Raw genomic sequence first — 72089 nt, 5'->3', positions numbered from 1 at the left:
TACAGCAGGCTCATGAAGTCACTGCTCAGTTAAGTTAACTCAAAAGTTTGCATCTTAGGTCTTCATTCACCAAGTTCTAATATAAAATCATGGTATGCTCATGTTCTATTAAAAAAAAAAAAAATGAAACAAGTGCAAAAACTACACTGTTAGAGTTCTGACATCCTTGCAGTGCTGCTTAAATAGCTCCACATCCAGATCACCTGAGCCCATACATACAGTAACATGATTGTGTTATCTCACTACTGAAATCACCCACTGTAGCATCATCAATTGGCTCCATCTCAGTCCAACCAGTCCTGAGTATTAGAACCAATAAATGCCTATGGACTGTGCTGGGATGATTGCATAAGGGAACTGTGTCACTGGGGCCATGCACAATAACCTCTCTTACAAAACATCTGCTCTAAGATTCTGATCTTGGGCAATCTAATAGAGAGCATGCACTCTACTATTAAGCCCATAATCTATTTTATGGATGACATGCTGCCAGGACTTTGAGATCCACAACATGAATGGTTTATGATAAAGGTTATTGTACAGATACCATCTTTGACCAGGGGCTTCTAGCATAGAGGGCACGATACAAGTCATTGCATTTATTGCAAAAGCTTCTTGAGATGGAGAGGTGCTGCTTTGCTTCATTCTTAGGACTTTGGCATTTTCAGATAAAGCGAAATTAGATTTTCTACTTAGGATATATAAGAAAACTATTATAAAATAAAGGAAAACAAGTAGGGCATGTATGTGGTAATAATATAGACAAATCACTAATCACAGTGGCATACAGCATACAGAAAACATAATGCACCTTTTAGAGTAACTATGATTTTATATATATATATATATATGATATGCTTAATGCATAATAGTTACTTTGAACATATATATGTGCACTACAACATAAAATCTGTATGAAATATGCTGGCCTGGTAGCACACCAGCACACATCCTATCCTGAAAAACATGCCAAGAAAAACTGGTAAAGACAAAAAAGGTGTGTGAAGCTACAAACAATATTGGCTTGATCTAGTGTCTGATCTTCTTCAGCTATTTTCTTAGAGGTTCAGTGCATCTCTTTCATCACTGGCCTTCCCCTTGGGCAACATAGAATAGGGATAACTCTTTAAACATAGCATTGAGCCCCATATCAGTTTCTGAAAAGTGAATGCAAAGAACTAAAATCAGGTAATGTAGACACTGAATTACTGGATCAGGGCTTTGCCAGAGCAATAAAGAACTGGGTCTTCCAAGCAATGTATGTTAACTATTGCTATCAATAATATACAGTCATCCACTTTATTAGATGAACCTACCTTCCAGATATATATTATGGGTGTACTGAGACTATTACCCAGCATTATTTTCTAGCCCAGGGTTTCTGAACTGCAGTTCTAAAGATCCATTGTCCTAATAAATTTACCCATTACACATAATCCAACACAATCAAGGACTTGATAATTAGCTGATGAGCATAATCAGGTGTGGATGAATCGATTTGTTGCGAATTAAAAAAATGAGAATGAAAAAAGTCTCTATACAATATAGATTGTTAATTAATATAGAAAATTACTATTTGAGGCCAAATGAATAAGAAGCCATTACACTAGTGTTGCCCACATTTTATATACAGTTCAAAGATTTTGGATTCAGTATGTTATATTCTTTGTTTGCAATACAGATGGTAGACTGTGTATATTATATGTCATAAATGAAGAGTGAATATAGAAAATGAAAATATGAAAAATTAATATAGAAAGCCATGATTCAAAGTCTTCCAGACACCAGGCATCAACTACAAAGGATGCTTGAGAACTTTTAGAAACAGTTGCACCTTCTTTTTGATCGGTATAACACTCTGGCTATCACTGAATTTTAAAGATTGTTCTAGTAATAGTAATTTAATAGTAATTGTTCTAATAGTGGTTCTAATAGTAATAGTAATTTTCTAAAAAAATGCCAAAATGACTAGGCATTATAACTTATTAAACCAAATTAAAATTTTAGATACATGCATTATCATTTAATAATCATAAAGTCCAAAGCATGTTATGTGTGTCATTTTGCTCAGTGAAAGTAAAAGGGCACTTTGTGTAGTCAATATGTTGTGTGCAGGGAAATCAAAGTTCCCCTGAACATACCCTATATAACACTACCTGCCTTCCATGACCAAAATTTGTGTTCACTCCTTATTCCACCCATCGCTCCTACTCCATGTAATCCCAGCAAGGCCTGCATGTCTTAATGCACCCATTTCTTCTCGCTTTGGTGTAGAGTTAACCTTTATTTGCCCCCCCCCACTTTCAATTTCATGCCCTCTAGTGATGTCTGCTGAGGTGTGGACTTTAGACTGGCAAAAGTTTGAAAAGTTGCAGCACCGTGAGTCCATTCCATATTTACGTCTCCTTTGTGCAGAACAAACAGAATTGGCATACTGTAGGCCAAATAGTCCAGATACCAGTGGGGTTCTCATATTATGATCATAAAAGCACTTTCACTGCAAGAAGTGTGGGGAAAGTGTATGAACATGTTAATAATAGTGGGCAAATTCTAATTTCTCTTTTTGTTTTAGGTAATGGCTACATTTCTTACTGTCTTCTAGACAAAGGTAAAACCCACAGAACAATATTCTGCTGCTGGCAAGGGCCATGCATTGGCAGGACATTAAAAACTACCTCTACCTGTAAAAAGAAACCACTCTATTCACATTACATTATGTCACACTTCTACTGAAACACTTTAAGATAAAAATGTGTAAATGTGTAAAGATATTTGTAGTTTTTTTTTTTTTAAATTCTGTAGTGACATATTGTATTTGTCTCTTACACAGTGTACATGTAGAGTCTGCACCTGAACTGATAATGGGAATGAAGTCAGTATGCCCAAAAAAGATAATAATGCTTTTTCTTTGCATCAGTTTTCCCTTTCTCTTACATATGGTTTTTAATGGCTTCAAAAGAACAGTGCAGTCCATAACCTACTGGACAGTGACAGTTTATGGTGTATAAATTGAATTGGAACAGAGAAAAGTGGGTTAAGTTACAGAATGTCAGCTTTAATACATATACCAGCTAGTGGAACTGGCTCACACTGTTTTTACTGACAGCAGTAACTACACTGTATTTACTGACAGCAGGATGAATTCTGAAGTCAACAAATTTATATTAACTGCTCAGATCCCAAATGCCTCAAAAGTAAAAAGATGATATTTTAATTTGCAGCTGAAAATGACTCTAATCATACTACTGAAGAAATTATGGAGTTTTTCAGGGCAAAACGCAGACCTGAAAACCTGTTCTGAAGCCCAATGAGAGTTCATTTCCCCAGACTGAAAATTACTGCATTATACATTTGAACCATGGAACGATGTCTTCATGGACCTCACTTTTTGTGTAGAGACACAGATATACTGGATCAGGAAAGGGCCTTCCCCAAACTGTTGCCATAAATTTAGAAGCATACAATTGTATAACAATTCTGTATATACTCTAGCATTACCAGTATCCTTCCCAGAAACTGAGGGTCCTAGCACAAACCCTAAAAACCCTCCGAAATGGAGCCCATTGTCCCTACTCCACCAAACTTTAGTGTTGACAGTATGCATTCCAACAGGTGGCATTCTCCTGGCATCTACAAAACCTAGATTCATTCATCTGACATGCAGATAGTGAAGTATAATTCATAACTTTAGCGAGCACATTTTCCACTAGTCCAGAATCCAGTGTAGGCTTGCTTAACACTACTCCAACCGATGATTGGCTTCACACATAGTGCTCTTACGCTTGTGTGCAACTGCTCAGCCATGGAAACCCATTTTATGAATCTTCCAACATAGTCTTTATGATGATGCTGTTTCCAAAGACAGTCAGCAGATTGGCGTTTGGTGGCCATATAAGTGTAATGAGTGATGCAACAGAAAAATAGTCAAGACTCTGTGTGTCTATGTGGTTGTGACTGAGCCACTGTTAGATGTTTTCATTTCTGAAAAATAGCACTTACAGTTAACCAAGACAAGTTCAGCATAGCAGAAATTTCACCATCTGACTCTTGGCAACAATGATATTCTATGACAGTCCAACATGACTGAGTTCTTCAGTATTCTACTGCTAATTATTGTTTTGTCTAGAAAGATGGAAAGTGCACGTGTGCTTGATTTAATACCCCTGTTAGCAATTGGTGTGGTTAAAACACCTGAACACAGTAATTAGGAGGTAGGGTATACTTAAACTAAAACTTTTTATCTGGAGTTGTATTTTTTTCTAGCACTCAATATAATGTTTATATATATATATATATATATATATATATATATATATATAAAACCTCACTGGGATAATAAGCTGGCTAAAGGAGGAGAGGGAAGCAACTGACATATACTTGGAGGGTTTCATCCCAAATCCAGCACTCTGAGACTGTACACAGTCTCTGAGACTGTACACAGCAGAAGGTGGGCCAAGCACTAGGGAGCATCAGAGACACTATCCAGGATGAAACAACCAAGATCCAGATGGCCCCAAGTGATGAAGTGCTTAGAGAGAACATCAAACAGCAGAAATCAAGGGAGGATAAACCCCTGCATGGTATGTACTACCAGCAAATAGTGGAAGTGGCTGATATGGAAATATCCTACCAATGCCTGGAAAAGGCTGGATTTAAAGACAGCACAGAGACAATAATCATGGCAGCGCACGAACAATCTTTGAATACAAGATCAATAGAGACTGGGATTTACTACACCAGGCAGGACCCCAGATGCAGGTTGTGCAAATATGCCCCAGAGATAATTCAGCACATAACAGTGGAATACAAGATACTAGCAGGCATAGAGTACACTGAACACCATGACCAAGTAGCTGTAATAGTATACAGAAACATCTGTGCTGATCTGGGCTGGAAGTTCCAAGGTTGAAGTGGGATACACCCCCAAAGGTGGTATCAAGATGTTCAAAATTTCAAAATTGCGGTGAAATACATAAGGTTTCCTGACAAATACGATGTTTCACACAGGTGTCCTTCATAAGCTGTGTAAAGCTATACAAATTTGCATGAATAAACCTATACTATCATGGTTAGGGTTAGTGTCAGGATTTGCATTCATACCTTTCCTTTTCTTATGACTTAATTTGAATGGTATCCAATGACATCTATTATTTGTATGAATTCATACAACTTTTTGAAATCATATTTGAACTCTTTGATCCCAAAGAGCTACCCACAAACAACACTGTCAATGAGCTCCAGGAAGACAATGTTAAGGTGAAGCTAAAATGCCCCTCATATCAGCAAATCCAATAAAAAATGAATACACAGGAAAAGAGTCTGGTATCCCACTCAGTTCAGACTTTCTGACATAGAAAAACTAAGCAAGACTAGCTGACCCAATATGAATTCTAAGGGGCATTGATCCACATTAACTCTGATTAAATAAGATTCACTGTCAACCTACCATGTCATATTTACTATTCATTGTACTCTGTGAAGAGATTAAAGTCTCAGATCAAATGTTTGTTGTAGTAAAATGAGCTGCATACTACCATTAGACTACTATCATATTTGTAAGAGATATCAGACTAATAATGCGTGTCCCTTTTATCAATGCACACACTGTAATGTAAACATTATGTTCTGTGGGAGTTGGTATTCTTCATTCATCAAAACAATAACAATATGCAAATAATACTGCACGATTAAATAGTCCCATGATAGCAGCTGGTACCCAAATTCGTAGGTGTAAGATTCCATGTCATTTGTCCTCAACAACTCTGACAGGTTTAAATAGAACAGCATAATTATAATGAAATTATTAATTATATCTACAATTAGTTTGAGACATTTATATTTGTACTGGTCCATTTCCAATTCACTGTAGTAAATGTCTGAATCAGCTTCTATAGGCAACAAATTCATTACAGGAAGGAGCATACACATTTCCTATTCCTACTAAAATTTGTTAGTACTCCATCTTCCTTCTATCATTGATTATAGCATGACCACATATGCAAGTGGGACTTAATTTATGAGAACCTTTGCTACTGTGCAAATTTGGTTAATAACCAAATAATTCTGATATATTGTATGATCATAGTTTTATACAGACCTAGTATTATTACACTGAAGTGTCTATAGCAACACATTTTGGTACATTTCAACTAAACAGAAGTAACCCTATCACAAATATTCAATTATTTTATTTATTTATTTATTTATTTATTTATTTATTTATTTAGCTCAAGAATGCTTTACAAGAGCAAGTTGAAATGCATTAGCAATGTAAGAGAAAATAAATCATTACATTCATATATGATGAAATAGATCAGTTATGTAGTATTTGTTTTATACTGCTGTTTTGACTTTAGATTTGAAAGAGCACAGATTACCACAGGCACTAATATGCTGGGAAAATCTGACAGTGGATGATGTCACCCGTAGAGGACAATCTTGTATGGGGTATGGTGAGCAGACAAGTATCAGAGAACCTAAAAGTCTGGACAAGATTATATGGATGAGCTGAGTACAGAGCTCAGTTTCCCAAAAGGATTGCAAGATAAAGATCATTGTTAAATGATGGAGTATCACACTGAATACTTTCTCCCTCATTTAAGACAATCTTACCACTACAATGCTTCTGGGAAATGGGGTCCTGATAACTAAGTGAGCGTAAGGTCATAGAATGCTTTGTAGATAGAGATGAGCATTTTAAACTCTATGTGGCCTGCTGTTGGGAGCCAATGTAGCTGGTGAGGAGTAGGGATAATGTGTGCTGATTTTTTAGTGTGAGTGATCAATCTGGTAACCGAGTTCTGTATGTACTGCAACATGTAGATGGTTTTGAAAAACAGGCCAGAAAAAAAATTAATTGCTGTAACCAAAACAAGAAGTTATAAAAGCAGGAACAGGACTTACAGCATCCTGAAAATTGAGATGAGGCAGAGCCGAGCAATATTATGAGAGTGATAAAAAGCAATTTTAGTTATAGAGTTTCTATAGGGGAGAAAAGACAGTGATGGGTCAAGTATAGCTGTTTGACCAGAAATAAATGTTTTTTACTTAGGTTTTTGACAGAAGATGAAAAAAAGAGTAATACAATCAATATGGTGAATCATAACTTTTCCAAATGTACCTTTGTCATGGAAGCTATGGTCATGATCTTGCCACAATTAATAGTCAGAAAGTTTGTGAAAATTCAATGTTTCCTATTAATTTAGGAGTGGGACATATGGGAGAGGAGTGTTAAAATAGATTTGGGTGTCATTGGCATAACAACGAAATTGGATACCTCGATTGTGGATATATGCACCAAGAGGGACAGAAAGGGATCAACAACCAATTCTTGTGGAACACCCTGGTGGACAGGGGTTATGTGAGATCTAAAATTACATAAAAGCCCAATGTTGTCTACTTTAGAGATAGGATCTAGATCAGGCTAATTAAATTTTGAACATCCCCATTTGATTCTGATGATGTAAAAGACAATGTCATGACTGTATCAAAGGCAGTTGTGAGGTCAAGGAGGATGCTAAGAAAACTCCAAGAAGTGGCTCTAAGAAGGGCAGTCTCAGTAATGTGCAATAAGTGGAACCCTGACTAGAAGGACTCATAAAGGTTCAAATTTGTCATGTGATCTTGGAGTTGGGTGACTAACATCTCTATCATTTTAGAAATACATGATAGACTGCTTATAAGATCTTTAAGAAGTGATGGATGTTTTTAAGAATTAACTTAACTACTGCTGTTTTGAAAGAAAGAGATACAGAGCCAAATGCAAGATTTTTCTATTTTTAATCCCTATCCACTAACCTTCTTGGGGATTCACTTCTTGAACTTTACTATTGTATTTTTTAATTTTCTGTAAAATTACTGTATTATAGCCAGCTGTAGGTACATCATCAATACTGAAGACTGAGCTGATTCTGCAGGCTTCTAGGCATGCCTAAGACAAGCCACTACTACCACCAAGTACTGAACCTGAATTGTTTAGTTGTTGCATATTTCTGAGGGTTGGTTTCTTTTTGCTGACCTTGTTGTTGCTGATTATTATGTAATTGTGTGACTACTAATCAAATATATGCTGAGTAACAAGAAGGTGGGATTTACAGTTTTCTTATTTCATGGGTGGTGCTCACATGCAGTCAGTACTGGTCTCTCCACAATGATACTGTATTGAATCCAGGTATTGAAGAACTTGTGTATTTTAAGTACATTTTTCATATGCTCAGAAGGAACCAAAAGTCAATTCAAAAGAATTAGCTAAATGAATTTCCTAAACTAACCTACATTAAATAAAAAAAAAAAGAAGATATTTACTACATAATTTGATAGTCACTTAAGAGTAATTATATTACATTTAAATATGCTGTATTTACATTGGACATACAGCACTGTGTCTGGGCTTTACGACTACATGCTATTTTGGAATGGAGGACTAGTTACATAACTAACAGCTGCCCTAAAGTGCCAGATATGCTTGTAATCAAAAATGTGAGAAATGCATGTAATCAAAGAGACATTGACAATGAGTTTGCCAATTCAAAGTGCAACCAGATTAACACCAAAATGGAGAAGGAGAGGCAGTATTTCATGATGGAAATCTAAAGAGATATTTCAGCTCTTATTCAGCTAGAGGTGATAGGATGCAAGCTAGGCCTGACATTGAGAGTTTACCATGCTGTCATACACCATGCTGTCATAGTTTACCATGCTATCATATACTGTCACAATTGCATACAAAGCACTAAAAAAATCTCTCTAAGCTCTCATATGTAAAGCCCTCAATGGCCCTTCAAAATATCATCTTTTGCAGCTTCAAATTTACTTGACTTAAGATATGACTGTTCTAGTTGATAAAAGACATGATTTTGTTTATTGAGGTCAACTTAAGGCTATCTGACCAGAGCAGCATTTCAAAGCATGACCTGAAATGATTGCACTGTAATGACAGTGTTTTCCTCAGCTGTGCCACACATTTCACAAAATGTATTCAAGCGCTGCAGATATAGTTGCACAACAGCCCATAGTGACAATACATGCATACATTGATCCACATTTTGATTTTTATGCTCAGGATCACCAAACACTGATGGATTTTTGCTTTTCACACCATTTGTGGGAAAACCCTGGAAATGGTTATGCATGAAAAGCCCAGGATAACAGCCATTTTGGAGATGCTAAATCCAGCACAGCTGGCATGAACTATAATGCCATGTTCAAAGTTGCTAAGGTCATTCATGTTGCCCCTTGCAACACCTGACGACTTACCAGTAACTAATGCTAGAAACCTTGATCAGTTTGATTTCTACCACACACCACAGTTCATTGTTGGTATGTACATTTGTTTGAAGGTAGTGGACGGACCTAATAAACTGGCAGATCTAAACAGATCTAAGATCCTCTGGGATGCATTTACCCACTTACTTTATGTACCATAGGACTTGAACATATAAGGGTCAAAATCCTTCCATCCTCCCTAGTTTTGTCTATAAATTACAATGATAATAAATAACTAAAGTAAGTCTAGTTGGAAACATCTTCATGTTGCCTTTACAGTAACGAAATGTTACTGAGGTGATAACACACCATAGGCTGCAAAGACCTATCTGATAAAAATGTATTTCTTATTTAGCCATTTAGATTGTAGGAACCAGCTACAGATTGTAGCACATCTGGAAAATTAATGCATCATTGCTTTTAAGCACAGTTTTTCCATTTTAATGTATGTAGTATTGATACTAATAATTTGCTTTTTACCTGTATAATTCTGCATTATCATGCAGGTAAGCGTACCTACTCTTAGAGGACAAACTTTAAACAAAGTTATAATATAATAATAATAAAATAATATAATAATCTGTTTAATAAACAGAGCATAAACATGTCAGAAAATATTTAGCAGTCACATACTCACTTCCAAGGTTTAATCAATTGATTGATGATTTCTAGATTATATGTTGCCATAACACTTTTTTTTAAATAGGATGTCTCATTCATCACCTGTTCCTCATTATGGTTTGCTTAGTTATTACAAAGAAAGTGTGAAATGCACAAAATGTCTTATGTATGTTGGTGGAAGAAGTATCCTGTGAAATCCAGAGGTTACAGCTTTCAATCATATTCACCCTGTGTGCTGATATACTTTAGTAATTAAATTTTTTTGCACCTCTCAAATCATTTCAGTAGGCTAGATGAAACTGAGAGGAAAAAAAAACCGATCATACAAACAGTTGTGAACACAGAGTGATGTTCTATATTGCATAAATAATTTTTAAATACTAGTTTATAGTTACACTCAGATGACAACACAGCATTTATCAGCACTGTAGATATACTGGTCAATGATTTTGATTGTACAAAAACAAATACCTGTCTTTGTATTTTGCATGCTGAATTAAAATATGTTGGATCATATGGCTGTCACGATTAGTCCCTCCCATCTTCCACGTGTTTTCCCTGTCTTGTGTATTTTAGTTCCATGCCATAGTTTCGTTTTCTCCGCCCCGAGTTTGATTTTCCACACCTGTCCCTCGATTAGTTCATGTATTTGAACTCTGTCTTGTGCCCTTTGTCTTGGTTGTTGGGGTCATAATGTTTATTTGAATGGTTATGTTTACTTGATGGTTGCGTTTGTGTTAGGTTCATTCTATTTGGTTTAATGTCTGGATGTTGGAAAGCCCGTCTGTTTGAAAGTCTTCGTTTCTTAGCCTGTTCCCAAGTCTTCTGTTATAGCCTGATTCCCCTGTTTGCTTTCGTGTACTCGTGTGTTTGTTTAATTATGTATCCTCGTACTCTCTGTGTTGGCTCTTTGACCCTGGATTGATATAACGACTCTGATTTTGGATTTGCCCATAATAAATCTTGCTCTTCTCCGCACATGCGTTCGATTCCTAACCGCTCACCGTTACAATGGCAGACTACTGCTGGAAAGATTGTTCCTGGGGCCAAATAAAAACAAGTCTCATACACTGCACATTTTACATGTACGTTTGTAGATTAATTATACATTATTCATAAATAAGTATAATTAATGTCAAATGTAATTGTCCTGTCACTTAACATGTGTGATAGAAAAATTCTAAAAACAGATTCAAATTCAGGCTAAAACCTACTATAGAGGTCTACCTATTTCAGTCTGGGAAGCAAAGAAAAATTCCAATTTTGTGCTCCAGTGAATGACAAACCACTAGCCAAATCTTACAGAATTTGAGAAATGGAGAGGGGAAAAATGAGAAACGTAAAGCTTCTTAGCCACCACTCCTGCCAGACATGTCTCATCCCAAGCTCTCAATTTCTCACATTATCCAACTGTGGATCACACTCGAGGAACCTCTCAGTAGGTTTTATCTCCAACATATTCTGTAGCATTCATTTGAAATTAAGTTACAGTTCTGACCAATAGAAGGTGTCAAGTGGTCATATGATCAAGATATATTTATAAAGTTGTTTGATGAAATCATGAATTCCACTGTTTTTAGAGAATGTCTGCAGAGATGATATATGGACATATTAAGTAGCTATAAGAAAATCCTCTAATTCTTGAAAAATAATTCAATAATTCAGTGCCAGAAGCGCTGACACATTTACACTGTCCTCATCTAGACAATAAGAAAAACAATAAATTGGCAAAGCTTGAGTCATAAATTCCATTTATCAAAGGTCTTATAAAAAATAAAGGCTTCAATATAAAAATGCAGGCCAGTGTGTCACACAAAGGCATATTCAGTCACAGAAATCACAAGTTAAGCCATGTAAAATGTAGCTGTCCAACATGCTTCTAGGCTTGAACAGTAAAAAGGAGAATCAGAGGGAGGGAAAAGTCCATTTTGCTGATCCTCACGTTGCCGGTGAAATTCAGGCCTATCCCGAGTGCACTTGATGGCTGAGTGACAAACCCCCAAAGTGCCTCTGACATGCTGTTTCAAGGGATGACAGGATCACTGGAGAGGCACGAGGGAATGAAGTGACAGGTGCCACAGCCAGCCCTCCCAATCAACTCCGGTTCTGGCCATTCTCATTGTGTATCATACCGCACCAGGGCTGCTTCCCCCGGGCTGTCGGTTGCCAAAACATCCCCTGACTGCTGACTTGCTACACTGGCAGGTCCAGCACTGGGCTGATGTAGTGACAGTGACACAGTGACATTTCCATACCAGTGTTTAGATAGGAGCAGAACTTAGAAAGCTAACACAGCTATAATGTAACACTGTTACACAGCTCAAAAACTGAATATAAAAGAAAAGGCCAAAGCAAGAGTGTTCCACAGCTCTGACCTAATTTTAAATTTGCCTTAAAGGTACAATACTGCTTCAGGCTTGGAGCGTGTCTACTGGGTACAAAGCTATACCAGCATTTATGATTCAGTAGTTAAAATAGTGGCCAAACAAAGCTACAATTTCTAGTCATATGTGAACATGGATGAAAGTTTTTTAAACAGTTTATTGATGCATGTTCCACAAATAAAAAAATAACTTTTCATATTCATATTTCATATGCTATAGTAGGAAGATGATAAATGCTTTTGTCACAACTAATTCTGTGAAATAGTTTATTCACAATACAAATGTAAAAAAATTAAATGATTGAAAATGATTTATCAGTTGAGGTGATATTTGTCCAATACACAAATATGATAAGCAAAAGTAAATTACCAGGAATTTTTAAAATTCAAATAAATAAACAAAAACATAGAACTGAATAATTTAATGAACAACAAATTAAGCCACAAAACATTTTCATGTTTTCGTTTAACAAGTGTTGGCCCTTTGTTTGCTTCACAGTTGCTATAGTGTGTGCCACCACCAGTTAACCTCTCAAATATTCCATGCTAGCTTTTAAATCAGCGAACAAATGACACAACTGCCCTTTAAATTCATGCAAAATAACTCCATCTGTGCATATTAACCTTCCACAGTTAACATGGTGTGACATATCAAAACATGGCAGGCATATTTACATTTATTGTCATGAAAAGCCAGAATCAGTGGCATGCTTGTGTATTGTGCAACATTCAGCAAAATCACCACATGGTAGTGTTTCATATGCCTTGTCAAATTTGAATGTTTCCTTCCTCCATGATATATTTTAAATGGTTTAATCCTTGAGGGGTGATGCCAACCACAATTAGACACATTACTGCTGCTACAAACTTAGCATGATGAAGAAAAATCAGTGTGATTCTATATACATCAACTTAAACTGACGAGAAAATGGAAAAAAAATTAAAAAATTAAAAATCACTATGTCACTGTCTGGGTATAACCCAAAAGAGACCTTCTCATTAATTACATTAGGCATCTTATCTTTTCCCCCAGCATGGTGCTTATCTCATCAGGACAGCTTGTACTTAGACTGGCATCATCTACACTTATTCTAAACAGTCTGACCATGGGTATGCTAGGAAATTCACTGAAAAGTTTAACAGAAAAAGATGAAACAGATTACCCAAAAGTGTGAAGGAACGTCATCTCAAGTCATACACTCTGAATGACTAAATAAGTAAATAAATACCTGTCAGGGCTCTGAGTGTGTATACTGGTGCCGTTAAAGTCTCCTTCAAGGTGTAATGTGTGAATGTTTTGAGGCTAACTCAACATTTTCCCTATGCAATACTATAGTGTGGTAGAACAACAAGATGTTATTTATTAAATCAACAACAAGATGTTGATTTAGGTTCTCAGTAATAACAGAACTTTATCAGCTGAAGTTTTTTTTTTTTATTGTTTTCGAGGAAGGATGTCCCTATAGCCTGCTACAAAAGTCCCAGGTCTTCAAATATTAGAACCCTTCCTGCTTTAAGGGTTGCAGTGTGGTTACGTAAACTACCACAATTATACAGATTCATTGTAAAATATGGACACTTACCTTAACTCACTCATAGCTTTGCCAACTATAACTGCTCAATAAATTTGTCTCTACCTGTAAGCAGGTAGTTGAATGGGAGAAGGAAAAAAAAAAAAAAAAACCTGTCCAATTCAAATTTTTTGCAAGACTCTATATTACTCCCAGAAAGTTGTTATTCAATAACAGAACATTGAGTTCAGTACATGACAACACTGAACTGAATCAGGCAGTGTTATTTTCTTATGGTAAATGGATGGTAAATCCCTATCCTTTACATTGGAAAAACACAGACTGTCTAGCACATTCTTTAAAAGAACACATAATCTGTCATTAATAGTGAGGTAAAAATATTGATATGATTTTTGCATGTCAAGGTTTCTTTCATCTTTAAACCATTACATCCTAGTGTCAGCTTTTGAGATTTGTTCAGCAATGATGGTCTGATGAGCTAAAGCAAGGTAGTCAACTATCATATTAACCCAATAATTATTGGTGTCTTTTTAACCAGATTGTTCTAGTTTTTAGCTATTCTCTGGTACCTGTTCCTGTGAGGCATCACCTTCTGTTCCTCTATACTGTCCACCACCTACTGCAAGACCCTTAACCTGCATGCCCCCTCACCTCTCAGTCTCCATCGCATCAATCATCCATACGTCCATCATCTGTGACCTCTACCAACTAACCCTCAAGCTCTCCCAGACCTTCAGACTAGTCTGCTACACTCCAGCCCAGCTAGAACTGAATGAGTGTAAAGTGGGTGAGGTGAGTAGCGAACACACGTGCAAAGTACCAGTGCCTTTGACTTGAGAACAAGCAGAATCCAAAACAGGGGAAGACAGTGAAAATGATAAACATGGCAATGTAAATAAATGACTAGTTTAATAACAGAAACACCAGGAACAAACAAAAAGGATAAGAGGCCAATTCAGTGTGATTATAGATCAGGAAAGAAACATACGAGAGTACTGAGATAACAGAGCGGACAGGAGAACAGAAATAACTTAACGAACATGAACTGGGAGGGCGATACAGACAAAGATGGCAACATCAACTAAAACACCAATAGAAATCATGTAGGCCTAAACAAGAGATATATCTAATCAACAAGAGAATGACAGTAGTAAACACAAAGAGCGAGTACAGCGTAACCAGAAGTGAGGCAGAGTCAGAAAATCAAAGATACATAGACCTAGAAATGTAAATGACCAACAAACCTGAGATACAGTAACACCATTTAAATACACAAAGCTAACAAGACTATAAACAAGGGGCAGGTGAAAACAATCACGGGTGTGGAAAACAAACGAGGGGTGTAGAAAATTAAACTAAGAACTGGAACACACAGAAGAGATCATGAAGCCATGGAAACAGGAGAATCTCCGGTCCGCAAAGATGACAATAACATTGACTATTTTATCAGGAACTTAGCCTCTGCCCTTTGAAGTCCTTCAAAAGAAGAAAATTAAACCAAATTTCACAAATTATAAAAATACTAACAGACTCTGGGGATTACAGAATTTGAAACAGCTGTCATACTGAAGGAAGTGCTTCAAATGTGACAAAATCTCACACTGAGAGCCAGTGAAGGTATTGCCCAGCCTGGACAGTTTGTTTTAATAAGGATAAGTTTAGGTTGACTCAAATTATTGGTGTGTAAGAACATTCCTGTCATGGCACCAATGCAAAAGCATGTTCAAGGGCTAATCTTTAATCTTTAAATTAAAATAATAATACTGAAATTGGGAAATTGGAAGGTACTACAAAAAAAAAAAAAAAAAAAGCCATCACGATGTCATGTGGAGCAAACATGAGACGGACCCAAACGCTGAGAAGAGCGAGATTTATTATAAGCAATTTCAAAATCAGGGTCAATGAAACAGTTGAGGATCAAAGAACCAACACAAAGAAATCCAGAAACAACAAGAATACGTAACGAAAAGAAAAGCAAAACACGAAAACCGATAAATAAACACAACAGGAGAACAAAGAGAGACAACTAACACAACAGAGGCTAGAACAAAGAACATAGGCAGCATAAACAAGGCAGGGCTTAGTACAAATACACCACCAAGGATAGGACAACCAATCACCAGCCACAAGACTAGAGAAACACAGGGTATAAATACACGAGTTAACAAGGGCTAAGAATAGGGAAACAAGAGGCATGTTAAACTAATGAAACAGGGAGAACCAAAACCAAGGACTGGAAAAGGAACAGAGAAAATGAAACAAGGATGTGAGACAGTGAAACCACGAAGACAGAATGCTAGGTGGGGCCAACCGTGACACGTGATGACAGTTGGAATTATAATAGCCAGAACACCAAGAATTTGAGCTGAAAACAAAATGATAGAGAAGTGCTCAGGTAATAGGCAAACAGCCACACCTTCATTAGCATCACATCCAATTAGACCTTAACATGGCTTCACATGGGGATGTGTGTGTTTCACTGCAGCCAGGGGCTCTGGAGTTTAATTACGCTAGTGCCAGGCATGTGGAAACATCAGAGGGGCCTGTCTAATGGTTTGATCATTGTTGACTGGCTCTGTTGCACAGACTGCTGGGAGCCAGAAGCCAGTAGAAAACTATAGTGCATCAAAGTCAGAATTCTCCTCCACACATGATGGGGCCCACAATGCATATTGATTTGCTGTCCTAAAGTGCAGCAAAATTCCACTATTCTGATAGATCATAGAAGCAGCACTACGACAGTTAAAAACACTGCATCTAAAATTGAGTGTGCAGGTCATGACTGCATCTGTATAGGTGTGAAAAACTAACCATGATGCCAGACCATTACTTAAACATTTGGTAGTTAATCACGCATAAAGCTTAATGTCGCAAATGTAAATATTTTTGCCATCTGCATTACATTACTTTATGCCACCATTTCACTGCGTGTTATACTGTGTATGACTATGTATGTGACGAATAAACCGAACTTGCTATGTTGTTTTTTCATTACATTATCAGTACATTATCCTATATTTTAGCAGCTGTGCATTATAGATGCAAAACAAATCTAGGCACCGTCACAGCTCTCACTGAAGTGCTTGACAATTAGCTAATGTGTACAATCATATGTGTTAAGGAAAGTTCAAAATGTGAAAATCATGAGGTCCCTGGAACCAGAACTGGAAAACTGGAGCACTTGTAATATTCAAACTATGGAAGCATAACCATGGAACCATGACATGTTTATTCCTGCACCTTTATGTCTAAAACATCATTCCCATAAATTCTTTTTTTTTTTTTTTTTAAAGGTCCCACACAATACATACTGCATCTCAGACTGCAAATCTCTGGTATCTTTTCAGATTAATGTGAGACTCACATGTGTACATATGATGTAAGCACAATTTTTCTCTTTGGATCTGCACTGCACCTTGATCCTTTGTTTACCATCAAGACAGTGAAGACATCCTTTACCCATTTTATGTTATTAATAGTTCTTGGCCTGGAAGTAGTAGTAGGAATTCAGGGCTAAATTACAAGCATTGTCGTTACAGATAAAAGAGTTATCAATTTTGTCATAATTACTTTTCAGACCCCTGGTTAGTGGGACGGGTTGGTTTCTTGAAGTCCAGTGTGACATTGTTTACACAGGAACAAGACGCAATTGTGTAGAAAAAAAGGCAATTTCTTTACTAAGACAAAACAAGAACACCAGGATAGTTTTTATTTATTTGTTTGTTTGTTTATTTATTTATTTATTTAAAGGAACAAAGACTTCCACTTTGTGTTTAATTCTTGAAGGAGGACACAGCAGCTAGGCAAGAAGCCCATAGCAAGCTACAATGCAAAGCACTGGAGACAGGCACTTGTGGGGTTTAAATAGAGAGAAGGAGAGATTGGGAACAGCTTTATAGAATGAACTAATAAGTAAGTGATCGAGGAGTGAGGGTGTGGTTGAGGGTGGTGATGGACAGGAGCTTGTGAGGTTATGTGTGCATGTGTGTTCCTCGTTAGGGGGTGGCCACAGCTTGACATCCAGGATTCAAAAGATTTGCAAAACTATACTGAAAGTACCGTAAATGTTGGAGAATTGAATTAAAAAAAGGTGGATTATTTGGATAGATAAATTGTACTTTTCCCATCACTTATTTTGTTGGACATTTTGAAGGGCATGTTGCAAGAATTTAAAAAAAAAAAAATCAACATAATTTGAGTCTTGTGTTTTAGGGAGTAACCAATGTGGTACATTTGCTAGCTTGTTTTTATTATCTCCATCTAGAACAATTTGTGATTGTTTACACTTCCAGCTTGCATTCTTTATTAATGTGAATCTAAACAGTATTGATGTAGTAGCCTATAGCACAGTATTATCCAGAATGACTTACATATTTATCATCATGGCATTATGGGTGCTTCCTGGGAATTGAACCCATGTACAAGGTGAGCTGTGGGACAAGCAGATTTGAGTTTTGGTGTACTTTTGGCATTAGATAACAAACTGCATATTCTAACCAGCATTTAAAATAATGAAACCTCATTTGATGGGCACACCTTCTATCTTTCTAGTGCCATCCATATAGTTCAGAATAACTGTTAGAGTATCATGACAGTTTATGAGTTATGTCACACATATCTGGCATTATGCTACAGAATTCAATAAACTCAAGGTAATATGCAAACATTTATGGCTAACTACAGAATGAAGTATCTTGCTGGCCTGCATACATCAGTCCTAAATTTCTTATGAAATAGAGCAGGATCCTGTAGGTAGGTTGTACTTTGACTGAGAAGACAACCTGGGCACTACAAGGAGGCTCCTACTGTTACTGCATTAATTACTTCCATTATAACATGACTCAGTGCCAATTCGCATTCGGTGTCACAACATTAAGTGTCATTAGGTGCATTACCTCTGTCCACTCCTTGACAAACAGCTGCAACAGAAGTAATGACAGTCGTGTGACGCATCATTTCGCCATGACAGGGGCGCCTGTGCTGTCCACATCTCTTCCTCCACTGGTGCAGCACAAACACCGTGGGTGGGTGTGAGTGAGTGAGTGAGTGAGAGAGAGAGAGAGAGAGAGAGAGAGAGAGAGAGAGAGAGAGAGAGAGAGAGAGAGAGAGCGAGCGAGCGAGAGAAAAAAAAGAATTAAGGACATCATTTAGCCTGGCCTCCTACAGCAAGGTTTAGGTAGTGGGCGGATGCGTAGGTGTCTGAGAGAAAGGCAGAGAGGGATAGAGAGAGGGAGAGGAGACAGTGGAGGGGGAGAGAAAGAGGAAGATAAAGAGAGAGATGGCAGAGGGGAAGAAAGAGGGACACAGAGAGAAAGGAAAACAGTGAAGGAGAAAGAAGGAGAGAAAGAGGAAGGGGGGGGGGACATGAAGAACAATGTAAAAGCTCACTGGAAATGCACATTTGCTGACACTTCCTGAGGAGAGTGAGCCATAGGCCTGTAATTAAGCTGTCCTTTATCTGTCTGTAGAGGTGTGGCTACACAAGACAGTGTCAGTGATGGCTGAGGCAAACATTAAACCTGAACCTGGCAGCCATGGACCAGTGAAAATATTCTGACTTTTACCATCCTATATTATAATATACAGATCTGAGTCAAAAGTCACTGCCCTAAACCCCAAATGTTACTTTCACTGAGTGAACCACAATAGTAATTTGTTAAAGAGGATTCCTGCCCTGCTTTGAAATCAAAAATTTTCATCAAAATATTAAAACACAATATAAGAAACAAAATTTTTTAAAAACTAGGAAAGAAATATTCTTCATAACTGAATGCCATGCACTTCATATCAGCTTTTTGGCAGAACCCAAATTAACATTTCAGAAATGCAAATATTCACTTCCACCACTCATGTTAATCATTTCATAATTTTTAATTGTGAAAATTATGATCCTATATAAAGCTGAGGTATTGCTTTGGCATGACGTTGATTTTAAATTGTACTAATAAATAAAAGGGTAAGTGGGCTTGTCTCATTCCATATACTATATAAGTTTAATTTGGATTTTAAGTGCATGGGAGAAAGGGACCTGCAGAAAACAAGCTTAATCGCTTAAACAGCCAAAATCAACTGTGTAACAATTTACTTCCTTTCAATATCTTTCTTTACTGCTCAATTTTGTAAATGGAATTTGTGCAAAACAACCCTGAAAATTATTTGTTCTGGCACCTAACAATTTGATACTCACATTAGCCAAAACAAGACATATTAAAGACATTTACTTACAAAGTCTCAGGAGATAGACTACTTGTGCTCAGTTTTTTAACTGAGTAAAGAATGCTTCTCAGATTTGCTTTACTGTAGTACAGCATAAAAGAAATGGCCAAATACAAGGTGCAACAGGACTTCCAAAACAGAGATTTTGGGCCTTTTTTGGCTTACACAACAAGTAGACACACTGGCAAATTAATTATTGTTTTCTTTAAAACTATTTGCATTTGCTTCTGGGCTATAAAAAAAATCAAACCTCCATCAATCATTCAATAAAAAGACAGATTATTCTTTTCAGTGAAGCCAAGAGTACCTGGTAAAATTACATTTTGTTTCTATAACATGGTTAGATGCACTTGTATGGGGAAAAATCAGTAAATCATTGACATTTTTTTCAATTTTATGTACAAAAAACTGGTGAGTGCAGTGTAATATATATATATATATATATATATATATATATATATATATATATATATAGAGAGAGAGAGAGAGAGAGAGAGAGAGAGAGAGAGAGAGAGAGAAAGAGAGAGAGAGCTTTTAGCCAGTCCTGTTGAGGGGCAAAAATGACAGTGCTTTTTTGTGTTAATTATTACAGCAAACACTTGTAGGTGAATATTAGCTGGTTGTAAAGACTGCAGCCTGCTTCTCAAAACAACGTGGGACTCACACCTGGATGTCATTAATATGCATGACAACCTGTTCCCATGACAAACAATGAGATCCTTGTAAACCATTTAATATAAAAGCTGTCATGCAAGCAGGGGAAACTATCAGATTCACACTGAGTTTTTAATTTGAAACAGAGACAGGAAATTGGGCTGGGTTGGGGTGACCTGGCCCAATCTCAGGAAAATGTCTTTTCCCCATGCAAGGACAAGGAATGACGTAGAAGACAAGTTGTCTCACAGACCTCCCCTTGAGGCTGAGCTACAACCAGATTACCATCCTGCACTCTAATAACCTAATAACTGTGCATCCAAGGCATAAACCAATCTCAGATCAGCTCTCATGGGACTGATATCTCCCCCCTGTGGCTTATTGATAAGGCCATATATAATGGGAGAGCTGGTCCCGGGTGTGAGGGAGTCAGCAGTAAAGGCTTGGGCTGCAGGTCACTTCTCCACATGCAGACAGAGCCAGCCCTGCAGCCACCAGGCCAGAGTACCTACAACAGATAATGAAATTGAATGATAATTGGTGGTGAGTGAGGCCTGGTCAGGCAGGGAAGGGTGGGGGAGGATTTAAATAGTTATGATCTACAGTCCTTTATAAGTGATTTAAGACTTTCAGTTTCATTGATGTTAGACTAATTAAGGAATCGATTTTAGGACATTTCCTTGTGTGGGTTTATTCATTAAGGTATTTGTGAATTAGCTGCTCCATTTTCCAACAATGACCAACCGTTAACCAAATAAATAAGTTCTACAAATCTATAAAAGATGCTGTTTTTTAACCTGTGCAAAAGGGCAAAGTTTTCAGAATTTCCAAATCTCACATTCTCAGATCAATAGCCAGTAATTCAGGATTACTTAAATATCAATTTAAAATGACAAACTAGGTCAGTCATCACTAAGAGGAGTTCTGTGAAAATTTGCTTTCTGGGATATTTTCTCATCTTTTAAAAGTTGCTGTCATATCTTGTGGTTGTCTTGTCCTTAATACCCTTAAAATTGAGTATTAAGGAACAAAGCATAAGATAAAGATGAAAATAAAAGTTGTGAGTCCCCTTTTTGGTTGCATAATGTCCTTTTAAAGACATATTGAATGACATAACTGTACTGTTGACTAGTATGAAAAACAACACTGCCACCCAGTGGCCTTGAGTGAAGGCATCAGTTCTCAAAATAAGTTACCAGACGTTACCAGAAATTTACATAATTTTCTTGCATTGTTGAAAAATATTTTTTTTTTTTAAACTTTAGACAATCATTTGGTTTATATCAGTTTATCTTTCTATGAAGCTAGTCTCTGTAGTCCTTTTTGGTCTTTATAAAAATTCTCACTTTTGATTCCATGCAACTTTTAAAAAGGTTTTTGCTTTTAAATTAGGGTTTAAATGATATATATTAAGGATATTTCTTATTGAGGGTAGGAAAAGTAGTATGCACAATGTACAGTGTTTTTTATAACCTGCTGTTATATTTAATTTGGTATATCATTAGAGTATTCATGGAGGTTGTGAGATATGCATACACCTGATCCTATCAAAATTATGCCCAGACTGTATCATCATTGCTGTGGCTCTCAGAAAAAGAACCCTAAAGAGACATCCATGTGTTAAAATATCCATGTGTGCTAAATGATGTGTCCTGAATGCCTGAAGTCCAGTACATAGCACTCCAGGGTCCAGTAACACCTACACCTACTCATTTAAATCAAAAGTTACAAAGATGAATATTGGAAGTGTTAATTAAACAGTTTTTTTTTCTGTGTATGGAACCCTCTAACCTTTTGAAGATGTGAAACATTTATATAAAGGGGCAAACAGTAACTCAAAAGTCAACACAAAGGAGGAGGATCACCACTTTATCCTCTGATCTGTCAAGGATTTTGCAGCAACAGGGGCTGTCACTGCAAGCAATCACATAAAGGAACAGAGTTGGTGTTGAGATTGCCCATTAAACTTTCCACCCAGAGTTCTGATTACAAGAACCAACAACCAATAACATAAAGAATCACATTTACAAACACTAAAGCAATAAATAACAGAGTGAACCATTCTAGGTCATTTTTGGGTCAGACAGTTATACAGTTTTACAATAATAATGACCACAGTCACTGTACAAAAATAATGATTGTGGATTTAAGACATTAATTCTGAAGTCATAGGATGAAATTGGCTGAGAAGCATTTGTGTCCATATGTGTTGATGCTCAAACATCTTTAAAAAAAAAAGTCTTTCTTCCAGAGCAAAAATGCTCAGAACTAAAGATGCTGTTCTGTCTGTAGCAATAACATATTCCACCCCTCCATGCACTTTTGACCACTTATGAGGGATGCTTGCTAAAATAGGACATGTTCAAAATCAACAGAGGAGTATAGAAAGAAAACATCTCTGCATAAGAGATGGTGAGAATAAAACCAATGAATGTTATTGATGGCCAGCATCTGTATGGCAAATTGAAGGGGTGGGCCTCAAACAACGGCCATTTCACCTCTTGTTCCCATTTAGCACTGGCTGATCATAAATCAGTGGGCATGGGTGCATTCAGTTGTCTCCGCCTTTGTACCCATCAGCTCCCTCCGCTGCGTATATCATACTGCGTTAGAGTGTAATTATGGCCCCACCACGACATGCCCATGTGCACTCTGATAGAAACTCAATTAGTACTTCAACACTTAGGGCAATTAGCAAAGGAGGCGATCCTCATTTCCATCCTTGTGGCTCGTGTTCATGCTTGAATAATGATGCAACCAGAAAGCTCATCATCCTCTCCAGATAATCTGTGGTAAATTCTCAGGAGCATTGAATTAAAAATTGACAGTATCTTAGCTCTTTAACATCAATATTTAGTATCAAGATAAGTGACAAAAAAAAGCTTGGTTACTGACTGTAGTGCTATAACAAGGGTAGAGGTCTGAATACTGGCACATTGGTACATTTAAAAATCCTGCAGAAAGCAGGATTGATGCGGACTCTTGGTTATAAATGAAAAACTAAAACCTAAGATGAACATAATTGCAGTAAAAGTGTCACAATACCCAACCAATGCACAATTTAATTATGGTACATTGGCTATGTTATTGGGTCATTAACATGAATATATATATATATATATATATATTTTTTTTTTTTTTTTTTTTTTAATTTTTTTTTTTTTTTTCCCTGATTATATCAACTTACTCAGATTGACTAAATGGCTCACTTATTCCTAGACTTCATATTTTCTTTTATTTTTCAAATCAAATCAAAATTAATTTATATAGCACTTTTTACAACAGATGTCACAAAGCAGCTTTACAAATGTTCAAGTCCAAGCCTCCAGTGAGCAAGTCAAGGGCAACAGTGGCAAGGAAAAACTCTGTAGAGCATGAGAAAGAACCCTTGAGAGGAAGACTCAAAGTTGGGGGGGGGGGGGGTCATCCTCCTCTGGCCAACAGTGGTCACCACAATAATAACAATTTTAAGAGAAAAATAACTACTAAAAAATGAAGCAAAAAAAGCAATTAATGTCTAGTCCAATTTTCTAGAGCACCTAGTCTTGCCCCAATGGTGTGCATGTGTCCAAAACCCATCCTGCAAGACAACATCCATTAAGGGCAGCAGAGAAGTAGATGGCTGGAGTGGAGATGTGGTGAACTACAGCAGGGGACATCAGGGGGTGGTGGGAGAAGCCATGGCAGCTGAGATGGGTTTAGGCTCAGTAACATCAGGACATCAGGGGTAGGTGTACCTTGGCAGAAAGAGAGACTAGACATGTCCAGGTATGAGGGTGTGTAAATTAAAGAACTTTAATGTGCATAGATGGAATCCGGCAGATCTAGCTATGGCAGCACAGCTAAAATAGAGCCAGAAGGAACCACAGGCATGAGGGCACCCTGGAATTTCAACACTCCGTCACTCTCAGTCAACAAACTTGAGTGACAAGAGACGTGAAGTGACAGCATCATAACATCCCAGTTTACTATAACTCTCAACTCCCAGATCTACACCATTACCTAAGATGGGAAGTAGTTAACAAAATGCCTGACTGTACAGATTTTCAGCCTAGCCTTAAATATTGAGACTGTGTCTGACTCTCAAACATTTACAGGAAGGTTATTCCATAGTGTGGAAGCTTTATAGGAAAAGGCTTTGCCTTTTCTTATTTTTGGTACTAGTAAAGAGCCTGCACTTTTTAATCTAAGCAGCTAATGCCCTTGTGGGATTCTTGTGGGACACCACAGCTAACCTTGTTGTATGCTGAGCCAAATAAGATTTAAACCAGGAAAGGGCTATTCCCCTAATCCCAATGACATTTTCCGAGTCTATATAGTAAAATGTGATCTATAGTGTGAAATGTTGCAGTCAGATCAAGCAATATAAGCAAAGAGACATAACCATGGTCAGAAGCCAAGAACAGTTCATTAACTATGTTAATTATTGCAGTTTCCGTACTGTGATTAGGCATAAACCCTAACTAAAGACTGAATGTATCTGGTTCTGACTCAGATATGATTTTAGCTGCTGAGCTACAGCTTTTTCTAGGATCTTGGGAATAACTGGAAGGTTTGAGATCAGCTTGTAGTTTGACAGCTGACAGGTTGAAGTTAGATTTTTCAATAAGTGGTTTGATTACCACTAATTTGAATGATTTAGGAACGTAGCCAAGGTTCAAGGAGGAGTTTACTAAATTTAGTAAAGGTTTGATTAATTAAGGTATAAATAGATGAAGTCTGATGTTTCCAGTAAAAGCTTCTCTGGCTACTCCAACCAAACGGTCAAAAAAAAAACTAGACATATCATACAGGCTCTCATAAACACATTGAAAACTCAGTCCCTAACATTACAACACCTCAAAAAGGGGATAAAAATGGGAAATAAAGTAAAAGGGTAAAAGCCCACTTTTCATTGGGTTTTTCAGATTGCATACATACACACTACCAGTAGTGTCTGACTGACTCAGCCTTGCTGTTACCTGGAATGGTGAAAAATATAAGAAATCTTAGGCCTTCTTCCTTAGAGCCAGCTTTCAGCAAAAAAAAAGAAAAAAAAGAAAAAAGTTTTTGGATACAGCTTAGAATTTGTCAAGGACTGCAACTTTGTGTGGTGTGCAATATATATATATATATATATATATATATATATTTGGAATGTGTTTATATGTATCCCTTGCATTTTCATTGAACCATAATGAAAAAGATTTGCATCTTAAAATTCATGTCTTGAATAATTCAGGAAAACGAGACTGGTAACTCTTCCAGTGTTTATTTGACATGTCGCCACACCTGCATGTTAAACCTTTAGAAATACAATACAACTTTCTTACAGTGGGTGAATGAAGACACGATTTCATTACTATTATTTTACATTTTTGTAGTTTTCTTAAACTTTTAATATATTTAGCAATTACATTTTGATATTAAAAATTATAACACAGTGCACTAAACATTGTTTATTCTGCAATGCATGCACACCCGCACACAACTGACATTTGCACAGCAGATTTCAGTGAAATCTATATGTAACCTTTTACTGTGGAGGATAATCAGATCTATGTTTCCTTTGTATTACTGCAGATATTAAAGAATATTTAACAAGCTGTCAAGTTAATAATGATCAATATTAGTTTCAGCTCTCATTTAGGGTATAAGAACAATGAAGTATGACATTAATAAAAGATTTTTTTAAATTTAGAATGGAAAAAAATACCTATTTGAATTTTAAAAAACTGTACATGCAGATTCTTTGTATAATGTATGCATTTGACTGTCAGTGCAAATTATCTGAGTACTTTAATATTTTACAGTTAAGACAATGACGTACACAAGGTTGATTTTTTTTTAAAAGCTGCTTGCTGTAATTACACAACTCTGAGCTTGAGCATTACCACTGGAAATGATGGATTTTATGATACATTTGACACAAAGCTTTATAAAACACTAGCATTAGTTCAACACAATTTCAGAAAAAATTACCTGTATATAGTTTTAGTTTTGCCCCGACAAAACTTTACGTCTTAGAGTAAGTACAATATTTACAGAAATCTCTCTGTATTCGCTGCTATTGGTATATTTAGAGAGCTCTCAAGGCAATTACTAGTTGATGTGGACAAGTACAAAAGTTCAAGTGTGATTTCATTAAGGAAATAATGACATCTGCACTAACAAAAACTGGCTTCTAATACACAGGAGATATTAAAGTTTCTCTCTGTAAAAATATAAAAGGATATACTGAGAAGCTTCAAAAACAAAAGAAAATTAAACATTAAACCCACCTGATCTATTGTCACCAATGCACTTCGTGTGATCTAAAGCAAAACTTTAGGTGAAACCACTACATGCACTTTACTACACTGTACAGAAAATAACACCCCACCCCCCAAAAAATCCACACATCTACAGAACCTGAGTGGTGAGAGTTCCACACACTCTTAAAAGTCTATGATTCGTTTTAAATACATCGATGTAATCAATACACTCCACTGATGAAACATGAGGGAGCAGAGCAGCATTTTACTGAGATTTTTGGTGGTTCTCTTTAAATGCTTTAAGACCAATGTGTTAATGCCAGTTAAATGCTTAAATGCTTCAAGACAAATGTTTTCATTTCAGTTTCGACATAACATTGTTTATGAAAATATATGTACATCACAAAGGATGAATTATAATTTTCAGTAATTTTCCATTACTTAAGAATTAAGAAAGTCTGATGATGTAGGTTACTTACATCAGTAAGTACTTCTTCCCTTAGAACATATTTAGTAATTCATCTGGGGCAAAACAATTTACCCCCAAACCCAAACTCCTCCAGAAATTAGTATTAAACCCTGCCTACTTTATACTACAAGCAAGGTAACAACACAAACAGAAATATAATAAATCACGAATTTTAAAAATCACTGAATCACTGATTTACAATGAAGGCAATGACCTTTTATGCATTTGGTTTTCAGTGTTCCCTCTATGCCTGGTGTCCCAAACATGTTCATGTGACCATAGTGGTGAATTAAAGACTACTCCATATGTTGACCTTGATGGATTAAAATGATAATGCAGAATGCTGACAACGGACATATTAACATGACCTTGCAAACTGATTGCTCTGTTACCTCTTTACTGTCCAATTAAAAACTGAGGTTTATTGCCATATGGAGTGAGTTCACCATTTGACTCAGTTTTTGTTATTTGATTCGCGTTTGTTAAGGATTCTGAATGATGTTGTTTCAAACCTATTAAGACGTTCACTCTTAAAGCAATAAAAGATGACTGACAGTGTGACAGCGAATCAAGGCTTAGAGGGAGCACTGATTAATTCACTCTTGTCACATCAAGATATCAACGTCATCGCCATGGTCCTCCTCTTCGGTGACTTTGAGTGACAGGACCTCTTCATTAACAAACAGGCCACTCAGTCTTTCCTTGCGAGCCTGTCGCTGCTCCTTCAACTGTCTCTTACGCAGAGCCTTCTGCTGCAGTTTTCTCTGCTTAGAGCGTTTCTAGAAAAAGCATTCACCATCAATAACTTCATTTATTATACAATTGCTTGGGACAGTCATAAGGGCCATAAAAATATTTTATAGCAGTAAATAATAATAATAATAATAATTTACTGCTTAAATGACATAATGAGACAATAAGAAAAATTAATGACTAATCAGCAGATATGGCCAGTTTCCCAGACCCAGATTAAGCCTAGGTCAGGACTAAAATGAATCTCCTAAAATGACTTAAATATGGCATTGAAGTGTACAGTCATGGCCAAAAGTTGAGACTAGCACAAATTTTGGTTTTCACAAAGTTTGCTGCTTAAGTTTTTATGGTGGCAATTTGCATTAACTCTAGATTGTGAAGAGTGATCAGATAAATTGCAATTAATTACTTAATTAATTAAGTCATTCCTTGCCATGAAAATTAACTTTATCAAAAAAATTACTGCATTCCAGCCACTGTATGCTATGGGATCGGGTCACCACCAGTGCAGAGCTTGCTCAGGAATGGCAGAAGGCAGGTGTGAGTGCATCTGCATGCACAGTGAGGCAAAGGATTTTGGAGGATGGCTTGGTGTCAAGAAGGGCAGCAAAGAAGTCACTTCTTTCCAAGAAAAACATCAAGGACAGACTGACATTCTGCAGGAATGTACAGGGACTGGACTGCAAAAGACTGGGGTAGTTATTTTCTCTGATAAAGCCCCCTTCAAACTGTTTGGGACATCTGGACAAATGATTATGCAGAGAAGAAAAGGTGAGTGCTACAATGAGTTCTGTGTCATGCCAACAGTGAGGCATCCTGAGACCATTCATGTGGGGTTGCGTCTCATCCAAGGGAGTATGTGTTTGCTAAAAATTTTGCCGAAGAACACTTCCATGAATAAGGGATGGTATCAAAACTTCCTCCAGGAGCAATTTGTCGATGAACCATGCTTATTTTCAGCATGACAGAGCACCATGTCAGAAGGCAAAAGTGATAACCAAGTGGCTTGGTGAACAAAACATCGAAATTTTGGGTTCATGGCCAGGACACTTCCCAGATCTCAATCCCATTGAAAACTGTGGTCAATCCTCAAAAAGAGGGTGGACAAAAACACAGAAACCATGATCGACTCCAAGCACTGATTAGGCAAGAATTGGTTGCCATCTGTCAAGATTTTGCCCAGCAGCTGCAATTTGCCTTGGCATGCTAGATATCAGAAGTCTTAAAAAAGAAGGGTCAACACTGTAAATATTAAGTCTTTGCTTAAACTGGATGTAGTTGATATAATAAAAAGTTTTAAAACAAAAATAAAAACTTATGAAATGCTTAGAATTGTACTTCACCATATAAACATCAGACAAAAGGATCCTAAAAAAAAGGCAGTAAACTGAAATTTGTGTCAGTCTGAAAACTTTTGGCCACGGCTGTAGTTCAAGGCTGGACCTAATCCATGTGAGACACTGGACGGCAGAAGCCGAAGCCCACCTTAGAGTCTCTGATGCGCTCCGCGGCAGAGGCCAGGTTGCCGTCGCTGTGGGCGCGGCTGATGCTTGTGGAGGAGTTTGAGGCGGTGGAGCCGGCACTGCTACTGCCACTGCTCACCATGCTGCCATTACTACTGCTGTGGGCACTGCCACTGGTGCTGCTCGGCACGCTCCGCTTCCAGCTGTCTCGCGTGCTGCCGGGCCGCTGCCGTGGACCATGCTCCCGGATGTAGTTCCTCACCTGGGTAGCGGGGCGAAAGGAAGAGATGGGAAGTGGAATGTGGTAAATTAGCAGCTAGTCATGCTTGAAGCTACTGATATGTTTATCTCTGGCCTTGCATACAATTTCCCACCTTAAACCAATGGGTGTAGTTACTGTACACCAATCCCTGCATTTCTGTCAGTTAGAAATGGTTTAGTAAATGCTGAACAGTTTCTTAGTCCACAGATGGGTTCTTACCCGTTTTACACACTAGTTTCTTTAAGAATGCATTTAAAAAAACACAGCAATTCTGTCAAAACTGAAACAAAAGAAACATCTAACATCATAAACAGCAATGATAGGAATTCCTTCCTAACAAACCACCCCAATGCTACTGAACTAAGCACTATGTCAATGCAAGCAAGATATTAACATCTCCCTCAGGCATTCTTACACTGTACAACAGTGGAATCACTAACCATTTCAGTACATTACATGCCTTTGGTTTAGCACAATACCTTTAGCAGAATTAGGCAAGAAACCAATACCACTTACCTGTTTCAGTTTTTCATCTGTAAGGCAGTTCAGCTCAATGATAAACTCACTGTCTGTCGGAGATACATGAGCACTCGGGTCGATTATTTTAATTATGTCAAGCTGCTCTCGTAGTCCCATCTCTGTACTCACTTTCCGGCTCAGGTACTCAATATACTCCACCTGAAAGGCAAATTTGCCAGCTATTACATTTGGAAAAAGCAATAGTATTGTATGGAAAGACAGACTCTTAACTGTTTTAATTAAACATAGTTAATCAAACTATGTAGTTCACTAGCTTTTCCTCAGTACCAAGTGAGTCTAACTGTAAAGGTTAAGGGTAAATGAGCCACAAAGATACATGAATGAGCTAGAATGCACAAACTCCATGTCTGTGTTTTAGAAGGTCAGGGAATTCTAAACTTCTGTTACTTTAGATACCCAAGTCTTGAAGAAATGCCACTCTCACTAGTATTTAACATTATAGATTAATTTAATTTAGGTTCAACACTCACGGTCAATAAATTATTTCATTATTTTGTATGGTTTATTTTAAAATATATTTAAGAATTTTGTGTTTTTAATTGTTAAAATGTCATTACTGACATTGACATGGCATTTTACTGATACATATTAGACATTTACAAACTATACTGATGTCATAATATAATATTGCTCACAATAAATAAAAAAAATAATAAAAGCAGCTTGTATTGTTAAGGCCATACCTGTTCATCATTAGTCATGGCACTCCATGGCAGTTCATCCAGGTTCCCGTGAGATTTGGTCTTTCGTTTTGAAACAAGGCAGGGTGAGCTTGGTACACTGGGTATAATGTCGGAAAGCACGTCACTCCCACTGGCAATGTCACTTCCTGGCAACTAAAAACATATACATGTGTTCATTCTTAAAAGACAATTGCAACAAAGAGCTACATAGAGTTAGAACAATTTTTAAAAAAACAAAAAAACCAAAAAAAACCCAGTTCACTCATTCCTGCAAACATGCATATTAAAAGGTCTCAAACTGCAACCACATTTATTGTCGTCCTACCCAATCAATGTAATTAATTTAGAAAGAAATGCTCATTTGTTATAGATCAGTCCTTGTTTTGGTTTTTGCCATTTCATGATTTGCACCTGTGTCTTTAGTGTTTTAGTTCATGTATTTAAACCCTGTCTTGCTCCCTGTGTCTTGGCAGTTCACTGGAAGTCTAACCAGTGTATGTAAGCCTGTATGCAAGTCTAGTCGTTGCGTTTATCCAAGCCTGTTTTTGTGATTATTAGTTGTTCGTGTTTCCTAGCCTCTGTGTATAATACCCTAGCCCTTGTTTTTGTGTTATGTATTCTCAAACTCTCCATGTTGGTAATTTGACCTTGGAATATTCTAATCACCATGAATTTGCCCCTAATAAATCTCACTCTTCTGCATATGCGTCTGCCTCCGTACCACTCACCGTTACGGTAACAATATGACTTATTGATCTACATTTAGGACTGGAAAAGTTAATGGTATTACATAGCCAAATGAAATTATTGAGGCAATTTTATTTTAACTAGAATTTAACAAAAACACCCAAGACTGTATTAGCAAAATCGCAGTGTTGCTATCCTCAAACTAAACAAATGAAAGCTAAAATATGAATTAAAAGGGAATGAAAAATGTAATTAAAAGAAGGAAAATTAAATTCCTTGGCAAAACCTCTCACAAGGTAATGTAATTTCTTGTTTGTTATGTAGCAAATTAAATGAAATACAAGCTAGCCCATTCTACTGTCTGAATAGTCTATTCAAATCCTGTACAAAACATCTTCCATCTCCAAAAGGGCCTTTACTGATTTATTACTAACTTATTATCCCATGTCAACAAAAATAGGTTTTCTCTGGGAAAATGCCTTTATTGTAGATCTGTTTTCATACAAACACTATACTAGGAATCAAGTGAATGCTTATGCATAAATCAGTATTGACAATACATAAGTTTCTAAACAGAACTTCACATTTACTGGCAGACTGTACTTACTGGCATAGCATTGCACAAATACAAATCAATGTAAACATTCTCAATGTAGTCGCATACGTTATGGCGGACATGAAGTCTTTTGCTGCATAATATTGGCAAATTAAAGCCCAAATGGTGCATAACTTACAATCTTTAAAGTTAGTTACTTGCAAATATACATGCACTTTCACAAGTGTCAAAAATAGCTTAATTCATCATTGAGCATTTAGCATCATAGCATATAACCTATTATTCAGCCAGGTCACAATGCCAGCAATAAAAACAAAAAAGATCAAACTCACAAAAGCTATTTCACTTGATGTTAACAATTCATTGACAATATCAAATTAATTTATTTCTAAACACAAAATAACTTTTCTATGGAAAATAGACTTGCAAACATTTTTAAATGTTTTTGAGGGAGAATTTGACAGAAATGTTAAGAATTGATAATGTGATATGAATGTAAATCACTTCAGATTAAATATGACATTTTAAGATAGTTGATGAAGTGCATATAGTATTAAAATGTGCTGTAGAGATGCAAGTGGTGATGGAAAGGTTTGGGAAAATTGTAAGTTCATGTCCATTTTTGTCAAGTAGGTAAACATAAGAGCAAGTTCTCAACTTTTGATTAGGCAATGTGCCATGCATGCCACTAGATGGGACTCTCAGCAAAGAAATGCATGGTTAAAGTAGTTTTCTGAAGAACAGAGAAACAATAACAAGAAGACTGGGAAAAGAGAATGAATGAAAAGAAGCATATACTATAATAGTAATGTGTGGGTATATACGAATGGAAAGGCAAGGAACATAAGTAAGTCAGTATTTAAATGGTGCTTCAGAGAACTTCCAACTAAAGCTTATTTCACACCAGAAGCGGTTCAGCAAGTCACCGCTACTCTATATAGGGAGTATAGGGACACAATGAAAAGGGCTTTACAATTGCATATTTCTGTGGGAACAATAAAATAAATAAATGTTACAACTATAATGGATGACTATATTTTTCCTGCATGGTTTAATCTAAATCTGTTCTGAGGAGTTTTGTCAGTTTTTTATGGTGCGTGAGACTCAGCTACAGGAGCTGAAGTTAAAAGGTGAAGGAGTTTGCCATGTCTCCACCAGCTCTGCTGGAGTTCTTGCATCTCTGCAGCTGTTTCATCTGGCTCTCAGATGAGTCTAGTGCTTCTGTCATGACTAAGTACATTGCATTAGCACTTCCATTTCTTGAGGTTGAAATGGGTGCATACTTTTAATATATCTGAGCATACTGCAACTTCATTAAGGAGAGCAAAATAATTTTTGACATTGATTTTCCAGCATAAACATGTGGGGAAAGCACAAGTAGTGTGTTCTACCTTATCATTAAGTGACAGCTTGGATTATGACACTGTGAATATAGTTATCTTGCGTGTCTATGAGCTTGTTCCTGAGGCATACAGAAATTTAGAAATTGTTTGAAATCTGAAACACAGACACGCAGATTTAGCAGAGGGAAGGGACTGTTACAAGTGGATATCTACATTTTACCTTGTTACATGAACCCATGCTTTTGGAGGATTTTAATGACTAAAATGTATTGAAATGAATGTAAAGCTAGTACATGGTCTCAGGCTGCTGTTAATTTGCGTTTCGGCACAGATAGACATGAGTATTTTATTGCCATGGATTATGCCACATTGCCAATGACTGTTTAAGATTAAATATAAGCAGGACCGACAATAAAATCCGAGTACTCAACCTAATGGGGTTGCTTGTGAGAGTGGCACCATTCCTGAGAGTTCTACACAAACCGCTGTATACCAGCCATTTTTTAAGGGGTTCAGTTCCTATCAGATGTGACAGTGCTACTGTGCCTATGGCAGTCCAATGTGATACTGGAGCTGCTCAGTCCTTTATTTGCAAGGCCATTTTGTCATTAAACAGTGAAACCTCCTGTGGGTCTTCTGTGCTACTGAGTTTATCCTTGGTAACGATCTTGGGAGGGAAGTGGAGGTCTCCCCATTTTAAAAGTTTTTAGACCCTCTGACGTAAATGCACAACCTGATGACAATCTTATGAAGGAGTTTGGTAATGTTTTTGCTGCTTATGTTACTGCCTGTGCTCAGTCTTGCCACCTTGTGGACGAGATAGATCTTTCAGATGCGATGGTATTTAAGGGGACAGATGAGGTTAGCTCTCCTAGTGAGTTAGTTATGGATGGTGAGTCAGTTTTTCATTTGCTGACATCCCATTTAACTGAGAAATGACAACTGAGGCTCAGAACAAGGATGACACACTTCAGCGATGTTTTCATTTGGTATGTGATTCTGCAGACAGGGGAAAACAGGTAACCTATTTCATAGAAGAGAAGACTTTAAAGAGAAAAATGTGAGGAATAACTCTTTCCAGACTGTAGTGCCAGTTGAATTGTGTATGTTGGTTTTAAGAGTGGGACATGAACACCCATGGTCAGGACATTTAGGTATTACCAGAGGATTTTGTACTCTTTTTTGGCCAGTTTTGCATGGGGATGTTGTCACATTTTCTGAGTGTGTGAGACCAGTCAGAAAGCTGGGAAGTCTAATTGGTTCCAGCACCATTGTGCCCAATTCCAGTTGTGAGAACCTTTTGAGGGTGTTATTGTAAAATGTGCTGGTTACTGCCAAAAGCAAAAAGCAAGAACCAGTACCTCTTAATGTTTATGTGTATGGATTACACAGTTTGCTGTGTGGAGGATTATGGCACAAACTGTCATAAATGCTTTAGTAAAGATTTTCACTACATGTAGGTTGTCCTGTTGATACAAACAAATTGTGGTACCAACTTTATACATGAAGTTTTTGCACAGATTGTGAATGTTTTAGACATAAGCATCAGATTTCTAGTCCCTACCACCCTGAGTCACAAGGCACACTTGAGCATTTTTGCCAAACAAAGTCCAAAGTTCAGGAGTTCTTAGGTTTGAACCCAGCAGAGCTGTTTTTTGGTCATTCAGTACAGGGTCCATTAAAAACATTAAAGGAGTCTTTCCAGTCAGGCACCAACACCTCACAGTTTGCAAAATGCAAAAAATTATATTTAGATTGGTATGCTAAATTACCTGTCTAGCAGAAAACAGACAACATTGACATCACTCTGAAAACATTTGCCCCCCTTCAGCGATTTCCATCTGGGAAAGGTCATACCAGTGTTTCCCTAGTTTATGCTGTCGCCTGTCCCAATTTTGTTTTGTTATTTCTTGTTTTCTCAGATGGCCCTCTCTTGCTTTTTATTATGCTAAATAATCAGTATAATACTGTGTGTCAGTATTTGGGCTTTCAAATTTCTCAACAACACAAAATGGTTAGCCAACACCAGCAAAACCTCTGATTCTTCTTCTTTCTACATATTCTAACCGGTGCCCCACCAAATTCAAGCTACCATTTCAACAAACACTAGAATGGGACTTTCTAGGTCCAGTGTTTGGTTTTTCCGTTCTGGGCTACTGTAGAAACATGGAGGCATAACATGGTGGTGTCTGTTTAAAGGGGTCCTGCTTCCTTTTTAAAAATGAACTTGTGCACTTGTGTCTTGCAATCATTATTGTGGTTAGCTGACAGCCTATATGACAGCACAAAGGTAGTTAATTAACTAATGCTGGCTGGTGACTTACATAAGCTGGATATCTTTGACAATATTAACCATGAAATCATATATTATTATAATCATAATATACATATATTGTACATACACTGTTAATATATTTTTGTACATACATAGAATATATATATATATTTATCTGTATATATATTTTTTTCTCTATGCGCCCCTGGTTCTCTTCCTCAGTTTGGACAGAGCACTCTCCACCATTTCACTGCGTGTTGTACTGTGTATGACTATGTATGTCACAAATGAACCAAACTTGAACTTGAACTTGAACTTGAATGAAAATTATTTATAATGTAATTGATGAACCACAATTTGACTGTTGTATCAGTGGACACAACTTTGTAACTGTAAATGTTTTCTACACTTTTAGTGGTCAGACAGCTCTCCCATCATATTTCTCAAACTTCCATGGAACTTTGGTTTAGTGAACACAGTTACGTGAGTGCCTTCACTGAGAAGTACCTATGCAATACGGTCTTAAAATTTGTCTCAAATAAAGTACCTTAAAAGACAATTGTTTGCCAACTTATAAATGGGACAGGGTTTCAAGGTTTATTTTGGGAGCAAGCAATTGCTGGCCAAAAGTACTGTCTACTAAGGCAGCTCTCTCCTGAACGCAGGGATTCATCTTGTGTGATGGGTAAACATAAGGAAACAGAGTTGTGGCTTTTCTGACTCTTACCTGCCATTCAAATTCACTGTCTGACCAGTCCCAGTATGTGCTGATGGAAGAAGACACATCACTGCAGACACTGCCCTCCGGGAACAGGTCAAAAGAGGTGAGCTCCTGGTCATCAAGGAGGGAGTAGCAGTCATCTTGATCCCCCACAGACACAGAGGAAAAGAGTTCCTCACTGCATTCTGAGCTTGCCACACTGGTGCCACATGATGTCAGATTCCATCTGAAGACAACAGAGCAAATGGATGAGTCTGGAATAACTGATATTTCATGAGCTTCAACCAGAGAAAGCAGTTCAGACAACCAATTCTTGGGTCTGTGCAATGGTAGATATATGTAGAGCATATGTACAATATGTAAAGAGAGTTGGTAAATGAGATGTTATGATGCTGTCACTTCACCTCTCTTATGTCACTGAAGTTTGTTGATTGAGTGCAGCAGAGTGCCGAAGTTCCAGGGTACCCTCATGCCTATGGTTCCTTCTGGCTCTATCCTTTTAGCTATGCTGCCATAGCTAGATCTGCTAGAGTCCATCTTTGCACATTATAGTTCCCTAATTTACACACGTTCATACCTGGACATGCCCAATATTCTATTCTCTCTTTCTGCCGAGGTACACCTACTCCTGATGTCATGATGTTACTGAGCCTCAACGTGTCTCAGCTGCCATGGCTACTCACACCACCTCCTGATGTCCCCTGCTGTAGCCCACCACACCTCCACACCAGCCAACTACTTCTCCATTGCCCTTGATGGACGTTCTCATGTGGGATGGGTTTTGGACACACGCACACCATCGGGACCAGACTAGAACATCTAGAAAACTGGACTAGACATTAATTGCTTCTTTTTTTTTTTTAAAGAAAAAATACGATTTATTTTTCTCTTAAAATTGTTGTCAGCCAGAGGAAGCTGGGCACCTCTTGGTTCCTCTCACGGTTTCTTCCTCATGCTCTAGTGAGTTTTTCCTTGCTACTGTCGCCCTTGGCTTGCTCAGTGGGGGCTTGGACCTGGACATTTGTAAAGCTGCTTTGTGACAACATCTTTTGTAAAAAGTCCTATATAAATAAATTTTATTTGATTTACCCAAGAATCACAGCTCACAGCAAAATTGCAGCAATGCTATAGTCCTGATCAGCCAAGTTATTACTATCCAGCATCACATTTGCTTCCTGCTTCCATGATGTTCAGATCCTTCTCTGCTTAGCGCTTTTCTCAAATTGTTTTCTTTATTTTCACAAGCATCTTATTTGTATTTCCAGCTACAGTGTCTAAGTCAAAAGCAATACAAAGCCAAAAGTGGACATTATTTGCCTTGATTTTTGTACTAGTGCTAGTTCTGAAAGGGGTCCCAAGAATAGTACTTGGAATTGTCTAGAGGCCTCCGAAGTACAATACACAATAATGAATTTACAGGTATCGTTTATTTCCACTGAATTTGGCCATTTTGTAACTGCTGGACATTTTAACAAACATACTGACAATCCCAAGAGCAATTATGACAAGGATCTCTGCACAATACTGGACTCTCAGCAGTGTAGCTGGGATCACACAGTGTCATCATCACATTCTGGATTTGGTTATCTCAAAAGGTCTCAACATATCAGCTTCTGTTAAGGATGTAGCCTTGTCACATCATTAGGCTACTGTGTGTTTGCTGATATATGGGCCTCACTATAACTCACGACCAGATGAGTCAGATTTAAGCGGTTTATAAATGAAAGCATGGCTATACGTTTTATAAGCAATCTGTGCCCAGCACTATGCAGACCATTGGAGTCTGTTGAAACTCTGCTATACATCTTCAACTCAAAAATCTGGGAAGATTTCAATTATATTGCTGCTCGAGCTCAGTGCTGCTTCTGATACCAGTGCCTATAAAAACCTTATCTACAGTCAGGAAAGGTTCTAAAATGGTTTAGATCATACTTGCAAGGCAGGAGTTACTTATGCCCAAACCCATTTATTATTTTTTTTACATATCCCTTGTTTTCAAGTGTCCCGTTGCCCCTTGGAACTGAGTTGCAAGTGGTAGTGGTTAAAATCTTCACCTAAGGAATGGGACAACGTTTCAAGAACCAAACATGACATCAGCAGTCCTTGATGGCTTCTACATAAACAGACTCGACAAGTTCTTGCCAGACATTTCAAATATGCCATCCTTGGCTGTGGTGATCTCTCTATAGGCATCCTTTTTCAGTTGTCTGCACTTGTCATTCACAATTTCACACACCAATCGGTCAACAACAAAAAAAGACCACCGCTTCATTACCAGGCTCCTTGCAGTGCTCTGCAGGCAACCCTTCTAGTCTGCATTGATATTAAGAGAGTAGTAAAGTGCAGGACTTTAGTTCCACGTTGGACATATGTCTTCGGGGGGGTGATGCAACATTAAAATAGGCCAAAATGCAGGATTGTCATGAACAAATCAGCAATAAAAATATAAAGTTAGCTGAGAAGTAGGACTACATAGTAGAAGCAAAGGTGAAATGGGACTGGACCTCTATTGCAATAGAAAATTAATGTTTCTGAAAGAGTTATGTCCTTCGATTTTTGGACCAATCTGATTTAACTTGCTTCCTCTTATCTTAAAATCTTGTAAAATTTGGCCATTTTACCACAGCTATGCAGACAACACTCAGATTTCCCCAAAGAACTATGGTCCCCTTGACTTACATTGTAAGTACCTTAAGCACATCTGGATGTGCCAAAACATTCTGCAGTTGAGAGAAAAGACACGCTGCCTATATAGACTCAAAAGCCTTCAAATTTAAAGAGCTAACTTGTTCCCTTGGCATACCAATAGACTCTGACCTCAGTTTTAGTGGTCACATCAAATCAGTTACTAAATTTTCTGTCAAAACCAGATGTAGAGAAACTCACCCATGCTTTTTTAGCATGGTTAATTACTGTAAATGGTCTCCTAATGGGACTCCCAAAAAAGACAAACAAAGTGGTCATTAATCTTAGTCATAGGTAAAGACATGTATTATTTCACTGCTTGATTACCAAATTGTCTATATTTTACTTAAATGTTGACCCTACTGCATGACTTTTGTACATTAGTTATCAGAAGTTTTAAATACAATTCAACCCTTTCCTTGCCTCACAATCTTCTCTGTTTATTATTTCACTGCCTGAGTGTTAAACACATACACTATATTGCCAAAAGTATTCGCTCGTCTGCCTTCGCATTCATATGAACTTGAGTGATATCCCAATCTTAAACCATAGGGTTTAAAATGATGTTGGCCCACCCTCTGAAGCTATAACAGCTTCAACTCTTCTGGGAAGGCTTTCCACAAGATTTAGGAGTGTTTTTACGGGAATTTTTGACCATTCTTCCAGAAGCACATTTGTGAAGTCAGAAACTGATGTTAGATGAGAAGGCCTGGCTAGCAGTCTCTGCTATAATTCATCCCAAAGGTGTTCTATCGGGTTGAGGTCACCAAACCACCAAACTTGCTCATCCATGTCTTTATGGACCCTGCTTTGTGCACTGGTGTGCAGTCATATTGGAACAGGAAGAGGCCATCCCCAAACTGTTCCCACAAAATAGAGAGCATGAAATTGTCCAAAATCTCCTGTTATGTTGAAGCATTAACAGTTCCTTTCACTGGAACTAAGGGGCCGAGCCCAACTCCTGAAAATCAAACCCCACACCATAATCCCCCCCTCCATTAAACTTTACACTTGGCACAATGCAGTCAAATAAGTACCATCCTCCTGCCAACCGCCAAACACAGACTCATCCATCGGATTGCCAGATGGAGAAGTGTGATTCCTCACTCCAGAGAACATGTCTCCACTGCTCTAGAGTCCAGTGGCAGCATGCTTTACACCACTGCATCTGACACTTTGCATTGCGCTTGGTTATGTAAGGCTTAGATGCAGCTGCTCAGCCATGGAAACCCATTCCATTAAGATGTCTACGCACTGTTCTTGAACCAATTTGAAGGCCACATTAAGTTTGGAGGTCTGTAGCGACTGACTCTGCAGAAAGTTGGCGATCTCTGCACACTATGTTCCTCAGCATGCGCTGACCCTGCTCTGTTATTTTACATGGTCTACCACTTCATGGCTGAGTTGCTGTCATTCCCAATCACTTCCACTCTGTTATAATACCACTGACAGTTGACTGTGGAATATTTAGTAGTGAAGAAATTTCATGACTGGACTTGTTGCACATGTGGCATCATGGTACCACATTGGAATTTACTGAGCTCCTGAGAACGACCCATACTTTCACAATTGTTTGTAGAAGCAGTCTGCATGCCTAAGTGCATGGTTTTATACACCTGTGACCATGGAAGTTATTGGAACCCCTGAATTCAATGATTTGGATGGGTGAGCAAAACCTTTTGGCAATATAACGTAGGTGGGGTTTAAATAAAATCCCACCCTTGCCTAAACAGCTTCACAATGTAGTCAGTTTTGTGCAATCAATAAAGACCATAGCCAAATTTCCATACCAACTGTTAAAAAACAAATGTAATTGTTTAAATGATTTAACAACTACATAGAAGCTATATATATGTACAGCTATCTTCTGAGGGTCTGATGCTACTTCACGTGAGGATAGATTGATGCACCAGTTTAACCTGCATATCAATAAACTCATCAACTCTTTCAATAAACACAAAATTCTTCAAAACTTCAGTGTGTTGCTCACAAAGGGTTTGGACCACTGCTTAGATCAAACAGTAGAATACATCCCTATCAATGTGTGTAAATCTGCATAGAGCCACACCTGTTACTATGAAACCGCCGCAGAGGGTCAGTCCGATGACAAGAAGATAGCTGACAGCCAAAGTCACTAACATCCAATGTTCCATCTTCACTGAGGTTTCCTCGCTGCGACAGCAAAGGAAAAGGCTCCTCAGGAGCAAGGAACTTCGCATAAAGGTCGTCAGACATTTGGAACCTGAATAACAGCCACAGAATTGCATCAGACAGATTAGAATACAGTTAAGTGAATACACATATAAAGAAAACAAACCAAATCATTGCCTGATCATATATGTGAACTAAATACTATATTTCAGTGGGCAAAACAATTTGCAGTTTCTCACTTTTACAATATTTGGAGCAACTGCATTTGTTAATAGTATATTATTAACAACTGTCAATAGTATACAGTCATACAATCTACGGCCTGGGACCATAGACTGTATTAATGGATGGTGAAATTCTGAAGCCAAAAATATGGCTGAAATGGGACCTACCATCTTGTGCACTTGCAGAGTAGATCAAAATTGCAGCCATAGCATGCACAGTAGAGACTCTAGGTCCCATCACAAAAATATCTTAGAAAAAATAATATCTGGCATTTAGCTAGCCAGCTAAATAAATAGATAACCTTACATGAATTTACTGCTGTCGAGTAAGGTGTTGTGCATTCATGTTTGACCACCAGTATTAACTATTAATCAACACATCCAATCACTGTCAGTCACCTCATTGTATTATTGTGTGGGGAGCTTATAGAAATGACAACTGCCAAAAACTGTCAGAACACAATTGCCAAAAAAAATTATCATCAGATGTGTAATTTGAAATGAAAGTTTGTCATCTGAGCCATTCACTTACATGGGAATGGGTGGTGTTACAAGTTGTATTGCAGCCAGCTATTAGAGGGCATCAGACAAATAGTGTCTTCACTTTTCACCCCGTCGTCAGGCCCACTTGTATACACTGACAATGACTGGGGTGGTTTGAGATTTTAGGGCTCATGTACAAGATCACAACTCAAAACCTAAGAGCTTTTGAAAGAAGCTCTGCCTCAGAGACAGAAGAAACCTAAATGGTTCAAACCACAACCAATGTCAATCAAAATAACCAGTAGGTGAAGCTTATCTTTAGAAAACTATATGCTTCCTCAGTATGTTAGCTGTGCACTACATGAAAAGTACACTGTTTTAATTGTGGTTTTGCCTTTTATTTTAATAAATCCTTTTTATATGGTTTTTAGTTTCCTGGAAAACTTCTTGGTAAGCTAATTAGCCTCTAAAGCTTCATCTTCTTCACTCACTTGTTTGTTGTTAGCCAACAAGGTGCTGTGCAGGCAAACTATCAATAACTGCTAAGAACCTAACTAAACAATGGCAATTTAAATCGCTTGATGACAGTCTTAATGTTGTTGTCTGAAAGAGGGCAACGTTTAAATTTTTTTTAAAGTAATGCTCTGTTTTCACTTGTTAGAATTGGGGGGGCGGAAAATAATTTTGCACCTCAATTGCAACCAGATGTAAACGTTGCCATGGTGAGAACATTCACCCTGAGGAATCTGCAGAATTATATATACATGCTCTGCTGCCTCTGAGGCAGGTATTAACATGGAATAGTAAGTTCACGGTTAACAGAGGCATTTCTGCGCATGTATGGGACAATGATGTTAGCCACCATTTTATCCTATAAAGGGTTTCACGGATATTGTATAATAGTGTGTCCAAAAGTTTGGTTGTGTTATACATGAACGGTAGCTATGTTTAGACTTTAACTGTGTGTGTGACTGCTTCATTCCGCTGACTACTACAGTACGTTCTTACACACTTGGTCTTAAAGTTATTTCTTGGAACCACTGCAGAGGAACAGTGTGGAGTGAAAATGTACACCCATTGCTTGTTAACCAATCATAATAAGTTCTACTCACTGACTATTAACCAACTACATTCATTCTGCCTCCAAAGCAGAGTGGCCTTCAGAACGATTTGGCTTGAAATGTTAAAGATCCACATTGTAAGATTGCTAAAATATACTGTCCTGCACTACATGAAAATGCAACCATGATACTAATGCCACAACAACATTTTTGATGATTGCATGAGACAAGCAGAACCAAGAATAAACAAGACAAAAACAGGAATTAAACTAACAGGGTACTTTATTTATTACCTTAAAATGAAACAATGGACTGATGATTTTCTCAAGTGTCTTTGAATACTTAAATGATGAAACTTCATAGAAACATATGAAACTTCACTTTTCTAATAGAGCTGTCCGTCTTGTAATAAGGAATTTGTTTTTAATTGCTTGATTAATTAAAGTTTTATGCAATATTAACATGAGTAAAGATCAAAGCGTACGTGCTGCAATGTAGCCTGTGGAATTAGGCTTGGTGTTAACTTGAAATGCATGTTTTAATACACATTTCTGAGTGCCTGAAAAGGCAACCCCATTTTTAAGAAATTAGTAACTATGTGCTCTAAAATATTCGTCTGTGACGTTTTCCAAAAATAAGATAAAAGTATAGTTTGGAATTCTGGTAATAGTAGACAATTATAGGTTTACAGTAACGTAAGACGAATCCACCACTAACTGGATAGCTAACTATTCTATTAGCTATACTAGCCATTGTCCGTGTTCGACTTTTGACTAGTTTCAAGTTAACTTCAACTTAAAGCTGCTAATCAACACATCTGCATTTTTACTATGACTTACCAAGTAACCCAACTAACCTAGCTACTAGTTCTGTGGGTTCCTCTAGCCAGTTCAGATATCTAGAATTGTAGGTAGCTAGCCCAAAATATCTACCTAGGTAGAGTTAGCTAGCTAGCCAGCCAGCCAGCCAGTTAAGCATTCCACGAGTACTCGACATTGATTTTAAGATAGCCAAATAACGACAAATCAGCAATACGTAGAATGTCAGGCAAATGAAACGATGGTCATGTGTCTTGTGTAGCAGTCGAATTGGGTTTAGTTTGCTATCCTAGCTAACGCTATCGTTTTCCTTTGTTTACAAAGTAGCTAGCCACGCCAGCTAACTAAACTGGCTAGCAGTCCTCCAACACCGAGTAAATTATCCTAGCTAGGTTGATTAGCTAGCTACTAGATTAGCTATCTAACATTAATCTTGCATTTTAACATTTCATGTTGACTCGAATATATTAGCTAGCTAGTTTATTTGTATAGCTAGCTAGATAAAAAGCAGGATAACTGTAACTGGATAGAGCTAATCGTAGGAAACATACCTGTTTAGTTGTTCACAGTGCGAACTCCATATCCTCTGTGGCAAAACCCTTCCTACGCAACTTTTAGCTACCTGACAACGTTACAGGAAAAGCATTCGCGTAAAGATGATATATGATCTATATATCATATGCATGAACCATTTCCAAGGAAATACGCTAAAGATCGACGAGTTGACGCAGACACCCGCATAGCAGCGTCTCCAACGCAACAGATTTTGCAGTGCACCGAAATACCGAATGTTAACTAGGATACGACCGATACGAGACAGCGTATCCCTTTTTCCAAACTCAGTAAAAACATAAAATGTACATGTCAATTAGATTGATTCATCGTCATTTGATTGTTCTGATTTGTGGGATAAACTTTGAGATATTAAAGCATTATATGTCAACGTATATATATATATATATATATATATATATATATATATATATATATATATATATACGTGTGTGTGTGTGTGTGATGAAGGCTAGTTGAAAGACACCATAGAGGCACTAATCATGGCAGCACAGGAACAAGCTCTGAATATATATGAATATATATATATATATATATATATATATATATATATATATATATATATATATATATAAATATATATATATATATATAGAGAGAGAGAGAGAGATAGATAGATAGATAGATAGATAGATAGATAGATAGATAGATAGATAGATAGATAGATAGATAGATAGATAGATAGATAGATAGATGTTTGTGTGGTCATGGAGAGCATAGTGAAACACAGGGAAGATGGGTGGTAGGAAATAGTAAAAGGAATATAAAATATTCAGTATTCAGGACATACTGAAAATTCCAGAGAGATCTGTGGTACTACACTACAAGGTCATGAAGCTCACTGTGTGTTCGAATAATGAAGCAATTTGGCATATCATGCCATATAAATCCTAGATGGTTTCAGGAGCAACGTCACCAGAAAGTTGTGTACGCATATTTGCAGTGGAAGTGGAGATTTGTGCCGTTGATCCAATTTCTTTAACAGCAAAATCAATAAATTAACATTACTATGCCAAGATATTGTATGAATGTGTATCATAAGATTAATCCACTTTTATCCTTACTAAATGATAAAGCATATGCACAATCGTTTAGAGTTAATAAGTTCCTTCAAAATAAAGGTCTCGCAATTATGCCAGTGCACTGGGCGAGTGTAAGAGCAGTTTACGAACATAGCTCCAGTGGGCGTTCGAATAATGAAGCAGTTGCATAGATGCGCTGTAAATCCTATAAATATGTGAGAGCCTCCAAACCAAGTAATTTTAGAGATTCGCGAATCTGCGATACTCGAAATGAATTTGTGATTGTTTGCTGTTTCCCATCATCCCCAGTTTACGAATCACATGACTCTAGGCGGAAATATCATACCGATCACATAATTACAAAACACTTCTTCCTTAAAGTCAGTTTCTGGTTTTCTAAATAGTTAACTATTAAAACCGACACAGAAGCATGATTTTAGATGGTTCACTGATCTGTGGATTTATTTTAAGCTTCCAAACGCAAATGTTTCGCGTTAGTATGTTATCCAGCATTTGTTTTTCTCTGTGATCAGTTGCACCTTGTAAAGTCTAATTCTGGTCATATTAACAAGTAGCACGATGGCCGATAGTGTTGGGTTTTTGGGCGGAAGAATTCCCACAGAAGTCGAAATTATGTCCAAGCACTTGAAGGATTTGGACAAAGAGTTATTTAGAAAAATCCTTAAAGGTAAGTTAGCTAGCTAGCTGGCTGTTAGCTAACTAACAATAAAATCCACAACAAACCCACGTTCGATGTGCACGTTCAATACCATATTTACATGTACTATTTTGTTGTTTTATATGGTAGTATTATTATTGATAATATTAGCAATCATTTTAGGTTTTTCAAGAAAAGTACTTGTTTGATATTTCAATTTCAATTTACAGTTGTAGTGAACGCAATTGAGGGAAAGGACTGCGGTGGGGCCATGGCAGACATCGCACAGAACAGTCCTCTTTCAGAAGAAATGTTAAGCCACATTGTTTCAGGCATGTATGAACTTCTTAAAGAAGCTTTGCGGCTCCCGACATCTTCATTAAAACAAGAGGTACGTTTAGTTATAGAAGCCAGATTAAATATATGTCTTCTACTGTATATCTGTTTCCACAGTTTAAGATTTTTAATAGATTTTTAATAGGTAAGCATAAGGAAGATGTCTCTCTTATACTCCATTTAAATTAACCTTAGCCTAACAAATTTTAAATAGCGCCATGCCTAAAAATCCCCAACTCAATGGTTAATACACTGCTTAAGAAATGTAAAACTCAAAAAAGCTGTAAATGGGATTTTCTTAGAGCTGTAATATCACAATCTATTTTTCTGTTTTGTTGACTATACATTTAATAAAGTTATTTTTACAGTATTTTTAGTAAATATTTATTGGTAATACAATGATAGAAAAACAATGCCAAAGATGTGTCAGATGAATTCTGTAGTAAAAGTTCATCATTGCAGAGCGCAGTTATGTTTCAGCATAACAGCATGTCTCAGTGCCAAGGAAACACCTTGAATTAAATGTCACCATTTAAATTCTTCAGGTTTTCAAAGAGGATCTCCGTGGGCTCAGGTAAAATGGTCTAGGATTATTCAGATTAATTTGAACAAAATTTAACCAAATGTCTGTTGAAGTAAATTTGAATTTGTGTGATCTCTCTCTCTCTCTCTCTCTCTCTCTCTCTCTCTCTCTCTCTCTCTCTCTCTCTCTCTCTCTATATATATATATATATATATATATATATATATATATATATATATATATATATATATATATATATATATATAAAAAACCACATACATACACATGTATATGTGTGTGTATTTGTGTATAATCTATGATGACCTATTGATTTATTACTTTTTGTCATGTTCAGAATTTCTGAGGAGTTCATTGCAGACTTTGCCAGTGTAGTCTTTGGAAATAGGTATGTATAAAAGTAGTAGGGTGGCCAGTAATTGCTATATTTTCAGGCTATACAAATTGTAATATTTGTTAAGCAGTTAAGATATATTTTAGGAGCTACACAGGGATCAGTTCCTCATTTTTCTTACTTGCTGGCCTCTGTATTTAAACTGCACATATTATAAAGTATCCAAGTTTGTGCATCTTAAGTCCATATTCTGTTTCCTTTCCTAGAAGATCAACACTAGATAATGTTGTCAAACAGCAGGGCCCAAGAATACCCAGTTTAGAGGAATTCAGATGGAGGGTGGATGTTGCCATTTCAACAAGGTACAATACTCATGTGCTTAAACAATTCTCTAGTCATATACTGAGAAGGCTATCTCATTTTCATAACAAGTGTAAGTTTTTGTGAGGTGTTAAGAAATATGCTTAGTTTTTTATCTACAAGGAATTAATCACCTCAAAACTTAATTTGAGGAAATAAATTCTCTTTTATTGTGGACTTGACTTGCGTAAAAATACACCACCAATTAATGGCATATTTCAGTCAGAAAAGGTTCACACCATGGCAGCTTTCACTGTACAGTATAGGTATTGTTAAGCCTACTTATTGATTTCAGTGTAGTGAGTAAAGTATTGATCATTTACAAATAATTTTTGTGTCTCAGCTCTTTAGCCCGAGCTTTGCAGCCCTCCATTCTTATGCAGTTGAAACTTTCTGATGGGAATGTACATCGCTTTGAGGTAAATTAAGATGATATAACTTATTGGTATTAAAATTCCTCCATGGTCATCTACAAACACATCTTTGGAAGAAACCTTTTGCTGTCACATAAGATTTTTTTCCTCCATGCCATCCCAGCTCCAGGCCTTTTTTTGTTGAATTATTTCAAATGGACATTTATATGCTTTTTATTTATGTAGCTAGCCAAATATGTGAAGGGTGATGTTCAATCGAAGGTGCCATTTTGGGCACAACATCAAAATCTAGTACTAATATGGTATCTTAAAGACCCTAAATGGAACAATACATAGACCTTTGTGTGTACAAGGTGTTAAGGTTTTACAGAATTTAACAAAATGCTTATTATTTAGTGTGTTTTAGATTGGTTCAATAAAATCAGTTTATTAATCTTTTTTGTTATTAATTTTAATCTTACTCTTATTGTACTCACATATAATTTTAACACCACAAACTCATTGGTTGAGTAAATAAAATTAACATATGTAAAGTATGAGTAAGAGAACTAAATGTCACTCCGTTAAAAGTCCTGCATCTAGAATGTGCAACACAGTATTAATACAATTAATGTTTATTTATTATTTAATATAGTGTTAAGTGCAAGTTAGATTTGATAGTGATTCATGATGTTCTTACATAGTGTGTACTGACGCTTATGTCTTAAGATCTTCTAGGATGTTTTCTTCCCTGTATCTAAGATACCTGCTGTTAAAGTTATTATTAAATAATAAAAGCAACTTTTAAAATATTATTAATATTATTAAAAGTAACTACTAACTGTTGTCTCTCAGTACGTCTCTTGATCAGTGTGCTCTTGTCATAACATGAGAGATGGAAGCAAGTTAAGCCATTACAGATATCTTCAATGAGAAACAGTTGTAGCATGCATTTTGAGGTCTGTGGTAAAGATAAATTTTGAAAACAGTTCAGTTGAACCGCATAGATTAAGGGAAAACCTCTGACATTAGACAACAAAGCAATAAAAGGTCTGATAGCTTCAGAGTTACTGATACCATAAGGCAATGGAGCCCAACTGCCTCTGGTACAGAAAGATTTGCCTCATAGGCCCATCTCTCTTTTACAAATGTAACTCTAATATTCAGATGAACAGGTATTTTACATGAAACTAAATTATTCAGGGCTAAAGATTTCCATTTAAAGGCTTAGGAACCCCTAATTCACACTTAGGAACCCCTTGATTCACAAGCTGCAATTGTTGATCTGATTGTATCAAGTCAAAAATATCTAACATCCATTAATAAGTATTTATTTTCCTATTTACAGGTTCCTGTGTCCAAATTTCAGGAGATACGATACAATGTTGCACTTATTCTAAAAGAGATGAATGACTTGGAGAAGCGAAGCATTCTGAAGATCCAAGACTGAGAAATTGGCCTACTTAAGTTGCTAACCTATCATGCTGAGAATATTTTTTATGTTTAGTAAGAAATGTGTAGTTGGAGACACAGCAGTTTATGTAATTAAACCATTGTCACTAATGGAATTATACCTGGCCTAAATGTCTGGTTTTTATGGAAAGGCTTTAGACCAAGTACATACACCGTATAAAGTATTACCTTGGCCCTGATACTGTGGTTGTTGAAGCACGTTATATTTCTTATAGTGGTTAATTAAATTCATGCTTACTAAGGGAAATAAGCTAAATGTAATTAAGAACATTGCCTGTTCTTTAGTAAGTTCACCTGGCTGCATTGCAGACATGGCCTGATTTCACACTTACAAAAGCTATGAGGAAGGTTGTTAGTCTCATTACAAAACACTGCAAACTAGGATTGAGCTCATATGCTTGGCGACCTATATATCGACTAGTCCTTCAAAGTCTTTAACTGTAGGATGCAGAATAAGGAGCAAAGGGACAAAAAATAACCATAATTTGTGAATAGTATTTAGGGATGGAAATGGTTTTGTGAAAGACTTATATATATATATATACACAAAATTAGTTTGTATCAGATCGTTAATATTTGTGCTTTGCCTACATAATTCCTTGAGCATCATGTGAGGTGACCGAAATAATACCTAGACCAGACACTGTTACAACTGAATTGTTTTGTAACAGTTTAAGTAACCCATCCAATAGGAGTGGCTGGCTTTGGTCACATGATGACTTTTATGTAACACTTTTTTTCTACTCGTATCAGTATTGCTGAGCTATATAGTTATTTGGAAGTCTTGAGTTGAGGGGAAAAAAGGAAGGGAGAGAGAAGATGAAGTGTTTTGATGGCCGCCTTATCACTTACAAAAATGGAAAAATATTTTAGTTCTCTAAATACACGTGCCGTCATCATGGGAACTGAAAATATGGATAGCATGTTGGAGATCTCAGCAGAGGCTATCCAGTCTAAAAACTTTGAGCTTTCTAAGGGCATATATGAATACCAGATATTACGCTTCAGTGACCCGGTTATTCAGCAAGAGTTACTGGTCAAACGAGCTGATGCACTGGCTTTTGATGGTAAGTTGAGTGAAGCATTTGAAACATACCAGAAAGCCTCGGAATTCTACCGTCTTCGACCTGTCCAACTGGAGAATCTTATTCAGTGTCTCTCCGGACGTTTACGGAGGATAGAGCGGCTTGACAGCCAAAACAACCATTATGTGGTGGCTGTAACTGAACGGAGCGGATATGATACGTTTGCTTGTGGGATATGTTTTGGATTCCTCTATGAACCTGTTACATTGCTTTGTGGACATTGTTTTTGTAAAAAGTGCCTGGAGAGCGAGAGAAAGACTGTTTGCTGTAAAGGCTGCAAAGACCATTCAAAAGTCACAGAACCGCACAATTACAGAGTTAATGTCGTTCTTAGCAACCTGTTAGCAAAGTGGTTTCCATCTCAACTGAACGCAGTCAAGCTGAGACGAGAAGGGAATGGACTATATGCAGAGAAGAGACTGGAAGATGCCTTAGGAAAATATAATGAAGCAATACATATAGGTATGTTGGGATTTCACATGATAGAAATAATTGGATAAGAAACAGGATTATGTAAATGTGTTATTGTAAATACATCCAAATTTTACATAACTTTCCGTTCTGTAAAGAACGGATATCACGCAATAGCTTATCAATAACACGCTGAACAGTCGTGGTTGAGCGTCATCGTGATTTCAGCTTTCAAAATAAATGATGACGACTGCTCTCAATTACGTAGCCTATTTCGGCTAGTCTTGTCGCAGATAGGGAAACGGGGCGTGGAAGTTGAATAGATGTAATCTAGGCTACGAGACCGACCATTGCATAAGCGTACACCGCTCAGTTGTATAACAACAAGGGGGGGGGGGGGGTGATGTAGGTCAAGGGTTAGAATATATAAAATAAGGTCACTAACATAATCACTGCCATGTATATATTTAAATGTTATGACTACACTAGCACCCCCCTGGTGTAGGCTTATCATACCCACAGAATGGTTGTTTTTTTTTCAAAGTGAAATGTACTGTAGAAATGTGGTGCATTAGATGACACCGTTTTTGTCAGCTGCTGTATAAATTCGGAGTTCTGTGGAGGAGAAAGCATATAGCCTATTAGAAAGGAAAAGGGGAAATTTCTTTCAGTGTTCATACACCTAGTGTCAATCAATTATTTTCAATTATTCAATTTTTTTTCTCACTCTCCCCATAGCTCCGAAGGACCATGTGCTGTACGCCAACCGTTCTCAGATCAATTCCAGTCTGAAGAAATTTGAGGATGCACTCAGCGATGCTGATATGGCTTGCAAATTGAAACCACTTTGGGCAAAGGTCAGACAATAACCTTTTTTTTGAAGGTTGTGTGTAATGTACACTAAGTGGCTCTGCTGTGATGATTCAGATTGTCCAAGTGATACCATAATTTGGAACAAAAGTAGCTCCATAAAAATAGCTGACCAAAGGCTAAATGCCATAATATCTTATAAGATGCTTGTTGAGTTCAGGCTTCTCTCTAGCATGATATCTCAACATTTTCACAATGAATCATCTTTCGTACTTAAGATAAATGTATACTTTATTTATAATTTCAGTGTAATTTTTGGTTAGATTTGATTTGAAAGTGGGTTACAGCACTATTTGATCTAACTTACATATGATTTAAAATAGGTTATAGCTATTTTAGAAGTATGTTTGCTGTTACTGTTTTAGTGTTATGTATATTTTTTTCATCCATTAATTAAATCCATTAATGTGAAACTATTTTTTTATTTTGAACTAAGATACCAAAAACCGATAAAATGATAGATGTAACAAAACTGTTATATAATTATATATATATATATATATATATATATATATATATATATGTGCCCAGGCTACTAGTTCTGAATAAGATATAAGAGGTTATAGCTATCAAATCTACTTGTGTGCACTAATAATTTTCTGGGTTTTTTTTCTGAGTTTTTTTCGTATTATTATTATTTCATTAATAATTTTCTGCATACCACACTGGTTTTTATTTTTGTTGTTGATTATCCCCTAAATTGAATGCCACAAAGATAGTTTATTAAGGATGTATCATTGCTTTGTTTTTTGTTTGTTTGGAACATTTATCTTGTGTATTAATTGGGCTGTTTTGCATGTGAATTAGATTAGAGTTTGTTGTGCAAAAGCTACATTGCTAAAGTTATTGTTAACATGTCATATAGGGACATATAAGGAAAGCGCAGGTCCTCACTGCAATGGGGAAACGAAAGGAGGCTTTAACAGAGTACCTGCTGTCCATCACTTTGGATCATGAAAGTGAACTAGCCAAAACCGAGGCTCAAAAGGTGAGCACAAATGTTTTGTTGTATTATGGTAATTTAGTTATGATCAAAATGATTCAACTCTTATCTGTAGAGTGAGCAGAGTTTTGGCTTGAATGTCAAGGATGCACAAAGACAAGGGCCTGTTTCCTTGTTTTAACTATGCACTCTTCTTTGTAGCTGCTAAGCGATCTCCTTATCCCAGTCAGGAATTGTTTGCGAAAGAAAATCCTTGACTGTACAACCTTGCAGTCTTCAAGGACAAGGCTGCTCTCTTCCAGCCTAATCCCTCATGGTCCCATAATGTTACAAAGATCATACAAGGTGGGGAGAAGCTGTAGACAAGCCTAACTATAAGTTAAAAATTGTGTGTATGTAATTGAACACAAAATAGCATAGAAATAAACACTGGTTTGCTGAAATCTAAAAGTAGGACCTAGTAAAAAAAGATTATAACCTTAAAAAATTGTGATCTCTAAGTTTTGGGTGAAAGTAAATATAATCCTGTAATAAATATTTTGTGTTTGTTTGTTTGTTTGTTTTCCCCCAGGACTATAAAATCTACATCAACAACATTGTGGCTCAGAGTGGCAGTTCAAGGGCCTTTTCAAGTACTGAGGATTGTAGCAAGTACAGATTTGATACAGAAGAACCTGCCAGTGTCACTGGGCAAGGCCTCTTATGCAAGCGCAAACTCAGTGCCGAGGACGATGGCAAAACAACTACAGGTGATGGTGCATACAAGCGCTATAAACTAGGTGAGAAATGCTCAAAACAGATTTTATGAAAATCTCTTACATGAGAAGAGCTTGCACTTGTCACATAAGATTACCTTCAAAGAAAATTCTAATTTTAGATAGATAACTTCAGCAAGATTGTGCACCATTATGAGTAGAACCATCTAAAACTAAAATATGTTTAGCTTTCATCAGAAAGCCTACGGAAAATGGCTTGTTTTCTGAGGTGCTGGTCTTCTCATTGAGTAATCCAGATCTGACATGGCTGATTATTATCAAATTAAATCTAATCAAATTTATTTATATAGCACTTTTTACAACAGATGTTGTCACAAAGCAGCAGAGAAGTAGTTGGTTGGGGTAGAGCTGTGGTGGGCTACAGTAGGGGACATCAGGGGTTGGTGGGAGTAGCCATGGCAGCTGAGATGTGTTGAAGCTCAGTACATCATGACATCAGTTGTAAGGTGTACATGGGCAGAAAGAGAGAAAAGATTAATAAGCATGTCCAGGTATGAGGGTATGTAAATTAGGGAATTCTAATGTGCAAAGTATTATTACATATTGTTTTGTCAGGAGATGAGCAGAAAAAAGTGGACACAGGACGATGCCGCATGATCACTGACCTGATTGACCCAGGTGATCTGGAGTGTTCACTTTGCATAAGGTATATGCAAATATTCACTTTGCAAATATCTATATATAAGCTGGAAGTTATTTAAAATATGTGTTTGAGTATGTATTGAAAGTATAATTTAGGATGATATCATGTTCCTTTCTTTATGTAGACTCTTCTATGAGCCAGTGACCACTCCGTGTGGGCATACATTCTGTCTGAAGTGTCTAGAGCGATGTCTGGACCACAATCCTTCATGCCCTCTTTGTAAGGAAGACCTTTCAGAAGTAGGTAGCAAGTTTTATTACAGAATATGATTGAATGTGAATGATAATAAAATAAAATAAGAAAGTGGTCTTAAATTATGTCGGTCTTACATTATATAAAAAAGGTTTTGTTGTAGATTTTGTAAATTCACAGAGAGGCCATCTATTACTATATTTAACCAATGTACCTTTTCTTCTACAGTACTTGGCACAAAGGCAATACTGTAAGACTATACTGATGGAGGACATCATAAGCAAGTACTTGCCAGCAGAGCTTACAGACAGACAGAAGGTTTACGAAGAGGAAATTGCAGAACTATCCAAGTAAGGATCCAAATTACTGCTAGGTGATTTGATGCTGTACTTCTGCTGCACTAGTGTATGCTTGATTTTCTTTTAATTGACAGCAAAAAAGCAGGATCAACAAACATATGGTTAGTGTCAGCCCTTCAAAATTACATTAAAGATATATACACAGATATATAATAATATATTTATTGGTATTCAGAAATAAAACCTATAATTTACATATGGACAAGACATAGTCTAGACTTTTAATCAATAAACATGAAATGTACTTTTTGAAAATAATAGCAGCAGAGCAATTGCTTTGAAAAAATAATTGAATTGTTTTTTACATCAAACACAGTCTGTCCGTCTCTCTCTCTTTTACAGCTTAAACAAGAACGTGCCTATATTTGTTTGCACCATGGCCTTCCCCACCGTCCCTTGCCCCCTACACATCTTCGAACCATGCTATCGGCTCATGATCCGCAGGTGCATGGAAACGGGTACAAAACAGTTTGGAATGTGCCTCAGCGACCCTGCTAAAGGGTAAACAAGGGGGGGCCAATAAGAAGCCAAAAAGATTAGACTAGTTTACATCAGACATTTGAATATGAAGTATTCATTCTGAAATATGATGGCCCTTGGCAACTGCAGAATGGTAACTGTGTCTTTTAGGTTTGCTGATTATGGCTGCATGCTCGAGATTCGAAACGTGGAGCTCTTCGCTGATGGCTGCTCTGTTGTGGACACCATTGGGAGAAGGAGATTCAGAGTAATCCAGCATAGCCAGAGAGATGGCTATAACACTGCAGACATTGAGTACTTGGAGGATATTAAGGTAAGGATTTTCACTCACTTTGTATATTTATTGTTTCTGTAATATTTGGCTTTTGACTAAAATGTTTTGATTTGATTTGTTGTCGTTTGGATTGGATTAATGGATTAATCGGTAACAGTAAAAAATTATGGTTTTGTTTCTGTCTTGTATTAAATGTTGTTTCTTTCTTTGCATTACAGGTAGCAGGGGATGCTGAAACAGAGCTGCGGATGCTCCATGATGTGGTGTATGACCAGGCACTAGACTGGGTCAACTCCCTCCAGGCCGAGCAGAAGCAGCGGATAGAATCCCACTTTGGTCCCATGCCAGAGAAGGACTTGGAGCCCCAGGTATCACCTTATACTTACTTACACTTATGGAGATTTAAAGCCTGTTAGTATCTTAATAAAACATATTTATGATTTCATAATTTCCATACATAATAGTATTTACTTTTCAGATTTATGCCATTATTGTGATACTTTCCTTAATTGTTCCGCAAATAATCTGATCTTTATATAAGAAGGTACATTTAGTACATTGGTGACCAACATTGAAAAACCCCTGGGAAGGATTTTAATCAAACTTAGCTGTTTGTTGCATGCTAATGATTCAGTAATATCTGATTTACATCAGGAAAAATGTGTACCATATAGTGACAGAACATTGCCATGTTCATGTTATAGGAGGATAGTATGGTTTGGTGTTCACAGCTGGACTGTTGTGTCTTGGACAGGGATCTCCCAATGGGCCATCATGGTGCTGGTGGCTGCTGGCAGTGCTTCCACTTGAAGGCCGAGCTCAGCTATCCTTTTTGGCACTCACATCTCTCAAAGACAGGCTGACTGGCATACGCCGAGTGCTTGTCCTAATGTCACGCAGTCATTCTACGTAATTTCCCCCTGCTTACCAATATGGCCTTTCACCCCTTTACTGCTCCCTCTTTACCATATTATATTAACCCTTCTCTATAGATACAAAGAGCTTCTTGACAAAATTGGGTTTAGTTAAATGGGAATAACAGCTGAAGACTTTGCCTGGCTTCCGCAACTTGCTGATCCTATGCATAGGAATGACGGGTGCATTACTGGACACATGCATTTCTTTCATTCATTTTCATTATTATTTTGTATTTTATTATTACTTTTATTTATAAATGTGTGTGAATTTGGTGCACAGTTTACAATAAGGGAAAGGGTATGTTGTGGACCCTTATACTAATATTTACAAATGTACACATTCAATTAATTATTTATTATATTGTTGATACAAATGCTCATTTTGACAAGAGATGAGAAGATCTGCAAATTAGCTTATCTCACAGTAAAGGAATAATTGATTTTATGCATAACCAAATGACTTGTGAATTTTATGAAGAACCACCCAGAAATAAACAGCCAAACAACATTTTGGCTATTGAGATGTACTTGATAGCATTCATAATAAGGCTTTGCAGATGTTAATTCAATATTAAAGATTATAAAGATTTACTATATCTACTTGTAGGCAATTCATTTCAGAATGCTGCAATAGTCATGGTTCTATAGCAATAACATAATACCCTAGCAAAATGGCAATGATGTGTGCAGATGTAAAGCTCTCATTTGAGTGAACCATAAAGTTTCTATTGCTTTCTAGAATTCAGAATTTGTTTGCTGGGGTTAAGCAATTTAAACTTTTAAAACTTCAAATCATTATTTTGTTATTTGTCAAAACAAATGAACTGTTTTCTCTTTTTAAAAAAGCATACAAGAAGTATTGGGCACTACAAGTACTATAAGTATTGACATCTTACATTTAAAGGAAACTGTAAGCTAAATTCTCTTAAAAACTGAGCTTTGTTGTTGTTGTTTTATATGAATCTGCACTTAATTTATTTCTCTTTCCCTTGGGTCCCTATTCCTGAATGCTAACATGAGAAATGAATATATAGTGCCTTAACACAGATTTCTTCCATGATGCCAATGAAGTAGAAAACAGAGGGAAAAGAATATCCAAAGCATATTGTAGTTAAATGTAGCTTATTCTTTGTTTGATTGTATGCAGATTGCATGGCCAACTTCAAAGTTTACTTTCAAAATTTGTAGACATAACATTGGTTTTGTGGGTAGAAATGATTAATAATTGTAGGCTAAGCCGCAAGTGTATTTTATTGCAGGACTAGGATCAATCCATGCAACACATGTGATGTAATGTTTTAAATTTCCCTTCCATCATTATATATATGTGTGTGTGTGTGTGTGTGTGTGTGTGTGTGTGTGTGTGTGTGTGTGTGTGTGTGTGTGTGTGTGTGTGTGTGTGTATTGGGAACATTGTAAAGGGATTGGGAATTATTGTAAAGATGAGGTTTTTTTTTTTTAACACTAAATTAGCTACTGGTTGTTATTTCTCAAGGTCCATAAGTTCTGTTGTGATCCTTGCACTAATACTTGGAGTTGACCTACCTCTGATAAGGACTAGTACTTCTTTTGCTAAGGCATTTGGCTATACATTGTTAAGTTACTATGGAGTCTTATTTCAGTTGCTGTATGACACTATTTGCCTCTAAATGTATATCTTTGTTTACAAAACTGAATGTGTTACAGGCTTCATGTGTACTGTGTTTTGACATACTTTTCCGTCAATGCATAATTACATTAAATAAATGGAATCAGAAAAAAAATAATATAAGGACAATCTTTGAATTTTAAGCGATTCTTCTCTTCCAAGTGGGTGGCCAAAAAACTGACAGAGGACAAACACATGACAAGAGGAACAAGCAAAGCTTATGCAAACCTCTAGAAAATAGGTCACTGACCTACATATTGTGACTTTTTTAGAGGTTTATGGAGATAAAATTGCACCACAGCAACACCTCCAACAGATTAGATCCAAAGAGACTAGATGGGTCTAATTCGCTTGATCTGTGTCAAGGGGGAGGGGTCAGTGGGATATGTTTAATAAGGCTTATATAATGGGGCCACTTTCATTCAGGGGTTGTTTTAAATCTCTGAAATGGATTTAAGCATTTTGCTGGCTACATTTAATCCATAGTGCAATTGATCAGGTAAACAAATGTTATGACACAGCAAAATTGTATCCCTTTGGCAAATTTGTCTTGCAAAAGAAAAGAGAGAAGTTTTATTCATGTTTTTTTGTCATAACTCAGGTGTGTTATATGTATGTACTTGGACCTCATTCTAAAATAGCCTTGCTGCTGCAGAGGGAAAAGGTAACGGTATGATCCGAAATTGATATCAGGAGCCTTGGTGGAATTTCAGTTTCTTCCTTTAATTGGATCATTCATCAAAGCTTTGGGGCCAAAGCTTCACTTGTTCAGAAGCCCATGTTTTTTACTTCTTGCCAAGTTGGGTTTGCAACTGAAAGAATGTCACTTGGAGGACGAGTGCTGTGGGAACCAGGAGTTTGCTCGTAACCCTCACAGCCCTCCATTTCAAAAATCATGTTACGTGGACAAAAGTAGGTCAGAGTGATGCATTGTGGGAGGTCTTACATAACTCACCTAGAAAGGAGGCATCTGGAATGTTAAGTGTCTAGCAAGTTTATTGTTAAGAATTGATGGTGTGTACTAGCAATCCAAGGTAATGAGCCCATGCATATTACGTGTTAAGAAATATCACCATAAAATCAATGTGCAAGTAAATGTCTCTTAGTCTGCAAAGCAGTACTTGAGAATATATGTAATTTGTATACACAATTTAATTGTGAACAAGATATGATATTTAACAAAATTAGGATGACTTAAGAAGCAAATGAATACAGACTGATTATGAATCAGAGATCATATAAGGCTGTGCCTCATGAGTCCCGTGTAACTTTCTACTGTGACATCATGCTGTTCATGGCCCACTGCTGTGCTTGTATATACTACCAGTCTGTCAGTGCATCTGTACCCTCACCAGCCTGCAAAAACACAGCCACACTTTTTAATTTGAATCCTAAATACCAAAGGCAAATCAGAGGTGTGTTCAGGCCATCACAAAAATATCGATGCTCCTTCCCCAGCCGGTATCTCACACTCTGAAAGGAACGTCCAGAGCAGAGGCTCTATTGGCTTATTGGGTTAAAGGCATGTATGCATTATGGATGCATGTTGATGTATTTCAGTAAAACATGACTAAGGAATAAGCTTTCAGCATCATCTTATTACAAACCGTATGGCAATATGCTAAGTGGGATACCGAATTAATTAAAAAAAACCTTTAGCAAATTTTTAAGTGATACATGGTTTGTTTGTTTTATTTATTTATTTTTTTTCATATTTCAGAATTCAAAATATGGATGTCAGCAGCTCATGTTTAAAATTTAAATATTATTCTTTATGGCCTTTAACACTGGTTCTCACATTCACATGTGCCATACATAGTGTTTTAGAGCATTCTCGACTATATCTTTGGCATATATTGAAAAATAAGAAATTAACCTGTACTTTACACACTTTATGGAAATCACAGCATGCTTCATCTTAATGTTGAAAACAGCCATCACACTGATAGTATAGAAATAAAGACTAGACCAAAGCTAGTTCTCATTTATAGATTCCACAGTAACAGCAAACTACAAGATGGTATAACTGCAAGAGCACATAAAGAAAGTTAAATCCAGTACTGCGAGGACATAATTCATGAAAAAAGTGTACGGGCTAACCATTCTTAATCAACAAGGATCTTTGACAGAATAGATTTACAGTAATGATGTAACAAAGTGTAAAGTCCAGAGCTGAACTCATCTCTGCCATAATGTACCAATATACGTTTCAAATATAAAAGTCATTTCACCAGTTAGGTTCACTCAGATATAAGTAAGGTAAGCACCTTTGAAGCTGCAATAATGGGTATACCCTACTCCCTTCCCTTATTTTAAATAGCAACAGGTGTTAAGAAAATGTAACCTACATTAATAATTTAGATTCAATGTATTTATTCATTTGAATCTGTTTCAGCTCAAGACAAATTATTGTTATAGAGCACACAAAAATGAAAGTGTACTGTTACAAGAAATTGCTGTAAGAATAATAAAAATAGTCAAAAACACATTAGTTTACAGCATTAAGTGAAAGTAATATTCCTTTTTACTTTTATACTCAAATACTTTTATAGTGAATAGCATACCATTATAAGCTTGAAAATCTCTGCAATGAAGTCATAAAATAAAGTATGGCCTGTAATGGCACAGTAAGACTGTAACAGTATTACACTGTCTTACAATCAAAAAAATTATCCTACAAATAAAATGTGACTCTTAGATCCAAAACTAATTGCAATGACTTCATATGATAAGAAGCAGTACTTATGTTATCAAGTGCAACAATTTTACAGTAATATTGTAGTGACTGACTTGATTATTTACTTCTTTGGGGTCTTTCAGAGCATTTAGGTTTACAGAGTGAGAAAATCTTTTGGAGTCAGCTGATTTGTGAGTGTAAATCTCAGTTGAGTGTAAAAATCAGCAATACTATTAAGACATCTGAGAGAAGCATATTACCCATGGTCATAAAATTCTATAGTAACTGTACAGCACCACCTGATGGACTGATAGACAAATTACTATCTAATGTAGTTTACATGTAGGTTCACAGAATCTTTGTAGTATTGGGAGGAAGCGTGTTTTGCAAAAAATGCATATAGTTGTGCATTAATTAATTTAGGCAGAAATGAATATTACAGTATCTTTAATTCTGGAAACATGAAGGACGATTATTATAAATAACATGTTTTATTATCTTATTATAGTTTATGTATGAGGAATTCAAAAATGTCTCTCACTCTCTGTCATAGCCATAACAATTCCCCCAACCCATTCCTATCAATTTTACTTTATTTCTTTATTTTTTAAAGCAAAACAATGGACTTAGGGGAACAGACTAATTATCCTGTTGAATTCTAAGACCCTGACGTGGGCCTATAACCCGCAACCTTATTTTTTACTACAAAAAGAAGGTAGCAGAGATTAACTATAACGATGATTTGCCCAACAGAAGTGGGCAAAAAGAGAGCCTGAGGCAAGTTGCTCATTGAGTTCCTTCTGGGCATGATGCCAACTGCCAGCTTTTAAAAAAATGCCTGGAATCATAACAATTGATGGGTTTGTGAATGCAGACCACACCTTCATTTGAAGGTTGTGGCGTGAGGGGAAACTGTAGAACTGTGGGAGGGGAAAGAACTCTGAGAACTTGGGCTGTAGTTTGGGGGCAGTGTCTGTCGTTAAGCAGCCTGCAGTATTTCTTCTGTATTTCTCTTTATATGATCCCATGAAATTAATATACTTGCAGCACTGACTTTTTATGGATGTGTGGCTGGTGAGGAAAAAAAAATGAGACGACATGAATACATTAATTACTCCATGTATTGTTCTCTGACTATAGGGTTTTCAATTGCTCTCCACTCTCATTAGTAGTCGTTCAGACCCCATTTTCTACCCCGCTGGACCCCACTGTTCCAGCATACTTAATTCAGCTGAATGGATCGTTCTAAAACTATTCATGAGCTGAGCCAAGCTGAGCTGGAACTACACATAACAGTGCACAAGGTATGGGGTCCATAGCATCAGGACTGAGGGCCACTGATCTAAGTGCCCCCTCATTATGTAGCTGCATTTCTGAGTGTCTTTTTCCTCAATAGAGCATATTCTCTCTCTCTCTCTCTCTCTCTCTCTCTCTCTCTCTCTCTCTCTATATATATATATATATATATATATATATATATATATATATATATATATATATACATTTGTAATAAGCTGCGTTTCTTAACCACCTTTTAACTTAAGCGAAATATACCAGGGTAATCTTTATGTTAACATTTAGTTGTGTGTGTGTGTGTGTGTGAGAGAGAGAGAGACTTTGATTTGTTAAAACAACAACAACAACAACAACAAAAAAAACCCCAGGAGACTGAAATCCGTTTTACGTCCTACTCTGACATCCTTGACAGACTGATCCACTGAATTAGATTACGTCAGTTAAATCAAAAGGACCGCCCAATTTTACAAAGAAAGTTTGCTGCGAAGTAATATTATTTAAAAAAGACCTAAACTCAATATCGCAACGTAAGACAGCATTTTAAAGCGGTTACTAGGCTACATAAACTAAAGACTACTCATTTCGTTATTTGTAAAGGAATATAAAAACACCGTTACTGACGTAGAACGCAAATAGTGTATTTTACAATGACGCAGACCCACGCCCCCTTCCATCTGTATCTAACGTGTACAGTGTTGGCGATATAATACAGGTCTGTTTTTGTTAGATACAAACGACTTACGTCAAGTTTAATAGTGCAATAGAGTAATTGTTTATTCTTTTAGCTTGCTGTAACGACAATATTATGTAAAAGAGTTGAATGTTTTGTCTTTGTCGATTGTAATCAGGATATAGCCCTACATTCAGTAGCCTACCACAGTAAACAAGAGGTAATCCTATTTTTATTCAGATGATCGAAACATTAGTTTGGTACAGTGAAATCCTATTGAAAAAATATTCAAATGGAAAAAGTTAGTTCTGCATCACATGTGATCTTCCAATGGATGTTCCTGTACCTTTTACTCCTGTTGAACTCTCCTGTATGTCTGAGTAAGTGTAAAGACCTCATTGAATTCTGTGACTATTCACTGACGTGAATTATAATCAAATTCTAGTCAAATGTTCTTCATAAGGTGTCTTTCTGTGTTTAAATTCCAGGTTATTATTCTGGTAAGTTCACATGCATAGTAGGCAAATAAAAACAACAACAACAACAAAAAACAACAACCCAAGCCCAAAATATAGGGAAGTATATATTATTTATCAGCTCTACTGTCTTGATTATCATTATGGACACTTCCTTATTCCCAGGAAATAGATATCAGTTTGCTTGTGTGGGCCAGGATGTTCAAATTGCAGTTGATTCAAGATCAAGGCTTGTAACTTTTCACAGCACGGCGTGGCAGCGTCCAAGGAAAGTGGTGCTTGAAAACACCAGCGTGAGTTTACATAATTCCCTGTGCAATGGGGCAATGAAATTGTCTTTTGTTTACATAGATAGATAGAGATTTACATAAATCTATATATAAGGTAACAATAAAGAATGTCACTTTTTATTATTTTCCTATTTCTTAATAATAGCATTTTTATTGGTGAATACTCCCATTTTATGTCAGCTCAAGTAAACTGGATTACTAGGATAGATGCAATAAATTAAAGTAGTAGAGAAGTTAGCATTTTACTCTGTTACTATTACAAGGCTCTGTATGTATTTTCCCAAATACTTGTAAGAATACAGAACATGTTTGTACTATGTTCCCCATGTTTTAAGTATATGGTTCTGTATGGCTGTTGTGCAGGTTAAAGACCCACGGTATGAGTGGATGAGGAATATGACCTTGATCATCAGAAATGTGACTTCTGAGGATCAGGGGCTGTATTCCATAAAATCCCCCATCACTGGTTTCAGTTTTGAGACTGTCCACCTCACTGTCTCAGGTACCTATGCAAAATGCAAGTCAAAAAAGAGAAACTTTGTGGATGTATTTTACATTCTTGCTGGTATCCTGCAATTATTATTGGATGGACAAATGTATTCATTGGTATAGTTGGTATAGTTAGGCTGATGCATGAATGGCATAATCAATGCCACAATGCTTGTATACTTGTTCCTCTTAAGTTCACTACCATGTTAGCCTTGGCAATGCAAAGAATGCCTTAATATACTTACCATTAGGAGTTCCACACACTGAGTTCTTTTTCTGTTCCTCTGTTGGTCTTTTTGTCTGTCTACCTTTCTGTGTCCCAGACTGCCTGAAGAGGTTCAGCCGCAATTACGGGGAAACGTTCAAACTGGAGATCCCACAATATGGAGACATGTTGGAGTTTCTGAGCTCCTCTCATTCACTTGTTCCTAAGCACTCTTCCTCTCCTCCTACTGTTCGCTCACCGGCAGAACCGGTCGTTGTGTGGACCACGGCCAAGTTCAAGGTTGGTGGGAAGAGCCATGGACATGTGAGGAATCGGTATTGGGTGATAGATAGTGTGGCTCCCAGTGACCAAGGCACCTACACTGTTAAAGACAGCAATGGCACAGTGGTGTCCAGAATCAGCCTTACTGTGAGAGGTAAGTAGAATGCAGTGAAAGGAAGCTTGAATAACAAAGGAAACCCCAGAAGGACATGAAGATCAAAAGCACTCATCCGCTGTGACCTGATCTTTCTCTCTCGCTTGCACTTTCACGCTCATCCTTCCATGGCACCTCCTTCCTCTCCTCCACCCAATCGCTTCACCCTAATGTCCAAGTTTCCTTCCTTTCCTCTCGTCTTCTCTGCCTCATTTTCATTCTCCAGCCCATATGTTTAATCTCACTCTCTCCAGTAAGGAGTCCCTGTTTGTCCAGCTGTGGGGGCTGGTGCCTGGGGCACGGCTATTCTTTAGTCCGACCCTGCGTGCCATCCCAACCACGCCCTCCGTGGTGTTCCGAGACGGGGGCATCGTGGACAGTGAGAGCCACTACCGAGGCCGACTCTCACTATTGCGTAATGACACAGGCGTATATGTGGTGATCAGTGCACTCAGTGGAAAGGACGATGGAATATATGAGTTGTGGGATGCAAAAGGCAATTTGGTGTCTAGGACTGTGATTACAGTCAAAGGTAAGAGTTACAGCAAATCCTTACATTTAATAATATAGGGTCAGTGGGTGAATATGAAAAAAATATCCATCAATCCTAATTTTTTAAATTACTCGCACAGACATGAGAATTTAAGATCCATTCTAGAAGAACAACTAAAAACTATACCATTTATCTTTTATATGCAGTCATTTTTCAGAATTTGCTTTATACATGATTTTCTCTCTTTCTGTTTTATTGTTTATTTAGAAAGGAATACTAAATGGAGAGGGGTAATAAAGTCCATCAGTGTGCCATCAGGGATGTTTGCAACTTTGGCAGGTTTCATACTCTTCATGAAGAGGTATCCCAGGTGCAGTGTCACAAACATACTGAGTGGCCTCAGAGACCGTCACTGTTCAACCCGCGCAAACTCTGGCACACTGCAGAGCCAGGTGCAGCTATATCAATTTTGTAATCCCATTATCTTCACTCTATGTTTCGATTGGTTTACATGTATCATCACATTATGTTTTGAAGTTGTTTAAAGAGCTTAAAAAAGTAATTCATGCTCGTGTTGTCCACAGGACTACAGACATGATACAGCCTATTTTTCAGACTCTTCTTATGGCAGTAGAGCTTCAGTTAAGAGGAATTCAAGCCCATCTTATTCTGTGAGTCATTTATTTTGTTGCTATAGTTAGTATGCTTTAGTTTTAAACTTGTAATTTCCATCTCAACGAGTAGGTGGGTATTTTTAGACACAAGAATTTCTTCAGAAATATCTCTGGAGTTTTAGATGACTGAGAAAAAAAAGTGTTTTGTGCCTTTCCTGACAAGTTTTTTTTTTTTTAACTGAAAACAAAAGGTGTGTACTTGTGCTCAAGTTCAAGAAAACAAACAGAAAGCCATTTGCTGTAGGTGTGTGAAGAATATCCACAAAAATGAAAAATGTAGCCCGCACACTTCCAAAAAGATCAAGAAATTCTAGCAGAAGTTTTGATGAATTTTATTATTTTAGTATGATCTGAATTCAACCAGTGAAGAAAGGGCAAACTTACATGCTATCGTCAATGCTCATGAAAAACCCTTTCACCCTGCTCACCATTTATAGGCTAAAACATTTAATTATTATTATTATTTTTTTAAATTTTGTGTAGGGTAAAACAAGTTTCTTTTATATTTACGTGTCTCTCAAGTATTTCTTAGAAATCTTTCTGTTTGAGAAAAGAGGATTTTCTGAAAAGGTGTGGATAAAAAAACACATCTAAGAACCACTCATATGAGCAAATTCATTCTTAAATGAGAGTTTTAAGAAAATTTAAGATTTAAATGGACTTGATACATTCACCAATTTTGTTGTATTTGGAATAGACCTGAACAAAATTTACCAGTAGTCCAGTCATTTACATCTGCTCCCCAAAGAAAAAAAAACAAAACACTAGCTACTAATCTGTAATCTATAACTATATTAGCTATCTACTTAATTATCTTAAAAAAGCTGCATTCAAACATAAAAATTATACTTGAATAATCATATTGCAATTATCCCATTTGACTCTAGTGTTCCCTTCACTCTCCTATTCTTCAATTGTAATCTAAATCATGACAATAGCCATACATCTGAACTGCTAAAACCTGACACGCTGTGATGTTGCATATAGCCCCACTGCTGATTGGTTTTACAGTCATAAAGACTGTAAATTTCATTTATGTCATTTAACACTTTGTGATGTTGATACTGGCATTTGCTGTCCATCTTCCATTGCAATACCTGACAATGCACCCTCATCTCTCATGACATTTAAAAGTTTTTGCAAAAATTTTAAAAGCTATTTGTGGCACAACCCTAACACTGGTCATTTCTTAACAAACACCATCCCACCCCAATGAAGGCTGGCAGTGGCAACATCCTGTTGTGTGTGTTTTTTTTCCTCAGTGGGGACTGGGCATCTGGTTTAAAATGAAGGACAGACAGGTGGTTGCTTCTCTTTGCTGCCAAATACCATTGTTTTGTCCATACGTACCTGAAGGAAACTATGCATCATTATGCCTCAATGTGTCAAATGCACCATAATCTTCAGATGAGAGAGTCATGTATATTTGTGTATCATTTGCATAACTGTAATCAAAAGGCTTATCTTTGGCCTAATGAGAGTATATACAGATTAAATAAGAGTGGATCAAGATGTGTATGATCAAGATGATTGGCATGTTATGGCCATCTTTTCAGATTCATTACAGCAGATCCTGAAAAAATAGCTTTGGCCTTCTAATTATGACCTGACCCATTTTAGGACAATTTTTGCTATTCTTACCCAATCTGTCTAGAATTATACTATAATTTACATTCAGCACTACGATCTGATAATAACAGGCAGAGTACTTGGTAGGGCACTGCTACAGCATCAGGCACAGCAGAGTAGCCGGAGTTCTTACCCATGTCACTGCTGGACCTAGACTGGTCTGCTTCCCAAACATATTCAGGCAATAATCATGTTGTCAGAAACTGACCTCCAATACATCACCAATGTAACAACCCTGACATTCCTGCACTCTAACTGCATGCACAGGTTGTTGATCAAACCAGTGCTGATCATTAACATCCCTGCATCTCAACTTTTGCAAGCTTCCCATTTAGTTGTGTGTCTACGTGTATGCCTGTGTGTGTGTGTGTGTGTGTGTGTGTGTGTGTGTGTGTGTGTGTGTGTGTGTGTGTGTGTGTGTGTGTGTGTGTGTGTGTGTGTGTGTGTGTGTGTGTGTGTGTTTCAGGGTTACCTTTCTATTATTGATAATACAGAAAATAAATCACCTTCCCCTTTGAGAATGGGATACATAGATGAAGAAGCCAGAACTGACTCAGCTGGAAATCATGAAGAGGAGATGATCAAAGTATGTGTCCTACACACATCTAAAGAATTTATTACTCCAAGTATATATACATTTCCACAAATACACTAATTCTTAATGAATATCCACACAAATTATTGCTCTTTCCCTCTCTTTCTAAGGAGCATGATCTTGAGAAAAAGATATCAGTTTCAGTTCCTGGAGACTCCAATTGGCTCAAGCCATCAGATGTTTGCATTCAGTTTGATATTGGGAGGAAGGAGGGAAGGGGAGTCGAAAAGAATGAGGAAGAACACCAAGATTATTTCTCTATACTACCTCTAAACACTGACACTTCTCACCTCTGTAGTGTTTACACCTCTGAAAAACTCAGCTTCCATTAAGGGACCAGAGCATTTACTGATAGACTCTAGATGAGAAAGCATAGGAATTAAAAGGAAAGTCAAGCAGTAGAGGAAAAATAAAAAGACTTACTAACAAAAATATGCTGTGAAACAGGTGAATAAAAGAAATAAAATGTGTCATTATAAGACAAATGAAATGTGATTATTAAAGTGCAATGCCTTTTCTGTCTTGCAATAATAATGTAGTACCCCCTTGCCCTTAAAAATTCTTAAAGGAACGTTTTAAGAAATCATGTCCTAATAACACATGCCACATTGTTTTGTTGAATTTAGTCTGACTTCTGACATATTTGGTTATGTTTTGGCAAACTGAGATGCCACTTCACACTACTCCTACATTTGCTATGTCTGAAAGCCTTATTAAAATGCAGATCAGAGTAAGCCCAGGCAGGGAAATTTGAATGACCACATTCTCTTTTAAGTCAAATTACCTATTACAAATCTGAATTATGTTGTACACCATTGTGAATTAATTCCACATCAAAGTATGATATCCTGTTTTGATTACTACTTTGAGTTGTTATAGTAAATAATAAGACAATGATAAAATATTACAATGTTTTGCATACAATTCACCCACTTGAATGGAGGATTCTTGTTATTATGTAGGATGGGGTGAATGACTAAGCAGTTTGAGTGTCTTATACACGGCAAACAGTATTCAGCTGCCTGTTGGTTATGATAGATTATTTTCAAGCGTTCAAGAGTGCAAAAAATGAGGGTTCTCTGTGCTTTTCTGGGTCTTATGCCCCTTAGAACTCAGGGAAATTTAAATACCTCACAGCCACAATATTAAAAATATTCCAAATTTTTTGTCTGTTAGCATCTCTGCAAATAGCTACAAATCACCCCCAGTTGCTTGGATTCAGTAAAGGCACTGATGACAAAGACTCTCAGACCCAAATAACTGCAGTCCAGAGATATTATGGGATGATATCCTGTAACTGTCGATAAATTGAAGTATGTACACTATACTTTTATCTCTTCTGGGTTGTTTTGAACAGCAAAATTACATTTCATAAGAATGTTTTTAATCAATGAAACCAGTCTGAACAAACTAGCTATGCTGGTAGCTAGCTAGCGCACTCTGTTGACCTGCTTCAGTACAATGTCATTGCACATAAAAAGTATTTTGCAGATTTTTTCACTTAATGGCTAGTCATTAATGCACTGTAATATGCTTGTCAAATGACCAGAATAAGGCTGGGACTAATGTTTGGCAAAAGGGTGCACAAGGTCTGCCATGCCATGCAAATGATTGTCAGATTATCATGTCAAGCAACACTATGGCTCAGTATTTGACTATAAAAGTCCTAGATGACTTTTATAAAAGTGATGACTTCTTCAGCTCAGAAATCTTACTTTATGAACTGTCCTATATATATAGGATTATTCTAGGTAGACAGTTCATAAAGTAAGATTTAGTTAATCTGTTTTTAACCTTTGATGCAACCCTTAAATTGTTATATACATAAATGTGTGTGTTCCCTGAGTATACTGTATTAGTGCTCTATTTACCAATGTCTGATAACTGGCAGAAGTCATGGGGAAAAGATTGGTTTAAATCAGTTTATTTCATTACATTTTTTCATACTACATATTAGCAAACATAATTCATTAAGAATCATTTTTGAGCTATGATTAGTTTTGAATTGTGTACTTTTGATACAAATAACTTCCTCAAAACAGACAAGCAAAGTAATTTGTTCCAGTAGTAGTTTTAATTGCAATTTTATTTGTGACCATGCCTTTCTCTAATAAAGCAACTCCTCTGCAGAGATTAATAGCCTATTCCATTTGTAATAATGTATATTTGTATTATATACTATATTATCCTTGAAATATTATATAATATACAATAGATATTGCTATAAATGAAAGCATCAAGAATAAAAGATTACAGTCTATACTTAAATCTCTTCATTGTTTCATTTCATGTCATAAAAATGCAAGTTTGTCAGTGCAGTACCAGATAATTGGCATTGAGTGCACTCAGACTTTTTCCATTGAATATAACTACTGTATTGCAACAAACTGTCAACTGCACCACATACAGAAAGTTCATTAAATGCTATTTTTGCTCAAATTGTACCTAAATTCAAATGAAGAAGAAATTATGAAAATGTTCAAATCAGGAATCTACAGAGTACTTTGTAAGCACATTTGACAACTGAAACCTTAAACACATGCAGTGTGCAGTGTTCTTCTCAATGTTAGGTATTATATGCTAGCATTTTAAGTAAACTATTTTCCAGATATAAGTTACCAAAACAGGCTTCCCAAGACATGTAAAAGCTGGGATTTATAGTCTTTTGATATGTAACGTAAACGTGTACTCCAAAGTTAATTGACTGTGTCAATTATAATGAGTCAAATATGTAGAGATTGATTTTAACACGTTCTGTCTTAGTTTGTGAATTATGTTTAAATGTGCCAGTAAGTAGAAACTTTTTTTTAGAACTTGAAATCGCACCCTGAAGCTGCCTGCAGGTTTTTGTCCTTGATACAGAACAAAAATGTTATTATTTGTAAAGCTACATGCCATTAGATAAGACTAAACCAGTTAGGTCCAGTCTTTTTCTATATCTTGTAAGGCACACCTAACTCACATCAGGCAGAGGGCACTCTCATCACTTTCCTGATGCTTTGACCTTTTCTGCTATGCTTTCACCTCTTCTTTTCTGCCAAGTAAGTCTTCTTTGAACATGTAAGGATGACTCCGACTCTTTATTAGCGATTACTATGACACTAATGAGGGGAGGAAATATTAATCTGAACAGGATTGTCTCTAGGAAATACAACTCGCTTATAGACACCCCGAGATACCATTTGAACGGAACATATATAGCTCTTACATTAGCTTCCAGGAACAATTGTCAAACTGGCCAGTCCATCCATGCAAAAGGGATCACTGAAGTTTAGGTGTGGCTGTGGTAGGCTGGAAATACACCTATATTTCATCCTGAATATTTCAGCACGCTGCCAACGACCCTATACCAAAGATTGTCCCAAATCGGTGAGCCTGAGCTTCACCGAGAGTGTAGAGCTGAGATAGACAGTTCCTTGACTTTGCAGGAGTTAATGCGTGAGTGTATCCTAGACATAGTTTGTAGAAATCTAAAGCTGGCTAATTAGTACTAATTACTGTTGGTATAACAGGATTCATTCTAACTTTACCAACAACACAAAACAAAGTTCATATGAAGTTCTAACTTCTTCTTTTCTGGATCCAACTTTCCATACAATTATCCACCTTATTCTTCTTTGTTCCTGAGTGTTGATGTTTATAACCATTACTCAGAGAGGGGGATAGATCATTCTCAAGTTTGCCCATGCATATTCATTTCTTTGTCTCATCTCCGACTTTGGCGTGTGAATATAAAAATAAAAAATAATTTTAATAAAAAAGAAGAGAGAGGGGAATAAAACAAATAATGATATTTGGTTATGAGACATGTCCGTTAGACTATAACAGGTGGGA

General features: G+C 36.9%; 4 protein-coding genes across 16 annotated transcripts; 3 read left to right on the top strand and 1 right to left on the bottom strand.

Moving 5' to 3' along the window:
• Window positions 1-25905: 25905 nt before the first annotated feature.
• On the bottom strand, window positions 25906-44821 carry fam199x (family with sequence similarity 199, X-linked). Its single transcript, XM_027030487.3, has 7 exons — window positions 44629-44821; window positions 41409-41582; window positions 36662-36881; window positions 31074-31226; window positions 30367-30528; window positions 29611-29850; window positions 25906-28151 (listed from the first exon to the last, which is right to left on the bottom strand). The coding sequence occupies exons 2-7, from the start codon at window positions 41573-41575 to the stop codon at window positions 27978-27980; spliced, it is 1116 nt and encodes a 371-aa protein (XP_026886288.1). The 5' UTR covers window positions 41576-41582; window positions 44629-44821; the 3' UTR covers window positions 25906-27977.
• Window positions 44822-45992: 1171 nt separating this feature from the next.
• Window positions 45993-49827, top strand: commd5 (COMM domain containing 5). Of its 3 annotated transcripts, none has more exons than XM_027030486.3 (7): window positions 45993-46360; window positions 46561-46721; window positions 47212-47240; window positions 47545-47595; window positions 47811-47903; window positions 48245-48320; window positions 49603-49827. In XM_027030486.3, exons 1-7 carry the CDS (start codon window positions 46252-46254, stop codon window positions 49702-49704), a joined length of 621 nt encoding a protein of 206 aa, XP_026886287.2. In that variant the 5' UTR covers window positions 45993-46251; the 3' UTR covers window positions 49705-49827. The 3 variants fall into 3 exon arrangements, with proteins under 3 accessions (XP_026886287.2, XP_026886286.2, XP_081555245.1); XM_027030485.3 differs by having other exon boundaries at window positions 47808-47903; XM_081699119.1 differs by lacking the exon at window positions 47545-47595 and having other exon boundaries at window positions 47808-47903.
• Window positions 49828-50467: 640 nt separating this feature from the next.
• On the top strand, window positions 50468-58075 carry LOC113590376 (LON peptidase N-terminal domain and RING finger protein 3-like). Of its 8 annotated transcripts, none has more exons than XM_081699116.1 (13): window positions 50472-51274; window positions 51962-52080; window positions 52959-53081; window positions 53238-53381; window positions 53608-53785; window positions 54368-54458; window positions 54580-54694; window positions 54876-54997; window positions 55081-55107; window positions 55349-55507; window positions 55637-55799; window positions 55979-56128; window positions 56515-58075. In XM_081699116.1, the coding sequence occupies exons 1-13, from the start codon at window positions 50560-50562 to the stop codon at window positions 56671-56673; spliced, it is 2265 nt and encodes a 754-aa protein (XP_081555242.1). In that variant the 5' UTR covers window positions 50472-50559; the 3' UTR covers window positions 56674-58075. The 8 variants fall into 8 exon arrangements, 6 of the variants coding, with proteins under 6 accessions (XP_081555242.1, XP_081555243.1, XP_081555241.1 ...); XM_081699117.1 differs by having other exon boundaries at window positions 53608-53815; window positions 55349-55450; XM_081699115.1 differs by having other exon boundaries at window positions 50473-51274; window positions 53608-53815.
• Window positions 58076-62955: 4880 nt separating this feature from the next.
• On the top strand, window positions 62956-70517 carry LOC113590371 (uncharacterized). 4 transcript variants are annotated; one of them, XM_081699475.1, is made up of 10 exons: window positions 62956-63010; window positions 63209-63348; window positions 63457-63737; window positions 64098-64236; window positions 64547-64864; window positions 65091-65396; window positions 65625-65809; window positions 65942-66028; window positions 68127-68246; window positions 68366-70517. In XM_081699475.1, the coding sequence occupies exons 3-10, from the start codon at window positions 63588-63590 to the stop codon at window positions 68585-68587; spliced, it is 1527 nt and encodes a 508-aa protein (XP_081555601.1). In that variant the 5' UTR covers window positions 62956-63010; window positions 63209-63348; window positions 63457-63587; the 3' UTR covers window positions 68588-70517. The 4 variants fall into 4 exon arrangements, 3 of the variants coding, with proteins under 3 accessions (XP_081555601.1, XP_081555600.1, XP_081555602.1); XR_014117719.1 differs by having other exon boundaries at window positions 62964-63348; window positions 68155-68246; window positions 68366-68505; XM_081699474.1 differs by having other exon boundaries at window positions 62964-63348.
• The last annotated feature ends 1572 nt before the right edge of the window (window positions 70518-72089 follow it).

This window comes from Electrophorus electricus, chromosome 16, assembly GCF_041902795.1.
Source record: "Electrophorus electricus isolate QZ-2024a chromosome 16, ASM4190279v1, whole genome shotgun sequence".
Classification (NCBI taxonomy): domain Eukaryota; kingdom Metazoa; phylum Chordata; class Actinopteri; order Gymnotiformes; family Gymnotidae; genus Electrophorus; species Electrophorus electricus.
The sequence above is the reverse complement of the archived record's forward strand: the minus strand, read 5'-3'. Positions and strand labels throughout refer to the sequence as shown.

Coding starts and splice junctions, on each gene's coding strand:
- fam199x (XM_027030487.3), bottom strand. CDS start 41,575: ATGTCTGACGACCTTTATGCGAAGTTCCTTGCTCCTGAGGAGCCTTTT. Junction 31,227..36,661: donor ACAGTGAATTTGAATGGCAG/GTAAGAGTCAGA, acceptor ATATGTTTTTAG/TTGCCAGGAAGTGACATTGC. Junction 29,851..30,366: donor CAGATGAAAAACTGAAACAG/GTAAGTGGTATT, acceptor CCCGCTACCCAG/GTGAGGAACTACATCCGGGA.
- commd5 (XM_027030485.3), top strand. CDS start 46,252: ATGGCCGATAGTGTTGGGTTTTTGGGCGGAAGAATTCCCACAGAAGTC. Junction 47,904..48,244: donor GATGTTGCCATTTCAACAAG/GTACAATACTCA, acceptor TTTGTGTCTCAG/CTCTTTAGCCCGAGCTTTGC. Junction 48,321..49,602: donor GGAATGTACATCGCTTTGAG/GTAAATTAAGAT, acceptor TCCTATTTACAG/GTTCCTGTGTCCAAATTTCA.
- LOC113590376 (XM_081699115.1), top strand. CDS start 50,560: ATGGCCGCCTTATCACTTACAAAAATGGAAAAATATTTTAGTTCTCTA. Junction 52,081..52,958: donor TGAAACCACTTTGGGCAAAG/GTCAGACAATAA, acceptor CATGTCATATAG/GGACATATAAGGAAAGCGCA. Junction 54,695..54,875: donor GTAAGGAAGACCTTTCAGAA/GTAGGTAGCAAG, acceptor TTTCTTCTACAG/TACTTGGCACAAAGGCAATA.
- LOC113590371 (XM_081699475.1), top strand. CDS start 63,588: ATGGACACTTCCTTATTCCCAGGAAATAGATATCAGTTTGCTTGTGTG. Junction 64,865..65,090: donor AATCAGCCTTACTGTGAGAG/GTAAGTAGAATG, acceptor TTCATTCTCCAG/CCCATATGTTTAATCTCACT. Junction 65,397..65,624: donor GACTGTGATTACAGTCAAAG/GTAAGAGTTACA, acceptor TTGTTTATTTAG/AAAGGAATACTAAATGGAGA.